We start from the raw sequence: 71,852 nt of genomic DNA, 5'->3' as shown, positions 1-71,852 counted from the left end.
GCCCGGCACGTCAGCCAAACCCGATTCCCGACCAAGCCCGACACGCCCCGATCCTCAGAGCCAATCCTTATTCCGAAGTTACGGATCCAATTTGCCGACTTCCCTTACCTACATTAGTCTATCGACTAGAGGCTCTACACCTTGGAGACCTGCTGCGGATATGGGTACGAACCGGCGCGAGATCTCCACCTGGCCCTCTCCTGGATTTTCAAGGTCCGAGGGGAAGATCCGGACACCGTTGCAACTGCAGTGCTCTTCGCGTTCCAAACCCTATCTCCCTGCTAGAGGATTCCAGGGAACTCGAACGCTTAAACAGAAAAGAAAACTCTTTCCGGATCTCCCGACGGCGTCTCCAAGTCTTTTTGGGTTCACCCCGACGAACTCTCTTGCGAGGGCCCTACTTGTAAACGGTTCCGCTGCCAGGTTCCGGAATAGGAACCGGATTCCCTTTCGCCCGACGGGTGTGTGACATTACAAACCGCGCGCGCCACCCCGGGGGGAACGCCGAGCGAGGCCCGACGTTCGCACAATCACCGGCGTCACGACGCGCGTGTCAGGCATAGAAATACGCCAACATCGTCATCGGATTTCTCCTAGGGCTTAGGATCGACTGACTCGTGTGCAACAGCTGTTAACACGAAACCCTTCTCCACGTCAGTCCTCCAGGGCCTCGCTGGAGTATTTGCTACTACCACCAAGATCTGCACCAACGGCGGCTCCAGGCAGGCTCACGCCCAGATCCTTCTGCGCACACCACCGCGACCCTCCTACTCGTCAGGGCTTCACGACGGCCTAGGCCGCCTCGTATGCCGCTGACGGCCGAGTATAGGCTCGACACTTCAGCGCCGTCCATTTTCAGGGCTAGTTGCTTTGGCAGGTGAGATGTCACACACTCCTTAGCGGATTTTGACTTCCATGGCCACCGACCTGCTGTCTGAAGGGGTAACGCTACTGTAACGGTCCAAAAAAAAGGGTTTTTTCAGGAATTTTTTGCTTCCAAAATTAAAGGTAATTGACAAAACACTTTTAAGGGTGTTATCGGGAATACATTAAACTTTATTATCAAATTTTTTTACAGCAAAAAAAAACAAAATGGCGGTTCCACAGCCATCTTCCCGGGGCATGTTTTGCTTGCAGGGCTCCGCGGCACGCAGCACCACTGGTGCACTTTTGACTCTAGAACGAAAAAAAAAAACCATCAATCTAGAGGGTTATAGCTAGAGAATGTCGATCGGATTTTAAAAATGATCAATTTTTGTGGATTTGGGCGCGTTTGAAAAAAAAAATTGATTTTTGACGAAAAAACGGCTAGTTTTTTGTTAATAAAAAATCAATAAATAAAGTTATTGAAAATCCCGATCGACATCTTCAAGATAATGTTAATGTTCACATCTGGTCAAAATTTCAAGTGAAAAAAATTAAAATTGTTCGAGTGATGCTGCGTGCCATTTTGAAAAACTGTGTTTCGAGAAAAGCGCGTTTAAAGTTTTGCGAATAGTTTTTTATTGGAAAAGATAAAAAAAAGGAGGTGAAAAAAAATTTTACCGTTGATCTGCAATCCCAGCACCATACATTTGTCCTTCGATGGCCAAATTTTCGTCTTCTTCGTCTTTCCTGGTGGATTTTTGGAGCGCGCGCGCACTTTTTGCCGCGTCGCCCAGAGATGTCTCCGCGTGCGTAATGCGTTTGGCGTCGGCTTCGATGCAAAAATTATATAACTGTACACAAATTTCCACCTCCAACATCTTGAATATTTGCGAGACGTTGGTAAGGCCGCCATTGAATGTGCAAACAGCGAAATCCAACGCGATATCTAGGACAGTTTTTCCGCTTGAAGATGATTTGGGGGCCTAAAAAAAATTTTTCTGGCACGTTACCTGTTTTTCCTTATTCTAGAGGGTTAAAACTATTTTTAAGCCAATGAAAAAAAATCGATTTTTCTAAAAATTTACAGTGGCCATACCCCTTAAGCAACCAATGCCTTTCACGATATCCCACAAGAGTTGACTTTGGCGCTTCAACTCGGCGTTTGGTGCATCCCACAGCGCCAGTTCTGCTTACCAAAAGTGGCCCACTTGGCACTCTGATCCGAGATCTTGTGGCTTTATAGTTCAAGCAAGCCAGAGATCTCACCCATCTAAGGTTTGAGAATAGGTTGAGGTCGTTTCGGCCCCAAGGCTTCCAATCATTCGCTTCACCGGATAAGACTCGTGTACGTTTTGTACGCGACTGCCAGCTATCCTGAGGAAAACTTCGGAGCGAACCAGCTACTAGATGCTTCGATTAGTCCTTCGCCCCTATACCCAGTTCCGACGATCGATTTGCACGTCAGAATCGCTACGAACCTCCATCAGGGTTTTCCCTGACTTCGTCCTGACCAGGCATAGTTCACCATCTTTCGGGTCCCAACGTGTACGCTCTAGGTACGCCTCTTCTCGCAGTGAGAACGGGACGCCCCGGGAGTGCGGGGCCGCATCGTGACACGGCCCATCCTCCCTTGGTCAGCGCTGGGCTGACCTTCACTTTCATTTCGCCTTCAGAATTGCTCGTTCCAATGACTCGCGCACATGTTGGACTCCTTGGTCCGTGTTTCAAGACGGGTCCTGAAAGTACCCAAAGCAATATCGTCGCCGACCGGTATTTGATGATTCGCACGAGTTGACCGGAGGACACCGCCAGCCAACAGCTGGCCAGGCCCGGGGACATCGCAAGGTCCGACCACCGGGAATCGCTGACCGCGCTTGCGGCGGGCCCGACGCAGTTCAATGCGACTCTTTACCGTGCGGGTATCGCCGGGCAGCTGAACGGGCAACCGCGGGTCTGCCCCGACGCGAACGCCGAGACAGGCAGCCGACCGGGCCTCAGATCGACACCCAACGAGTCACGACGTCCTACTGGGGGAGAAGTGCACGCCGGCGCCGCCGGACATTGCACCGCGACCGTGGACGCGAGGTCCCGACATCACGAGCCGCGGCGATGCCTGCGTCGCTGACAATGAATCCCCCCGTTCGATCTTTCGGGTTTCTCAGGTTTACCCCTGAACGGTTCCACGCACTCCTGAACTCTCTCTTGAAAGTTCTCTTGAACTTCCTCTCACGGTACTTGTTCGCTATCGGTCTCGTGGTCATATTCAGCCTTAGATGGAGTTTACCACCCACTTAGAGCTGCACTCTCAAGCGACTCGACTCTGAGGAGAGATCCTCCCGTGGCGCGTCCCAGTCACTACGGGCCTGGCACCCTCTGCAGGTAAGTTGCCCCATTCCAGATGGACTTGGACGCGGGCCGACGCCCCGGGATAAGTGAATCCTCCCAAACACTACATTCTCCGGCGGCAGAACCGCGGGATTCAGTGCTGGGATGTTTTTCCTGTTCGCTCGCCGCAACAAAGGAAATCCTAGTTAGTTTATTTTCCTTCGCTGAGGAATATGCCCGAATTGAGCGGGTAGTCTCGCCTGCTCTGAGGTCGTCGTAAGGTTGCGAGTCCGTCGTCGGCGACGGTCGTTCGTCCGCGGCGAAACATGGACGGAACTTCTTCACATGAGCGGCAAACCGACCGCGCGGTCTGTGTGTTGCCGTGCCGAATTCGTTCGTTCTCTCTACTATCACTAGCATCGGAACGTGACGAACGGCAGCGACAGCTCGACCCCGCGATCTGCGGCGACGCGCGACCGGCGCGCGACACGGGCTGTTAACGCCCAGTCATTCGCTCGCAAAGGCACGGTGCGCTGTTCCCCCAGGGGGGTTTTCGCAGCACCGTTGCCGACGGAGCAGTCTGTCGTTGTTGAACAACTCTCAGCCAGGCGTGGTTCGGGAATTGTGTCCCTGAACCGCAATGTGCGTTCGAAATGTCGATGTTCATGTGTCCTGCAGTTCACAAGTTGACGCGCAATTAGCTGCGTTCTTTATCGACCCACGAGCCAAGTGATCCACCGTTCAGGGTAATTATTTATGTGAATTTTGCATTGAAAATGCTAAAATTACGGTTGTTACCGACTTTCTGTGGTCGTAAGCGCGGCGCCGCGTGCGTCAGCCGTTGCGCGGGTGCGCGCGGGAAGGAACGCGCGGCGCGCGTCAAATTTCGTTTCTGCGATAGTTTAAGAGCCGGCGTCACCTCAAGTTCACGGGTCATCTGCTGGAATGAACCGGCCCGGACACGATCGGCTCGCAATGCAAAAAATTGACGGCGGGCGGCAGTGGGCCGCGTCAGCGGGTCCCGGGCATTGCTGCCCTCAACGCTTCCGCGAGCTTCCTCGTACAGGCGAAAATGCTCTCCGAAGCCTACCGCGTTCGCTGCCTGCGTCCGGGGTGTAACGGCGTTGTACCGAGGACACCCGGGCACGGATAGGCTGCCTGCGATGGAGCGCTGAGACCGGCTCCGGATGTCTCTCGTACGACCTGACCGGGTCGAACGAGTCAAGGCGGACCGCGGAGCGGTCCCCTCTCGGCACCGAGTCGGCCGGAGGCGCGGACGACCCGCCGCTGCTCCGCGCTGGACGAGGAGCGAAGAGTCGACGCCTTGGCGCGAGTCTGTCGTCCAGCGGTTATAGCCGGCGTCGGCGCTCGTCGCGACCGTGGCGAACGCCGGACCCATCAGATCTGGCTTCAGCACCGCGTTCGTTGTCACGACGAATGTGTTGCGCGCCGCGGCAACTGGCCCGATCGTTACGTCATTCAAAGTTTTGCGAAATTTGGTTCGTGACACGTTAGCGTACACGCCGCTCTCGCGGCAAAACTGCCCCGCGCGCTTACGAGTCGCTGCTTCGGCTGGACGAAACGTTATGATCCTTTTGCAGGTTCACCTACGGAAACCTTGTTACGACTCTCACTTTCCTTAAATGATCAAGTTTGGTCATCTTCCTGGCAACATCGGCAGTGCCGAGACGTTGCCGCGTACCAGTCCGAAGACCTCACTAAATCATTCAATCGGTGGTAGCGACGAGCGGTGTGTACAAAGGGCAGGAACGTAATCAACGCGAGCTCTTGACTCGCGCTTATTGGAAATTCCTCGTTCAGGAACAATAATTGCAGGCCCCAATCCCTAGCACGAAGAAGGTTCAGCGGGTAACCCGGGCCTTTCGGCCAGGGAAGACACGCTGATTCCTTCAGTGTAGCGCGCGTGCGGCCCAGAACATCTGAGGGCATGACAGACCTGTTATTGCCCAATCTCGTGCGGCTAGAAGCCGGCGGTTCCTCTGAGAAGATTCATTTGTACGCCGGTGATAAAAAACCGCCCGACCGAGGCCGGGGGCCTTAAAAATACCGGAAGATACGCCTATTCATCAGGCTAGAGTCTCGTTCGTCATCGGAATTAACCAGACAAATCGCTTCACCAACTAAGAACGGTCATGCACCACCACCCACCGAATCAAGAAAGAGCTCCTAATCTGTCAATCCTTCTGGTGTCCGGGCCTAGTGAGGTTTCCTGTAATGAGTCTAATCGAGCCGCAGGCCCCACTCCTGGTGGTGACCTTCCATTAATTCCTTTAAGTTTCAGCTTTGCAACCATACTTTTCTCGGAACCCGAAAGCTTCGGTTTCCCGATAGCTGCCCGCCGAGTCATTCGAGTAACTCCGGCGGATCGCCAGTTGGCATCGTTCATCGCCAGAACTAAGGCGGTATCTGATCGACTCCGGACCTCCAAGTTTCGTTTCTGATTGGAGAAATCATTTTTGTCAAATGCTTTCGCTCCTGTCCGTCGTGCGACGACCCAAGAATCTCACCTCCAACGTCGCAATACGAATGCCCTGATCCGTCTACATTAATCATTACCTCGGGGTTCCGAGAACCAACAAAACAGAACCGAGGTCCAATTCCATTATTCCGTGCACACAGTATTTAGGCGCAAATAGCCTGCCATGTGCACCATAATTTGTTCAAAGTAAACGTACCGGCCCAATTCGACACTCCGTAAAGAGCACCGCGATGGGTTATCAGTTGGGCCGACCCAGAGAGCTAAGCCCACCGGTAGGACGTCCCACGACCATGCCAGTTAGACGCCGCGAGCGGTGAACCGACAGCGTGGGACACAGATTCAACTACGAGCTTTTTAACCGCAACAACTTTCATATACGCTCTTAGAGCTGGAATTAGCGCGGCTGCTGGCACCAGACTTGCCCTCCAATGGATCCACGTTGAAGGATTTGAAGTGTACTTATTCCGATTACGGGGCCTCGGATGAGTCCCGTATCGTTATTTTTCGTCACTACCTCCCCGTGCCGGGAGTGGGTAATTTGCGCGCCTGCTGCCTTCCTTGGATGTGGTAGCCGTTTCTCAGGCTCCCTCTCTGAAATTGAACCCTTATTCCCCGTTACCCGTTACAACTATGGTAGGCGCGGAGCCTACCATGGACAGTTGATATGGCAGACATTTGAAGTAAGCGTCGCTGGCACGAGACCGTGCGATCGACCTAAAGTCATTCAGAATCACCAAGGTAAACGGCGGACGGGACGTACCCGCCGCCGATTGGTTTTTATCCAATAGAAGCATTTCTTCCATCTCCGGTCGGAACTCTGTTCACATGTATCAGCTCTAGAATTACCACAGTTATCCAGGTAAATGTGTGTACGATCTGAGAAACCGTAACGGATTCAATGAGCCATCCGCGATTTCACCTTAATTTGGCTTGCAGTGGGACATGCATGGCTTATTCTTTGAGGCAAGCATATGACTACTGGCAGGATCTACCTGGGAGCTCCGATACAAGATCTCGGCTCGGATGTGCGCAACCCATCGCCGACCGGGTCTCCTAGCCCGGTCGGCCGCGTGTCTACTGTGTGTTTCGGGACTGCCCGCAGGCAGCCCCAGTTCCGTGTGCCGCCACCTCGACACTCGCCTTATAAGCTTTCGAACGATCTTCCGTACCCGTCGGTTAGATTGAAAGCGTCTGGGATACGTTGTTATACATCTCTGGTCTTTGAGTGTACGCTCGGAAAGACGCGAGTTGGCGCGTGCGTTGGAGCGTTTTGCCTTCCATGTTTCACGGAGAGTCGAACTTCTTGCTACCGCGTCAAGGGCCATTCGGTCTGAGACACCGACCCGCGGTAATGCAGTGACGATAATGAAACAACGCAAGTCGCGTAGTTTCTTTGGTATGAGGCACGGAACGGTCCGCGAACGCCCGCTCCTGGTCTACGCCGACGTACGTATCGTGCTCGAGCACGTACCGGTACGGCGTAGCAGGCGGACGACGGGAGACCGGCCCGACCGACTCGCTCCTCTTACTAGTAGGAGCCTGGCTGCTAGGACGTCGACGCCGATACGGTGGTAGCACGGTCAGCTTAAGGGGCGAAACTTCCGCGGGCTATCGAAAAAATTTCGAATTTCGGGAACTTTGTCAAAATTAACGGATGCTCATTTGACGATGTTTCGACATGCTTCCGGCCCGGATCGACTCCGGGACGCCGCGCGTCGCCTTTTGCTGGACTCGGACCGCAGCTTTAACGAGACACGTCGGACCGTATCGACTCCGGGACGCCGTGCATCGTCTCTTGGTCGACTCGGACGGAAATTTTCACAAGTTCCGTTGCGCCGCATCGGGGGTCCGTCCGTCCGCCGTCGTCCCATCGGCCCCGGGAAGCGGCGCATTGCCTTTCGGTCGGCCCGGACGAAAATTTTCACAAGTCCCGCCGTGCCATAGTCGGTTCGTGGGTCCAGCGTCGACTATCACGAGACGCGGCGCATTGCCTTTGCGTCGCCTGGGACGAAAAAAATTCCCAAGTCCCTTGGGGATCGAGGACGACGGCCGACGGTCGACGTATCATCGAAAAAATAATTACGGCCTATAATACCGTCGCCGAATCCCGCGACGACCGAGGGGGTCTACCGGTCCCACTGGTCGCGCTTGTCGGCCTCACGTTCGCTGACCGGCGATCCGAGCTGCCTCGGATATATCTCGAGTGGCAACGGGTACGGGAAAAAATTCTCTTTTCCAAGTCCCCGCATTCGCATTGCCATCGCACTCGCTCGGTGAGCGGAGGACGGCCGCGCCGGTCCGCCCGCGACTCGTCCGACATGGGAGAACTCTTTAAGCCAAAATGATCGAAAGGCCTTGCTTTCGCAGTCTCTATGCGTACTGAACATCGAGATCAAGCCAGCTTTTGCCCTTTTGCTCTACGCGAGGTTTCTGTCCTCGCTGAGCTGGCCTTAGGACACCTGCGTTATTCTTTGACAGATGTACCGCCCCAGTCAAACTCCCCGCCCGGCAGTGTCCTTAAATTGGATCACGTGGGAGTATGATCGACGATCGGCCGAAGCCACACGCCACTCTTACACGCTTGGCTCTAGAACACCGTGACAGCCGGGACGAAAGTCCTCGACGCACGCGCTCCGCCTAACCGAGTAAGTAAAGAAACCATGAAAGTAGTGGTATTTCACCGGCGATGTTGCCACCTCCCACTTATGCTACACCTCTCATGTCTCCTCACAGTGTCAAACTAGAGTCAAGTTCAACAGGGTCTCCTTTTCCCGCTAATTTTTCCAAGCCCGTTCCCTTGGCAATGTTTTCGCTAGATACTAGATAGGGACATTTTTTTTTTTTCGTTTTTATCCTCCTACCTTTGTAGTTCCAAGCGTGTGCTTATTACCACTTGTTTCTTGTTGAAGTTACGTTTCCTCGTATTCTTGTTATCTATATTGTTGTTATGTTGTTTCGTTGTGTCATTACCTTTTTTTTTGCCTCTGCTTTTGTCTAGATTGCTTTTCCTTTTTTTGTTTAGGGTTACTTGGCCTCATTGGAGATTTCCAGTGTGTTTCCGTCCCCGCCGCGAGGAGGCGAACCCATTATCTACTTTCATCTGGTTGTGAATTGTCTCCGGATTTCGAATACTTTTTCCGCGAAGACGTTGAACGCATGCAGTCTTTCTTCGGTGTTGACCATCTCGTCTAGGCTTTCTTGGTCCGTGTTCTTAAGGTCTCTCCGCGCCTGGTCGTATAGAGGACAGTCGAAGATCTTGTGTAAGGCGGTCTCGGCTATGTTGATGCATCTCGGGCACCCTGGGAGGCAAGCTTCGCCGCCGGTTCTCTGACTGAGGCTGTCATTCATTGGGCCGTAGCCTGTCAATAGGTAGATGCTGGCGCGACTTGGCTTGAACCACCCGTTTTTTGCAGCAAAATCCACGGAGGGGATAAACTCGTGCGTCAGTCTCCACTGCTTAGAGACATCTCATGTATCCTGCCACTTGCGCACGTTGAGAGCTCTCGCTCTGTTCATTTCCGCTATGGTGTTCTCCGCATTGGGGTTTTCGGTCGATACGAAGCGGAAGTCCCCCCAAGTAACACTCTTATTCTTCCGTATGCTCCTCGTATTTCAGCAAGCACAACCTCGAGATCGAGGGGGATAGTTCCTGTTATAGCTTGGAGGGCGACCGTGGAGGTCGCTCTGTACGCTTTCGTCAAGATTAAAAGGAGGGCTCTCTGCGTCGCCAGCAGGCTACGAGTGGGGAAGGGGTTTGTGGCCTTCTCGAATCACGCGATGCTGCAATAGGTCGCGATTTGTAGGCAAACGCTTCGATACAGGATCTCTATGGTCTGTCGTTTAATACCCCAGTTGTAATGGGCGACTTTTGCTATGGCCATTGTGTAGCTCGTGAGTTTTTTGCGGAGATTTTTAGTGTGGTGGCTGAAGGTGAGAGATCTCTCAATCCATACGCCCAGGTATTTGTATCTACTCTCATATCTAACACGTCCGCCTTGAATGAGTATTCTGGGCATTCTTTCTGCATCAAAACTGCCTTTCATGAGCACGGCTCTCGTCTTGGAGATGGAGATCCCAAGTTTCGTTGATTTGCACCATGTTTCCATTATATCGGTAACCGTAGCAGCACGCCTTTCCAGCTCGCGTTGCGAAGAGCCCTTTATTGCAATGACGAAGTCGTCGGCATACGTAACCACCTCGGCGTCGTTTGGATTTATTTGCGCCTCAAAATCTTGCAGGAAGGAGTCCATTCCCCAGTTCCAGAAAGCAAGTCCCATCACGGAGCCCTGTGCGCAGCCTCTTTCTAGCGTGCGCTCCTGTTTTTCGGAGAGGTTTGACACGGTTAGCTTGCGATTTGTGAAGTAGTCCTTCACAATTGTCACTAAGGTAGAGCTGCACTGTGCCTCGCACAGACGTGACATCACAAACGGCCACCAGGTGCAGTCGAAGGCACCCTGAATGTCGACAAAAAGGGCAACGATATATTTGCCGCGAGCCGTTGAAACTATTTCCTTGAACTTCATAACTGCGTCTTCAGTGCCCCGCCCTGGCCGGAATCCGTACTGTTTATCGCTGGCTAGCGAGCATTCCTCATATTGTCTTTGGACGCGGGTGACAATTATCCTTTTGAATACTTTACTTACGGATGGAAGGAGCGAGATTGGTCGGAAGGCGGATGTTTGTTCTAAATCAGTGTGTCCAGGCTTTGGGATCACAACCAGCTTTGCACATTTCCAGATCGTTGGGAATACTCCGTCTCTAAGGCATTTATTGAACAGTTCGAGCAGGATTGGCTGGCTATATTACCAGGTCATCTTGATGACCTCCAGTGGGATCTCGTCCGCTCCCGCTGCCCTGCCGAGTTTCATTGCTTCCACCGCTGACTCGATTTCCGCTGTTACTATGTCCGGCTCCACGTTGCAGTTGACGTAGTTCGCCACTATGTCCCTAGCCTTTGCATGTCCATCGTTTTGAGTGTCTGGAGGGTCACTGGGAGCGAACTTCTCGAGTAGGACTCCTGCAGATTCTTCCCAGGACTCGGTCACAGTGTCAGGAGTTGGCCTCACGGCCCCAATGCACCCTGTGACTCCGTATTTTTTCTTAGCGATCTTATGCAAAATGTCCCATGGGTTTTTATTTGCAGCCTCCTCGATAAAATTTCTCCACGACTGTCGTTTTCGCATTTTTAGTTCTTTTCTGTATGTTCCCGAAACTCGGCGATACCATTTCTCACAGTTTTGAACATTGGTCATTCGCAGATGGCGAGCGGTTCAGAGCTGTTTCCTAGCACTCGCGGCTCATGCTCTTAGTCGCGTTAGCTCGGGACACCACCATGGCACGCTTTTCTTCGACGTATTTTTATAAGGGATCGATTGCTGAGAGGCAGCGGCAATGGCATACATAATCCGTAGGGCAGTTGTATTAGCATCGAGGTCACGCCAGTTTTCCATTGTGCCGGGACATTGGAAAACATCCATTTCTCGGTTCAGGACCACCGTCGCGACCCATGCGTTTTCTGTGTTCGGGTAGAAGACTCGAGCATCCGGAGAATTGTATCCGATGGCTTTGCCCGCCACGCAGTAAGGCTCCTGTAGGCACATAATATCGAATCCCATGTCATTGTATATTTGCTTCAGTTCAGCAGCTGCTGCCCTGGAACGTAGCGCGTTTATCTGCCCTATTTTTAGCTGCATTGTATCTTCGGTTTGTAAATCTCGACGGCTCTAATGTACTCTGGACAGTTCATGTCTCTTGACGAGTGGTTGCTATCTCTCCGCCGTGCACGGGTGCAGTTGACACAGTTCGGCTCGTTTCTCTTTTCGCAGTTCTCTCTTACATGTTCCGTTGAGCCACACGATTCGCAGACCTGTTTCTCGTGAGAACAGTGCTTAGCGACATGTCCGTACCCTAGACATTTGAAGCAACGCGTGACGCTGATGAACTCGTTTACCCTATGGGATTTCCACCCCATGTAGAGGCGACCACTGTTCATCACGTATGCAAATAGTCTCGCTGGGAGCTGGACAATCCAGTTGACGCTTAGCGGGTTAGCCTTTACTGGGAAGCTGGATCTGAGCGCTACGGACTTGCGGAGATCGCTCACCTCTTCTTCAGAGAAGGCATCACAGTTCTTTGCGAAGAACTCTACTCTTAGCTCTTCCGGTGTCGCCGACTTGTCGACGTCGAAGATGAGGATACTCGGGTCTATTCGTCTTGGATCGACCGATTTGAGTCCCGCCCCACTAAGATCACAGCCCTTTATTGTGTCGACGTCTGCTTTGCTTCTGACCTCAATCAAGACTTCGTTGTTGCGGAGCTTTCTCATGTTCCGGACGCATAGATTGTTTTTCTTGCCTTCGAGTACGTTTTTCAGAGTGTTGTGGATTTCGTCACTGGTCCTTTTGTCTTCCTCCGTATCAGGGCGTATGATAACCGTCTCGTAGTTCTCCTTCCGTCTGGAAGGCATATAGGGAGCTCGCGCTGGTCCTGACTCCGGGGGGTGGTCATCTCGATCTCCAGCTACTGCGGTCGCATACGACATGGGTCGGGGCGGGACCTCCAGGTCTTTTCTAGTCAGGGCCTCCTTCAGCTTTTCATTCTCCGCTTTCAGTTGGTTCATTGTCTCTTTTTGTTGACGAAGATGCCGCTCCAGGGTGCGCCATTTGCTGAGGATGAATCGCATACCTTTAATAGGGATCCTGTTGGCCACGTCTGTCAGGAAGTTCTCCATGCTCTCTCGTACTTCGTAGAGGACATCGTCGGTAGAAGGGAGGGACGTGTCGCGGTCGTTTTGCGGGTTTTCATCGTCGGTTGACATGCATTCCTCGGGTGAGTCGCGTCGTGTCTTTTTATTTTTCGATCGCGAGGCCTCCTGACATTCTGACGAAGTGTCCGTGCACAGTTTTGGGACGGGTGGCGGTGGCTGCTTGCGCTTCTGTCGGGCTGTGCGGCTATTTGTCGGGCTAGGTGGCGGGGGTGTGTTGCGGGCCTCATCCGCAGTCTCCGTCTCCATTTGTGCTGCTTCATCCTGTAGTTTTTTTACTTTTTGGTTTTGGTTTTTGGTTTTTATTTTCTTGTTTATTTTATTTTCATGCTCCATTGTGGATCCCACGAGTACGGTCGGAAATAAATGTCCATCCTGCCAACGCCGCCTCAGCAGGGTGGGGGATGAATGCGACGGGGTTCTCCCAGGTGCCCCGAAGCTTGGTCGCTTAAGACTGATTTTACTCGTCAGCCATACATCCCATCGCCGCGAACCAGAACTTGAGATTGAGGATTTTTCATAAAGGTTATTTCCTCGCGGCCCGGGCGGTTAGGCCAAGGCCTCTGTTCTCCGAGGGCCGCAACGTTCCCACGCCATGCCTTGCGAGGGTCGTTAAAGCGACGGCGGAGTCTGCGGAATTAGGGGACGGACGGCGCTCATCCGCCCCCAGCTCGGGCCCCAGGGACGCCAGGCCCTGATCACCGACAAATCGGCGACCCCGTAGGGGAAGTAGATAGATACAGTGGGAATCTCGTTAATCCATTCATGCGCGTCACTAATTAGATAACTAGGCATTTGGCTATTTCCTGCGCACAGTTGCCTGAGCAACTGGCGGACTTTCCCAGGGAGGGAAGTTCCCCGGGTGAACACAACAAAGTGTTCAGAAAATAAAATATAAAAAAAAGGGGATAACGGAATGGCCTTCGTTAGAAGGATAGGAAAGATGTATTTGGTGGGTTGTCTACCTTGCGGTAGAGCCCACCTCGTCAGTTGGTTACAGTTAGTCAAATAAAATAAAATATGTATCGAGTCAATTGTTGAAATAATATTTCGTCCCACTGCGTTTGCTCGCCTTACCCAATAAAGGCATGGTCGAGCACTCTAAAAACAAATAAATAGGAGTCAAAAAAATAAAAGCTAAAGTCAAGTCAGATTAAATATTTTGGAATGGTAAATTGACGTTTGCCCAGAACTCAATTTGAAGATGAAATAAATGAATAAATGAATAAATAGGTGGTCAGGGTCAGAGGGATGAAATGTAATAGGTTGCGACTCTGAAAAGGGAAGTGCTAACCGTTTGCCAAGTTTCCTGCCGGACTCAGAGAAAATTAGCCGAACGGAGTCCCGGGTGTTCCAATCGGAAAAGCGGAACTTAGCCATCGCCTCTGCGGTGATGTTTCCGGGGAAAAACACGTGAAGGTGTCTGCCCCAGTGCGTTCACAGTTAGGCACTGGCTCCGCCGCCGTAGCACAGCAGAACCCTAAGAGGTTTACAACTGGCCAAACGACTCGCACTGATCTGTTTCGTTGGACGTACGGCCGATGCCGGTGGTGGGATTCGCTTCCACGTTTCCCTCGTTGCGGCAGGCCTCTGTCCTGTCTCCGGTACGTCCCGAGTGACAGATCAGGCTGAGAGTCCTTGCTCAGATTATTTGCAGGCAGCTTGGATCCGTTGTGCGTTCGAACACATATCAAATGAATGAATAAATAAACGAATAAATAGATAAAATGTGTGTATAAAATAAGTCATCGTTCGAGTAGAGGCGCGCACAGCCGACAGCCGGGGGTCTCGCCCGCGCCGAACGGCTGGAGAGGTAGCCAATGAGCAAGTGCTCCATATTCCAGGGGGCCCGGAGGCCACACAAGGGCTGGCACTTGCATCGACCGACAATTCTCAGGTGTCCATGAAGGCACCTATGATCCCGATGGAGCTCCGAAGAGCTGTCATCGAGATCGTCAACAAGTCTGCCTTACTAAAGCCGAGCCTTTTCAGGGAACAGACTGTGTCGACCGGTAACGCACCTCTGGAGCTGACCACGATGGGGATCACTTTCGCTTGGTGGGCGTTCAATTGTTCTTTGAGTACACCCAGTATTCCGGTGTACTTCAGCACCTTCTCTGTAGCGGCCTGGGCGGGAGAGGTTCCGCTCTCGTACCGGACAGTGACATCCAGCACGAGAGCCCCTTCCTCATTCGAATTTACGACGAGGTCGGGTTTAAACCTCTCGCCTTTGACCGCTACTTGGGGCTTGTCCAGCACATCGTGCTGTTTAGCAAGACGAGCCCTCAGAAGGTGCTTGATCTCATCGTGTCGTTTGATTCTCATGGCCTTGGTGTGACTACACCGGCCGAGAATGTGCCCCAGAGTTTCGTCAGGCCCCTGGCACAGCCTGCATGGGGCGTTCACTCTGTCGTCCATTAGCTTCATGAAGGCTCTCTTTGGGACAGTGTTCGTCCGCAACTTAATACCATCAATCACCCTGGACGATTTCATTAGATCGCCTCGTCTCAGCCACTCATTTGCGATGGGCTAAGATGCCACGTCATCAACTCCCTGGCCTTGCCAGACCTTTTTGACCCAGTCAGTTCGATAGCTCTTCTTGAGTTGAGCTTTGTACTCGTCTAGCTCTTGCAGAGACAGAGGCCAAGAGAGTCTCAGTGTTTTGGCGTGTGCTTCAAGCCGCCGTTGAGCTTTCTCCGATTCGAGGGCTCCGCTTACGACCGGGTCTCTTGACGCTCGCGCTTTGATGGCATTGCGCAAGGCTGCGATAAGCGTCATTGGTTTGAGTTCGGTGAGACCCAACCCCCCTTCGCGTTTCGGTGTGTAAAAGAATTTGACACTAGTCGAAGGCGTCAGATGAAGGATCTCCCCAACACTTGATCGAACGAGCCGGTCGATTCGTTCGAGAGCGGCCCCCGATGGAGGGCTGCAGATCAGACCGTAGGTGAACCTTGGTAAGATGTGGATGTTCAGTAGGTTCACCTTCTGCGTGGGCTTAAGAGAAAGCGCTCAAATTCTCTCGAGTGCTTCCTCCAGAGGTCTGATGTCGAATACGCTGAGTACGCTGAACCGGGGCGAGACCCTTGCACCAAGGTAACGTAGGGCATCTTTGGGCGGAGCGCACGGGATCGCTTGGTCGCCGATCCTTACGCTCGGATCCCTCAGATACCAAGTCTTGCCAGCTGGGACGTACTCGAAGCTCGCGCATTTCTCGACAGAGAGCTTCATGCCGAGTTCAGCCAGGTACTCACTCACCGTAACAAGCTGCCTTTGTGCCATTTTAGCATCCCTCGACAACAGGACCAAATCGTTCGCGAATGCCATCACTGATAAATTCTGGTCGTCCACGGCCATGCCCTGTGTCTCGGTTTGCAGGCGTTCTAACAGGGGTTCGATGACGAGGTTGAATATGAGGGGGGAAAGCGGGTCGCCCTGCTTCACCCCTCGTTGCAGTTCGATTTTTATCTCACCACCCTGCGACTTGATGGTAGTGCCGCAGCCCCTGTACATGTTGGCAACATAAGAGGCAACCGATGGTGGGATACCCTTTCTCTCCAGGCCTTGCGCAATGGAGGAGTGAGGGACGGTGTCAGAGGCTTTCGATATATCCAAAACGGATATCACACCGCCCCTCCTTTTGGCGTTCGGAATGGCTGCTTGCAAAAGTCGTATGTTCGCATAGTAGCCATTCTCCTCCGTAATTCCCTTCTGCCAACAATTCGGAGTGAGGACACCTCTCAGCCTTTGATTTAGTAGATCAGAGAATAACCTACTGATCCTGAAGCTGACAGTTATGGGCTGCCAGTTCCTGACGTCTGAGGTGTCCTTGTCGGCTTTGGGGATAAGCGTTGTTCCATTTGTTCTTCACGCCTTAGGGTAGTGTCGGGCGTGGAGTAGAACATTAAACAGTCCGGAGAGGGCAACGTACGTTTGCTTGCTTTGAAGGTCCGCACGTGTCACTCCGTCCGGTCCGGCAGCCGACCCGCTGCTGATCGTGGCCACATTCCTCTCCACTTCCAAGGCGGTCACTGGGACAAGTATTTGTTCAATAGGCACGGGCTCTTCTACCCCAGGGGGTAGAGTCGTGTCTGGTCCTGGTTCGCCCCAAAGTTGCTCGTACAGCTTTCGCGTTGGCTCATATCATTATTATATAGATCTTGGCACCTGGCGTAAGCGAACTTTCGTCGCCATGTTCTATTTGGTGGTCGACTCCTCGCCGGACGCTGTACAGTACAGATAATATTCTGACCTCGCTGCAAGCACTTTGGACAGCGTTGTACCCTGTTTAACGCCACGACCAGAACGAAGCGTTCTGTGGCACGGAAAGCATTAACGTCGTCAGCCTCCGTGCTCCGGCCGGCAACAGAGGGACGACGTGGTCGGGTGGATGGACCAGGTCGATCACTTAGGGCAGCAGCACTCCCCGCTACTACACTCGCACCTTCGGCAATTAACTCTGCCGCGACCGGTACATCCCAAGTGGCGTTAGGTGTACCGGCTGCCTCCGAGGCATCATTGGGTGGACGATCCATGGTGCTTCGGATATCTACTGCACGCCCGAGTCCCCCGAGCATAAGGAGCTATTATGGCAGCATCTGTGCCGGCACACTTACGGTAGTTCCTCACCGGGCGCACGGGTTGTCTCTCCAACCGCCGTTCCTTAACTCGAACGATACCCACTCTGTTAGTGGTAAAGCCCCTTGGTCACTCCACAAGGAAATGCGCCTGGGTGTTGCGCATTGGCTGGCGTAAAAGTGCGTGCCGAACACTACGTGCAGGGAGGGACCTGCACCTCATGCCGTACAGGCGTGTCGGCGTTGAGTGTACAGGTTTGGCCCAACCTGTCACTCGCGCTTGCTCTCCACCCAGGGATGGGCTTATCCCGACCAACGTGGCCGAAAGTCCCTAACGTGAACTACCCGGCTCCGAGCGGACTCGGCACCGGGTGCTCACAATTAGGTTCGAAAGACGCCGAACGAGAAAAGCCCAGATGCTGAGCGGAGCTCGACACCGGGCTTTAGGTAATTCTTTAGCACGGATTTCATTCTTCAGACTCAATAAGCAGATCAAGCCGTCGGACACCACCCCGCCTTTCGACGTCGTTAGACTTGGTTCAATCGCTGGTTGGTTCACCAACGCACCACCTGGCTGGGGCGATGAAACTAAGCGTAGGCGTGCACGTCACGCACGTTATGTATCGCGGCGAGCTATGTACAAAAGAGTCATAGTTACTCCCGCCGTTTACGCGCGCTTGCTTGAATTTCTTCACGTTGACATTCAGAGCACTGGGCAGAAATCACATTGCGTCAACACTCGCTAGGGCTATCGCAATGCTTTGTTTTAATTAGACAGTCGGATTCCCCCAGTCCGTGCCAGTTCTGAGCTGACCGTTGAATGGCGGCCGAAGAGGACGACGGCAACGGCGAACCGCCGCCGAAGCCTCGCAGCAAGGAAGATCCGCGGGAGGCCAAGGCACGGGACCGAGCTCGGATCCGGTTATTACCATCATCTCGCCCAGGCCCGGCACGTCAGCCAAACCCGCTTCCCGACCAAGCCCGACACGCCCCGATCCTCAGAGCCAATCCTTATTCCGAAGTTACGGATCCAATTTGCCGACTTCCCTTACCTACATTAGTCTATCGACTAGAGGCTCTTCACCTTGGAGACCTGCTGCGGATATGGGTACGAACCGGCGCGAGACCTCCACGTGGCCCTCTCCTGGATTTTCAAGGTCCGAGGGGAAGATCCGGACACCGCCGCAACTGCGGTGTTCTTTGCGTTCCACACCCTATCTCCCTGCTAGGGGATTCCAGGGAACTCAAACGCTTATGAAGAAGAGAAAACTCTTTCCGGATTTCCCGACGGCGTCTCCAAGTCTTTTTGGGTTACCCCGACAAACTCTCTTGCGAGGGCCCGACTCGTCGACGGTTCCGCTGCCGGGTTCCGGAATAGGAACTGGATTCCCTTTCGCCCGACGGGTGTGTCACATTTTAAACCGCGCGCGCCCACACCGGGGGGAACGCCGAGCAAGGCCCGACGTTCGCACAATCACCGGCGTCACGACGCGCGTGTCAGGCATAGAAATAGACTAACATCGTCATCGGATTTCTCCTAGGGCTTAGGATCGACTGACTCGTGTGCAACGGCTGTTCACACGAAACCCTTCTCCACGTCAATCCTCCAGGGCCTCGCTGGAGTATTTGCTACTACCACCAAGATCTGCACCGACGGCGGCTCCAGGCAGGCTCACGCCCAGACCCTTCTGCGCACACCGCCGCGACCCTCCTACTCGTCAGGGCTTCATGACGGCCTGGGCCGCCTCGTATGCCGCTAACGGCCGAGTATAGGCGCGACGCTTCAGCGCCATCCATTTCCAGGGCTAGTTGCTCCGGCAGGTGAGTTGTTACACACTCCTCAGCGGATTTCGATTTCCATGGCCACCGTCCTGCTGTCTTAAGCAACCAACGACTTTCATGGTATCCCATAAGCGTCGACTTTGGCGCCTCAACTCGGCGTTTAGTTCATCCCACAGCGCCAGTTCTGCTTACCAGAAGTGGCCCACATGGCACTCTGATCCGAGATCTCGTTGGTTCACAGTTCAAGCAAGCCAGAGATCTCACCATTTTAAAGTTTGAGAATAGGTTAAGGTCGTTTCGGCCCCAAGGCCTCTAAACATTCGCTTTACAGGATGAGACTCGCGTACGTTCTGTACGCGAGTGCCAGCTATCCTGAGGGAAATTTCGGAAGGAACCAGCTACTAGATGGTTCGATTAGTCTTTCGCCCCTATACCAAGATTCGACGATCGATTTGCACGTCAGAATCGCTACGGACCTCCATCAGGGTTTTCCCTGACTTCGTCCTGACCAGGCATAGTTTACCATCTTTCGGGTCCCAACGGTTACGCTCTGGGTGCGCCTCTTCTTGCAGTGAGAACGAAACGCCCCGGGAGTGCGGGGCCGCATCGTGACGCGGCCCATCCTCCCTCGCTCGGCGCTGGGCTGACCTTTACTTTCATTTCGCCTTTAGGTTTGCTCGTCCCAATGACTCGCGCACATGTTAGACTCCTTGGTCCGTGTTTCAAGACGGGTCCTGAAAGTACCCAAAGCAATAGCGTCGCCGACCGGTATTTGATGATTCGAACGAGCTAGCCAGAGGACACGGCCAGCCGACAGCCGGCCAGGCCCGGGGACGGCGCTAGGTCCGAACACCGGGAATCGCTGACCGCGCTTGCGGCGGGCCCGACGCAGTTCAATGCGGCTCTATACCGTGCGGGTACCGCCGGGCAGCCGGATGGTCAACCGGGGGTCTGCCCCGACGAGAACGCCGAGACAGGCAGCCGACCGGGCTTTAGACCGACACCCAACGGGTCGCGACGTCCTAATAGGGGAGAAGTGCACGCCGGCGCCGCCGGACATTGCACTGCGACCGAGTGCCGTGGACGCGAGGTCCCGACATCACGAGCCGCGGCGAAGCCTGCGTCGCTGGCGATGAATCTCCCCGTTCGATCTTTCGGGTTTCCCAGATTTGAACTCTCTCTTTAAAGTTGTTTCGGAAAAGTATCGAATAGTTCAATGTGTGTCTCGCGACACTCAAAATCGTCCACGCACATGTACGCACACTCGCGTGCAATGTTTACTTGCCGCCTCTGCGTCAAATCTCGCCTCTTGCCCGTGTCGCGACTCAAAACCTATCAGCTGTATCTCATGTATTGTCTACTATCTCGAAATCATGTATGTATATAATCTATATGTTCTCTCGCTTTGTAAAATCATCACTCTCTCTAACGTTCTCTTGCGATACGGTTTGTATCGCCTCATCGAAACCAATAAAAATCTCGTTTATCGGTATTCATTATCTCTCTCTATCTCGACATCACTTTCGTTTCTTTTACACTCGTTCTCATCACTAATTCGCGGATCCCACGTCGATGATCCACATCTTTTTGCCATCTCTCTAAACATTTTTTGGTCCTTCGAGCCGGATCAGTCGCGAATCGAATCGGATCTTTCGCGAATCGAGTCGAATCTTTCGAATCATTGCGACTTGCGGGAAAACGAATAAGCCAGTGAGTGAAACGGAACTATCGCGTGTGCATCAAGTTGCGAAAGTTTACGTAATAAAAGTGAACAATGTCGTTATCGGTGGAAACCATCAACAAAAATCAGTCGCGTCCGTTAAATTCAAACGTGCGGTGTCCTCTGTATTGACCGTGACTAAGATCTGAGCGTCAACAACACCGATCTCTCGAAGTGTGTATCGCGACGCCCTGTTATCACTGTGTGCGTATCTCGTTCGTGAAAACTCAGTTCGTCGCGTGAGTTTAAATCCTCTCGTACATCAACATGTCGATCGAAGAACATATCGAACGTCAAAACGACTACATTTGGCGCATATCTCGTGCCGTCGACATTCTGCGCAAGCTCGGCGAGGCAAATATCACTTACGGGCAGGTGAAGTCGCGGCTTGATGCTTCAAATTCAAGTTGGAATAAGTTCCAAGACAATCACGAAAAGATGAGCGAGATCAAGTTCGCAGCGAAAGGTGATCAACTTGACCCGATTGAAAAGCTTTCGTACTTCGCGAAAGATCATTACGGACTGTGTGAAGAGCACTTCTTAAGTGGCGAAGGAGTGATGCTTGATCTTCGTGAATCGTTAAAGCCTGCGCCTGCAGCAACCGCGCAAGCCGCTGCAGCTCCTCAAGACGCACCAGCAGGAGGATCATCAAAACGGTTACCGCGTATCGAACTGCCCACTTTTGCGGGCAACTGCTCAGAATGGAAGCCGTTTCACGACCTCTTCTCGTCGATGGTTCGCGAAAATTCGCAACTTTCGGAAGTGGAAAAGCTGCACCACCTCAAAACCAGTGTGACCGATGAACCGTTACAACTTATCAAAAACATTTCTCTCACCGCAGAAAACTTCCCTCGAGCTTGGGAAACTCTCGTCTCACAATACGAAAACAAGCGGCTTCTGACTGATCCTCATCTCGCGACACGTTTCGCGATTCCTCGTGTTACAAAAAAATCATCATCGGAACTGAAGAGCTTGCACAGCAACACTTGCGAAGCTATTGAAGCGCTCGAACTTCTCGATAGTCCCGAGAAATTAGGGGATCACATCATCGTGCACATGACGATTCGCAAGCTCGACCCAGCATCTCTCGAAGAGTGGGAGAAAAGTGTTAGCGAGAAACTCGAGCCCCCCACTTTTGCGGAGCTCAAGGCGTTTCTCATCGGTCGCATCCACACCCTGGAAGCCGTGGAGCAAGCTCATGCTCATAATCAAATCGCGACGTCGAAACCGCACTCATCGCGAGGAAGGTCAAATCTTCAGACGACAGGGTCACATACAACGCAATCAAAGGAACAGTCGTGTGCTTGTTGCAAAGGCAACCACTACATCGCGTTCTGTTCGACCTTTCGCGACAAATCTCTGGATCAAAGAAGGGAAGTGGTTTCTGCGAAAAAGCTTTGCTTTAATTGTCTCGGTCCACATCAGCAGAAGGACTGTCGATCCAACAAAACGTGTCGCGTGTGCAACGGTCGACATCATTCCTTGCTGCATCGAAACTCTTCCTCAATCTCGACAGCTGCCAACCGCGGCACATCTCAAGGACAGGCCGCAGTAGCGCAACCCGCAGTGCAGAATGCACCGATCTCGAAAAGCGCCTCTCAGGGAAGCAACCACTCAGCTCAGCCTACAATGATCAAGCGCTCTCCGGTTCTTTTCGCCACAGTGCAATTGATCGCCTCGAATCCAGAGACCGGAGAAAGAATCATCGCTCGCACTCTACTCGATTAAGGATCCGAAAGTTCATTCGTCACGGAGCCGCTAGCGCAACAATTGCGACTACGTCGGCATCAAGCAACGATACCGATCATTGGCGTCGGAGCTCATCAATCGGCAGTGACTCGCGGCATCGCGACATTGCAACTCTAATCTCGTGCTCACACCTCGTTCTCGTGTCAGGTGGAGGCACTCGTGCATCCACGACTCACATCGTATCTACCCTCATTTCGACTTCTCGTCGAAGACTGGCCTCATCTACGTGGACTCAACCTCGCGGATCCAAGCTTTGCACATCCCAGTCAAATCGACGTAATTCTCGGAGCTGATACCTACAGCAATATCATTGGTCAAGGAGTTCGAAGAGGAGCACCAGGAACACCAATCGCGCAAGAAACTCAGTTCGGTTGGGTCCTCTTCGGCTGCGTTTCAGCGGAAGCAGCAAGACCCTCGTATGGTGCAGTCCAAGGCTTCCAATGCTCCCTCGATCACGAACTGCTCAATCTCGTGCAGAAGTTTTGGAAGCCAGAAGAAGTGTCGAAACCTTTAGTACTAACTTCCGAAGAAGAGCGTTGTGAGCAACACTTTCGCGAAACGGTTTCTCGAACTGCGTCGGGTCGTTACGTAGTTCGGCTGCCGCTCAAGGACAATTCGGTAGAGCTCGGCAACTCGCGGAATCCCGCGCATCAAATGCTCCTTCGTTTGGAGAAACGGTTCGACAGCGACGCGAAACTCAAGGAGGCTTACTCGAGCTTCCTTCGTGAATATCGTGAACTCGGGCACATGCGTCGCGCTATCAATTCACCTGAAGACAATCCCTGCGTGTTTTATCTTCCCCATCACGGTGTAGTTCGCGACAGCAGTTCCACAACAAAGTTGAGTGTCGTGTTCGACGGGTCTCAAAGAACCAACCTCGGACTCTCTCTCAATAACAATCAAAGCAAAAGTGCAAACCGACCTCGCGGACGATCTCTTACGCTGGCGACAATATCCAGTCGCGTTCTCATCAGACATCGTCAAGATGTACCGACAAATTTTGGTCCACAATGATGACCAAGATTTTCAGCGAATCCTCTGGAGGGAAGAACCAGAGCTACCGATTGAAGAATATCAACTGGCCACGGTAACGTATGGTTTTGCAAGCGCTCCGTATCTCGCGATCCGTGTTCTTCATCAACTTGTTCAGGACAAAGATAAGCAGTATCCCTTTGCGAGCCACGTCATTCTTGAGAACACGTACGTCGACGACATCCTCTCAGGAGCAGAGGACGTTGATCAAGGTCGCGAGAAAATCAACGAACTCAATCAATTGCCCAAGGCGGGCGGCTTTGAATTTCAACAATGGACTTCAAGGCACCCAGAAACTCTCGTTGACATTTCTCGAAAATCAAGAGATCGCGATGCATCTGAATCTCGATCAAAGTCCATTCTTTCGGGCTCTCGGTCTTGCGTGGAGACCAGACATCGACGCGTTAGCGTTCTCCCCGCAAATTCATCAAACTCGGGACAATTTAACGAAACGAAAAGTTCTCTCACAAACCGCGCAGCTCTTTGATCCTCTCGGATGGCTCTCGCCGATCACGATCAGAGCCGAAATCTTCATGCAGCAATTGTGGGCACTCGGTTTCGACTGGGACGAGCCGCTCTCAGCTTCCTTGTCCTCGCGATGGATCGAGTTTCTACAAGATCTTGAAGGCATCTCAGCTATCACCATCCCACGATAGATCGGGTTAAGTTCAGCATCTCTCGGGATAGAGATCCACGGTTTCGCGGACGCCTCACGAAGTGCATTAGGCGTAGTGATCTACGCGCCAACGTATATCAACACTCACGAAGTGCGCGTTTCACTAGTGTCCGCGAAAACTGAAGTAGCGCCGCTAAAAAAGGTGACAATTCCTCGTCTCGAACTCTGTGCTGCGAATCTTCTCGTCCGGTTGTTGTGTCATGTGGAAAAGACTCTTAATTTCGAAAACACCCCGGTTTATCTGTGGACGGATTCCACAGTCGCGCTCGCGTGGATCAAAAGCCACCCATCGCGGTGAAAGGAATTCGTTCGTGATCGCGTAACGGAAATCCAAGAGTTCGCGCGCGCTCGTTAGTATCACATCTCGGGTTCTGAAAACCCCGCTGATCTTGCGTCTCGTGGTGCATCTCCGGAGCAACTTCAAAAATCAGAACTTTTGACCTTCGGACCATCCTGGCTCTCGAAGCATTCTGTCAATTGTCCATTCTTATCTCCGCGACCGGAAAAAAACATTCATCTCGAGTAAAGAAAAGGGCTGTCGACGCACATCGCAACAGCTAAGCCGCTACAAATCTGGGATTTCGTCAATCGCTACTCAAAACTATCGACCCTCCTCAAAGTCACATCATTGTATAAACGCGCAGCAAATCGGTTCCTCGAGAAGACGACATCGAATCACGTAAACACGTCTATCACTGTCGGATCGATCCCTCCTCTCGAATTGAGCGACACCCAACTGTTTTGGACCAAGGTGACCCAGCAGGCGTACTTTGCAGAAGAAATTCGCCAAATCGAGACAAGCTCAAGTCTCACTCGAAGTCATCCACCATCGCGACTCACGCTGTTTATCGATTCGAACGGATTCCTCACAGTCGGTGGTCGACTGAATCACTCATTGCTTTCGTATGACGAAAAACACCCGTTCATCTTGCCTCGCGAATCATCGTTCTCCACACTAATCATCGATCATCATCATCGGGTGACGCTCCACGGAGGTCCGCAACTCACTCTCGCCACAATCCGACAGCGGTACTGGATCCTGGGAGGAAGAGTACCGATCCGCATGTTCATACATCGTTGCGTTCCTTGTGCGCCTCATCGCGACACTCTCAGCAGCCAACAGATGGGCCAACTTCCTCAGTCTCGAGTCACGCAATCAAGGCCGTTTCTTTACTCTGGCGTTGAATACGGTGGTCCATTCTCGATTCGAGCCTCCCACGGAAGAGGAGCGAAATCATGCAAGGGATATATCGTCATCTTCATCTGCTTCACGGCCTCGGCTGTGCATCTCGAGCTAGTTTCGGACTACACGACGGAGGCATTCATCGCGGCGTATAAACGCTTCACATCTCGACGAGGAATTCGTGCCTCAATCGTAAGCGATTGTGGAACGAATCTCGTCGACGCAGACTCAGAACTTCGCCGTCTTCTCGCTGCATCGTCAAAGGAGTTCTCAGGAATCGCAAACATCCTTGCATCACACGGAACTCAGTGGCGGTTCAACCTTCCTCCGCGCCTCATTTCGGTAGAAAATGGGAAGCCAGAGTGAAATCGGTCAAATTTCACCGGAAACGAGTCATCGGAAAAGCTACTTAAACGGTCGAGCAATTCGCGACGTTCCTCACGCAAGAAGAAGCCACGCTCAACTCTCGACCTCTTTGCGCTATCTCGGACGATCCACGGGATCCAAGTGCCTTGACTTCAGGACACTTTCTCGTCGGCTCAGCATTAAACACAATTCCTGAGCCGTCACTCATCGAGGTGCCAGTTCAACGGCTATCGCATTGGCAACACTCGCGTCAAATGCTGGAGCATTTTTGGAAACGATAGAGTACGGAGTATCTTCAGTCCTTTCAAAACCCTATGAAATGGCAAACTCATCACGGAAACATCAAAATCGGATCCATCGTTCTCGTAAGAAACGAAAATCTACCTCAATCTGTGTGGCCCCTCGCGAGAGTGATCGAAGTGCATCTGGGAACCGACGGTCTCGTTCGCGTTGTGACCGTTAAAACGAAATCCTCTGTGTTAAAAAGTCCAATCGTAAAATTGTGTGTGTTTCCAGTGTCCACTTAAGACAATTATTGACTCTAAGATTGAATAACGCACGGCGGGCGGCATAATCTAATTTCGCGATCGTTACCGATAGCGAAGCGGGCGGTATGTTTCGGCAAAGTATCGGATAGTTAAATGTATGTTTCGCGACACTCAAAATCGACCTCGCACATGTACGCACACTCGCGTGCAATGTTTACTTGCCGTCTCTGCGTCAAATCTCGCCTCTTGCCCGTGTCGCGACTCAAAACCTATCAGCTTTATCTCATGTATTGTCTACTATCTCGAAATCATGTATGTGTATAATCTATGTGTTCTCTCGCTCTGTAAAATCATCACTCTCTGTAACGTTCTCTTGCGATACGGTTTGTATCGCCTCATCGAAACCAATAAAAATCTCGTTTATCGGTATTCATTATCTCTCTCCATCTCGACATCACTTTCGTTTCATTCACACTCGTTCTCATCACTAATTCGCGGATCCAACGTCGATGATCCTTATCTTTTTGCCATCTCTTTAAACAAAATTTCTATTCAACTTTCCCTCACGGTACTTGTTCGCTATCGGTGTCGTGGTCATATTTAGCCTTAGATGGAGTTGACCGCCCACTCCGAGCTGCACTCTGGAGCAATCCGACTCTGAGGAGAGATCCTTCTATAGGGCGTCCCGGTCACTACGGGCCTGGAACCCTCTGCGGGTGAGTGGCCCGATTCAAGATGGACTTGGACGCGGGCCGACGCCCCGGGATGAGTCGATCCTCCCGAACACTACATTTCCTGGCGGCCGAAACGCGTGATTCAGTGTTGGGCAGTTTCCTGTTCGCTCACCGCTACTAGGGAAATGCTAGTTAGTTTTATTTCCTCCGCTAAGTAATTTGCCTAAATTCAGCGGGTAGTCTCGCCTGCTCTGCGGTCGTCGTAAGATTGCGAGTCCATCGTCGGCGACGGTCGTTCGTTCAAGAACAGCACTGTCGACACGGACGAGGAAGACGTATTTTTCATACGTTTGAGCCACGGAAACGACCGTGAACGCCCGCCGTACGGGAGACTCGAGAGCCCCCAGCAACGAAACGTGGACGGAACTTCTTAGCATGAGCGGCGGACCGACCGCGCGGACCATTGGTCTGTGTGTCGCCGTGCCGAATTCGTTCGTTTTCTCGACTATCGCTAGCACCGGAACGTGACGAACGGCAGCGACAGCTCGACCCCGCGATCTGCGGCGACGCGTCGTGACCGTGACATACGTGTTCGTTTGAGGCGACAAGACCCGTTGCCGCGCGACCGGCGCGCGACACGGGCTGCGAAAGCCCAGTCTTTCGCTTGCGAAGGCACGGTGTGCTGTTTCCCCAAGGGGGTTTTCGCAGCACCGTTGCCGACGGAGCAGTCTGTCGTTGTTGAACGACCCTCAGCCAGGCGTGGTCCGGGAATTGTATCCGTGGACCGCAATGTGCGTTCGAAATGTCGATGTTCATGTGTCCTGCAGTTCACAAGTTGACGAGCAATCAGCTGCGTTCTTCATCGACCCACGAGCCAAGTGATCCACCGTTTAGGGTAATCACATATGTGAATTTCGCATTAAAAATGCTGAAATTACGGTTGTTACCGGCTTTCTGTGGTAGTGAGCGCGGCGCCGCGTGCGTCAGCCCTTGCGCAGTTGCGCGGGAAGGAACGCGCGCCGCGCGTCAAATTTCGTTGGTGCAATAGTTCAATAGCCTACGTCGCCTCGAGTTCACGGGTCGTCTGCCGGAATGAACCAGCCCGGACTCGATCGGCTCGCAATGCAAATGATTGACGGCGGACGGCAGTGGGCCGCGTCAGCGAGTCCCGGGCATCGCTGCCCTTGACGCTGCCGCGAGCTTCCTCGTACGGGCAAAAATTCTCATTGAAGCCTATCGCGTTTGCGGCCTGCGTCTGGGGTGAAACGGCGTTGCACCGAGACACCCGGGCGCAGATGGGCTGCCCGCGAAGAAGCGCCAAGACCAGCTTCGCACGTCTCTCTCGTACGACCTCACCGGGTCAAACGAGTCGAGGCGGACCGCGGAGCGGTCCCCTTTCGGCACCGAGTCGGCCGGAGGCGCAAACGACCCGCTGCTGCTCCGCGCTGGACGCGGCGCGACGGGTCGACGCCTCGGCGCGAGTCGGTCGTCGGGCGGTTTTACCCGGCGACGGCGCTCGTAGCCACCGCAGCGAATGCCGGACCCATCGGATCCGGCGTCAGCACCGCGTTCGTCGTCACGACGATTGTGTTGCGCGCCGCGGTCACCGGCCCGACCGTTACGTCGTTCAAAGTTTTGTGAAATTTTGTCCGCGACACGTGGGCGTACACGCCGCTCTCGCGGCAAGACAGCCCCGCGCGCTTACGAATCGCTGCTTCGGCAGTACGAAACGTTAATAAGCCTTCCGCAGTTTCACCTACGGAAACCTTGTTACGATTCTTACTTTCTTTAAATAATCAAGTTTGGTCATCTTCCTGGCAACATCGGCAATGCCGAGACATTGCCGCGTACCAGTCTGAACACCTCACTAAATCATTCAATCGGTAGTAGCGACGGGCGGTGTGTACAAAGGGCAGGGACGTAATCAACGCGAGCTTATGACTCGCGCTTACTGGGAATTCCTCGTTCATGGGGAATAATTGCAAGCCCCAATCCCTAGCACGAAGGAGGTTCAGCGGGTTACCCGGGCCTTTCGGCCAGGGAAGACACGCTGATTCCTTCAGTGTAGCGCGCGTGCGGCCCAGAACATCTAAGGGCATCACAGACCTGTTATTGCTCAATCTCGTGCGGCTAGAAGCCGCCTGTCCCTCTAAGAAGATTTATTTGTACGCCGGTGGTAAAAACCGCCCGACCGAGACCGGGGGCCTTCGAGATACCGGAAGGTACGCCTCTTCAGCAGGCTAGAGTCTCGTTCGTTATCGGAATCAACCAGACAAATCGCTTCACCAACTAAGAACGGCCAGGCACCACCACCCACCGAATTAAGAAAGAGCTCTCAATCTGCCAATCCTTCCGGTGTCCGGGCCTGGTGAGGTATTCCGTGTTGACTCAAATTAAGCCTCAGGCTCCACTCCTGGTGGTGCCCTTCCGTCAATTCCTTTAAGTATCAGCTTTGCAACTATACTTTCCCCTGAACCCAAAAGCTTTGGTTTCACGGAAGCTGCCCGCCGAGTCATTGGAGGAACTTCGGCGGATCGCTAGCTGGCATCGTTTATGGTTAGAACTAGGGCGGTATCTGATCGCCTTCAAACCTCTAACTTTCGTTCTTGATTGAAGAAAACATTTTTGGCAAATGCTTTCGCTTCTGTCCGTCTTGCGACGATCCAAGAATTTCACCTCTCACGTCGCAATACGAATGCCCCCATCCTTCCCTATTAAACATCACCTCGGGGTTTCGAACACAAACAAAATAGAACCGAGGTCCTATTCCATTATTCCATGCACACAGTATTCAGGCGAAAATAGCCTGCTTTAAGCACTCTTATTTGTTCAAAGTAAACGTACCGGCCCACCTCCACACTCAGTGAAGAGCACCGCGATGGGATATTAGTTGGGCCGCCCTGGAGGGCTAAGCCCACCGGTAGGACGTCCCACAATCATGCCAGCTAGACACCGCAAGCTGTGAACCGACAGCGTGGGACACAGATTCAACTACGAGCTTTTTAACCGCAACAAATTCAATATACGCCATTGGAGCTGGAATTACCGCGGCTGCTGGCACCAGACTTGCCCTCCAATGGATCCTCGTTCAAGGATTCAAAGTGTACTGTTGGGATTATGGATGTTGGTGTGATTGATTTTATCATTTAATTGAAGATTTCTTATAGGAAGATTGTTACTTTATTAAAAATAGAGTATCGGAGGTATGTCTTGACAAACTGAAGGATCAGAGTGAACTGACTCCTTGGAGCCATACCACTGCAGCTGTATTGTTAAAAATGTATATTATAAGGGTCTATACCATGCTCAAAATTATACCTGGTTCTATGGCTCTGTTCGAGTGCTCCCATCCTCACTTCCAGAAAACCATAAAAGCAATCGCTACAGGGCTGACAATGTATTCACCAGATGTTGCTAGAAAGTGAAAACTTTCACTTTTAAAACAAGTAAAACAAAACTTAAACATGAGAAATATAATATCTCAAAAGAGAGAAACTTTCGTAGACGAACTCAATATTTCAACACGCCCCCTCAAAAGTTAATCTTTTTTACGATTTACAATATTAATGAAAATTATAATATATATATGATAACTTAAAATAAAAGTCGAATACAATACTTTTGATTTATGATCGACATACCTTCCGTTCACTCTTTGTCTGGGACGGTTGTTACTAACCGTGTACATAATGATCCGACATCTGTCTTTACGATAAGGGAAACCCAGAAAAACCTCATCAGATCATAAAACCAAAAAAATTACAATAATCACATTACATCTAGATATTACTTAATATTTACTAATCAATCTTCCAATGCCATCTTCGCCGTTAACTCCAGGACTCTAAACTTTGGTAGTAGCTTGGTCAGCATGTCTGAAATCTGCCGATCTGTTGAAATATGTTTAATAATTATAACCTTTTTTTCACATTGATCCCGAGAGAAATGATATTTGATGTCAATATGTTTGAATCTTTTGTGGCTTGTTGGATTATTAGCGATGCTAATACATCCAGTGTTATCTTCATATATTAAGATAGGTTCTTTAGTTTCCAGGTTTATACCTGCTGCTAAAGTTTTCAACCATATTGCCTCCTTGACAGCTTCATACAGAGCCATATATTCAGCCTCTGTAGATGAACCTGCCACAGATGCCTGCCTTTTTGTGTTCCAACATATTGTACATCTATCATACAACCTAAATAAGTAACCCGTTGTACTTTTTCTTTTATATTCTAACTCAGGATTATCATTTCCTCCCCAATTACAGTCAACGTGCCCTGTAAATATGTTATTATATGTTCCTTGTACATATTTTAATTTTAGATTTATAGTACCTTGTAAATATCTGAGCACTCGTTTTAAACATTGCCAAACTTCTCGATCATTTTTGTTCATATATCTGCTCAGTAAGCTTAAAGTTAAAGTTAGATCGGGTCTTGTACATACCATTAAATACATTAGACATCCAATGAGACTTCGACACGGAGCATCGTACTTCTCATCGGATTCCAATGCCTCATAATCCAAATTACATTCTAACGGTGTACTTACAGGGTTACAACCTGCCATATTAAATTTTTGTAATACTGTTTTAATATATGTGCTTCGATTTAGTGTTGTGATATTATTTTGTCTAGTAACTCTAATGCCTAAAAAGAATTTTACCTCCTTTAAATAAACCATCAAAAATTTATTCATTAAATGAATTTTAAAATTCTGCATTGTATCTTCATCAGCAGTACACATCACTAGATCATCCACATATAACACAACATAAATATTTTTAGAAACATCTCCTCTATTCAGTATGTACATGCACCGATCTCCATAAGAATTTGTAAAACCTTTTTCTAAAAGAGTCTTTTCAAATAATTCAAACCAACATCTGGCAGCTTCTTTCAAGCCATATAATGCTTTGTTTAGTTTACAAACTTGGTTGTCCTCACTTTTTACACCCTCAGGTACCCGCATATATATTTCCTCCTTTAACTCACCATTCAAAAACGCAGTTTTGACATCCATCTGGTGGGCTAACAAACCATGTTGATTTGAAAAGGCTATCAAAAATCTAAAGGTCGGAATTCTTGCAACCGGAGCAAAAGTTTCATTATAATCTACAAGATATTTTTGACTAAAACTTCTGGCAACTAAACGAGCTTTATACTTTAATAGATTCCCGAACTCATCATTCTTTATTGCAAATATCCATTTGCAATCTACAATATTTGTATCACTTGGTTTTGGTACTAAAGTCCAAGTTTTGTTTATCAACAAAGAATTTAATTCATCATTAATTGCTTTCTGCTATTGTTTAGCATCATTCCTATTCTTAATTTCCTCATATGAATTAGGAACAGGACATACAATGGATTGTGCACACAGCAAATAATCAAAAAACGTATCATCTTCATCATATGAAGTTTGGCTACGACCCTTGAGTCTATTACTCCGCCTAAGTTCTACACTGTCTTGAGATAAAGAATTATCGGTTTGTTTCTCAATACTGTCTGTCTGTGTGTCATTAAGTTGAGGTACTGTATTGTGTGAATTTTCAATACTACCATTACTATCCGTCTTATTGTTGTCAAGTCTGGTACTTGGGTCGTCTACTGAGTTTAACGCATCGTTAGGGACTACAGTTTTTTTACCTGAATCGACCTCACCAAGTACTTTTATTTTGGGTCTTGACTCAATAACATTTGTCTCATCTACAATTACATCTCTTACTACCACATATTTATCATTCTCCACTTCATACACTCTATATCCATTTGGTTCGTAACCTACCAGTATTCCCTTTGATGACTTTTCATCAAATTTATTTTTACTGGTTTTAACATGCGCATATACGGTTGAACCGAAAACCTTCAGGTATTTTAACTGTGGTTTCTTATAATACCACATTTCATATGGTGTTTTATTCGCATTCAATGATTTTGTTGGTGTCATATTAATGAGATAAGTTGCAGTTAAAACTGCATCACCCCAAAATACTTTATCTAATTTTGCACGAGATATCATTTTTCGCGCTTTCTCTGTGATGGTCCTGACCATCCTCTCAGATACACCATTTAATTGTGGAGTTCGTGGTACTGTGAGATGATAACTGATACCTTTTTGTATACAATAATCCTTCATCTCATTAGATAAATACTCTCTATCATTATCAGTATATGGATTTACTATTTTTAAATTAAACCTAGATTCACTCTTCGCTACATAATCTTTAAACATCGTAAATACATCAGATTTATTTTTCATTAAATAAGTTACACAATAATGAGTGAATTCATCAACAAACAATACAAAATAATTTTTATTATTTATCGCAGATGGCGTAATAGGACCACAAACATCTGAATGTATATTAAATAATGGTCTTTCTATGTAATCTTTGTTCTTAAATTTATCAAATGATAGTCGCGCTTGTTTACCGTTAATACAAGCTTCACACAAATAATTGTCAGATATTATTTTACTTACCCTTTCTACGTCATCCACTAATTGCTTATTTCTTATTTTATTAAACTCATCTTTTCCTATATGGCCTAATCGCTAATGCCATAATTTGTATTCGGAATTAGACGCATTATTTGAATAATTGATGAAGCTTTTACTTACCGAAAATTCCAGAGTAAATAGATTGTTCTTCGGCTTACCAGTCATTACCGTCTTACCATTTCGGCTTACTATCACTCCAGGTTTACTGAAATTGACTGAGTATCCTACTTGCTGCATCTTGTATACTGATAACAAATTATACGGTACATCAGGACTGTACAGTATATTCTCGATTTTCCCTTGAACTCCCATATCGCTTGTCACTACGATGGTTCCCATCTTAGTTGCGGTGATGAAGGCTCCATTCTTCGCAATAGAAATTTTGATGGGTGTCTGTAGGTCAGCGAAGGTGTCGGCTAGGTCCTCTCGATTTATCAGATGGTCAAAGGCACCTGAATCCAGTAGGAAAAAAATTTTATTTCTTTCATCTAGTAACTCAAAGTTTCCAGCCATTAATGCAAATCCGTCTCCATTCAGTGGGTCAGCTTGGACGGACTGAACTGTCCTTGGTCTTTCTGCATTGGGTTTAGGCTTTAAACTCTGCAGGTAGTAACGACATTCATTTTTATAATGTCCTCTCCTTCCGCAATGGTGACACTTGACATACTTCTTATTATTTGCACCATTGTGCTTAGGCTTGACGATTCCACGATGATTTTTCCACGGCTTTCTGAACTCCTTATTATATCGTATGACGTCATTGGTTTTCTTCTCCACATGAAGAACCTTTTTACTCGTATAAAGATTTTCATTTACGAGTTTAACTGCATGATCTAATAATCTGATTTTCATGAAACTTAACGTGATATTATCTTCCGATAAAGTCTCGATGGCTGTTATAACACCATTGTACGAAGGTGGTAAAGTAAGTAATAATTGGATCACTTTATCAACCTCCGAGATGGTTGCCCCGGCTGATGCTAACTCCGATATCAAAGAATCGAACTGCATAAAGTGTTTCCATAAATCTGTATCACCTTCTAGTTTCAAACTAAATAATTTCTTTCGAGCTCCTAGTTGTTTTGCCACACTTTTCCGTTCGTAGATATTGTCTAGTGCAGCAAAAATTTGTTTTGTCGACGATTCCGGTTTCACGTAACTCAAATACGAATCGGACAAATACTCGATTAGCGCATTTTTCGCGGTTGATTTCGATTTCTTCCACTTGCTGTCAGGATTCGCCGGTACCGGTTTATCGATGACATGAATCACTTCAAGCTCATTGAAAAGACTACGGATTCTAAACTTCCATATATTATAATTTTCACCATTTAAAGGTTGAATGTTTCTTTTAGATTTTATGTTTTCCATATTGTTCATTAAATGATAAACTATTTTGATATTTGGAAATAATTGTTTTATCTACACTACGAAACACTAAACCGCTTAGTTTTAGTTTACACTCACTAACTTCCGCACTTTAAATGTTATTTTCTTCCTTTTAATAAAATTTGAATTTTCATAATTTTAATTAATCAACAACGTAGCCTGGGCCCATAACCTGTTAGGATTATGGATGTTGGCGAGATTAGTTTTATTAATTAATTGATGATTTATTATAGGAAGATTGTTACTTTATTCAAAATAGAGTATCGGAGGTATGTCTTGACAAACTGAGGGATCAGAGTAAACTGACTCCTTGGAGCTATATTATTGTAGATGTATTTTTAAAAATATATTTGAGGGTCTATACTATGGTTGAAATTATACCTAGTTTTTATGAATCTGTTCAAGTACTCTTATCCTCACTTCCAGAAAACTATAAAAGCAATCGCTACACGGTTGACAATGTGTTTACCAGATGTTGCAAGAAAGTGAAAACTTTCACTTTTGAAACAAGTAAAACAAAACTTAAATATGAGAAATATGATATCTCAAAAGAGAGAAACTTTTGTGGACGAACTCAATATTTCAACAAGAACTCATTCCGATTACGGGGCCTCGGATGAGTCCCGTATCGTTATTTTTCGTCACTACCTCCCCGTGCCGGAAGTGGGTAATTTGCGCGCCTGCTGCCTTCCTTGGATGTGATAGCCGTTTTTCAGGCTCCCTCTCCGGAATCGGAACCTGATTCCCCGTTACCCGTTACAACCATGGTAGGCGCAGAGCCTACCATCGACAGTTGATAAGGCAGACATTTGAAAGAAGCGTCGCCGGTACGAGACCGTGCGATCAGCCCAAAGTTATTCAGAGTCACTAAGGTAAACGGCGGACGGGACGTACCCGCCGCAGATTGGTTTTGATCTAATAAAAGCATTCCTTCCATCTCTGGTCAAAACTCTGTTTGCATGTGTTAGCTGCAGAAGAAGAAGAACCACAGTTATCCAAGTAGATGTGTGTACGATCTAAGAAACCATAACTGATTTAATGAGCCATTCGCGGTTTCACCTTAATCTGGCTTGCACTGAACATGTATGGCTTAATCTTTGAGACAAGTATATGACTACTGGCAGGATCAACCAGGGAGCTTCAATACAAAATCTCGGCTCGGACGTGCGCCACCCATCGCCGACCGGGTCTCCCAGCCCGGTCGGCCGCGCGTCTACTGTGTGTTTCGGGACTGCCCGCAGGCAGCCCTGGTTCCGTGTGCCGCCACCTCGACACTCGGCTTATAAGCGTTCGAACGATCTCCTGTACCCGTCGGCTAGATTGGAAGCGTCTGGGATACGTTGGTATAACATCTCTGGTCTCTGAGTCTACGCTCGGAAGGAAGCGAGTTGACGCGTGCGTTGGAGCGTTTTGCCTTCCGTGTTTCACGAAGAGCCGAACTTCTTGCCACCGCGTCAAGGGCCATTCGGTCTAACACACCGACCCGCGGTAATGCAGTGACGGTAATGAAACATCGCGAGTCGCGTGGTTTCTTTGGCACGAGGCACGGAACGGTCCGTGATCGCCCGCTTCTGGTCTACGCCGACGTACGTATCGTGCTCCCGCACGTACCAGTACGGCGTAGCAGGCGGACGCCGGGAGCCCGGCCCGACTGACTTGCTCCACTTACTAGTAGGAGCCTGGCCGCTAGGACGTCGGCGCCGATACGGTGGTAGCACGGTCGGCTTACGGGGCGAAACCTCCGCGGGCTATCGAAAAAATTTTGAACCCCGGGAACTTTGTCGAAATTAACCAATGCTCATTTGACGATGTTCCGACAGGCTCCCAGCCCGGATCGACTCCGGGACGCCGCGCATCGCCGTTCGGTCGACTCGGACCGAAAGTTTTACAAGTCCCGTCCGTCCGGATCGACTCCCGGACGCCGCGCGTCGCCTCTCGCTCGATTTGGACCGCAACTTCATCGAGTCCCGTCGGCCCGTATCGATTTCGGGACGCCGCGCATCGCCTTTCGGTTGACACGTACCGAAATTTTTACAAGTCCGGTCGGCCAGTATCGAATTTGGGACGCTGCGCTTCGCCACTCGGTCGACTCGGACCGAAATTTTCACAAGTGTCCCGTGGCGCCGCATCGGCGGTCCGTCCGTCCGCCGTCGTCCCATCGGCCCCGGGTCGCGGCACATTGCCTTTCGGTCGACCCGGACACAAATGTTCACAAGTCCCGCCGTGCCACGGTCGGTCCGCGGGTCCGGCGCCGACTATCACGGGGCGCGGCACATTGCCTTTCCGTCGCCTGGGACGAAAAACATCTCCAAGTCCCTTGGGGATCGAGGACTACGGCCGACGGTCGACGCATCATCGCAAGAATAATTACGGCCTATAATACCATCGCCGAATCCCGCGACGTACCGAGGGGGTCCACCAGTCCCTCCCGTCGCGCTTGTCGACCTTGCGTTCGCCGACCGGCGATCCGAGCTGCTGCCTCGGATATATCTCGAGTGGCAACGGGTACGGAAAAAAATTTTCTTTTCTAAGTCCCCGCACTCGCATTGCCATCGCACCCGCTCGGCGAGCAGAGCACGGCCGCGCCGGTCCGCCCGCGACTCGTCCGACATGGGACGAGCGACGCGTCGCGTGACCGGCGTCGAGCCAGCTCTGCAAACACCAACACATTGGGGCCTCGTCTAACCGACGAGACGAATCCCCAAGCCAAGGGCTGAGTCTCAACAGATCGCAGTGTGGTAACTGCTCCACCGAGTACAACACCCCGCCAGGTACCTAAGTCGTCTACAGACGATTCCGTGTCTCGACATTGGACTGGATGACCCATGATCGACCATTCGAGGCCAGACCGACGAGCGGGAAGATCCCGACGAAGGCCGAAGACCCCGCCCGGCAAACAGGGCTCGTGCGACGACCGGTCCGTGGACCGGCCACCTAGTCAAGTCACATTGTTTTGAGCCTTTCGACCCACGAGACTCCTAGAAATATCGTTGCCCCCTTTGACACCGCGCACCACCGGCCGCTCGACCGAGTTCGTGAACCAAATGTCCGAACCTGCGGTTCTTCTCGTACCGAGCAGGATTACTATCGCAACGACGAGTCATCAGTAGGGTAAAACTAACCTGTCTTACGACGGTCTAAACCCAGCTCACGATCCCTATTGGTGGGTGAGCAATCCAACGCTTGGCGAATTCTGCTTCGCAATGATAGGAAGAGCCGACATCGAAGGATCAAAAAGCGACGTCGCTATGAACGCTTTGGCCGCCACAAGTCAGTTATCCCTGTGGTAACTCTTCTGACACCTCTAGCTGAAAACTCTTCAAGCCAAAAGAATCGATAGGCCATGCTTTCGCAGTCTCTATGCGTACTGAACATCGAGATCAAGCCAGCTTTTGCCCTTTTGCTCTACGCGAGGTTTCTGTCCTCGCTGAGCAGGCCTTAGGACACCTGCGTTATTCTTTGACAGATGTACCGCCCCAGTCAAACTCCCCGCCCGGCAGTGTCCTCAAATTGGATCACGTGGGAGTATGATCGACGATCGGCCGAAGCCACACGCCACTCTTACACGCTTGGCTCTAGAACACCGTGACAGCCGGGACGAAAGTCCTCAACGCACGCGCTCCGCCTAACCGAGTAAGTAAAGAAACGATGAAAGTAGTGGTATTTCACCGGCGATGTTGCCACCTCCCACTTATGCTACACCTCTCATGTCTCCTTACAGTGCCAGACTAGAGTCAAGTTCAACAGGGTCTTCTTTTCCCGCTAATTTATCCAAGCCCGTTACCTTGGCAGTGGTTTCGCTAGATAGTGGATAGGGACAGTGGGAATCTCGTTAATCCATTCATGCGCGTCACTAATTAGACGACGAGGCATTTGGCTATTTTTTTTTTTTTTCGAATTATTCGTTTACAGCAACCTAACAATAACATTATGCCTGCGAGGCAGCACTATACTCTTCACCCTCTTCCGCACTTTTCCTGATTTCGGTCCGCCGGTGCGTTCGCGCCATACTTGTGGTTCTATCGAATTGGTTCCACGCTGCTACCCCACCGATAACCACTTTGCTGGATATGAAAGTCAAGTCTCCGGTACGCGAGACCCCTCTTTTTATGAGCTCGGTAGCAGAGGTCCGACTCCATAAACCTCGCCAGTTCAGTGTTACAGCGAGCACCAAGACTGTCTCGGCCTTACAAGTCGTCCTAATCGTCTCTATCAGCGATTTGTCATCAGCGTAATAGTTCACCTCGTTACAATTCGCTCTCTCGAAGTCTGTCTGCTCGCTCATCACCTGCGCGTCGACGATGAGCGCGGTCTTTCCTAGCGCAGCTACAATGTCTGGCTTCCGTTGTCCTTCTGCAGACGCATAGATTGGCTCTTTCTGCACCCACCATTTCTGATTGGCGAGGCCTCTAGCAACGTAGTTAACCACCGCATCGTGCCTCTTCATTCGTACAATATGAGTTCTGTGGCAATGCTGTAAAACATGGTTGAGCCTCTCGGACGGGCCGCAACCCCTTTTACAGGCTCGATCACGGTGTCTTCCCCTGGTGGTCCTGGATCTTGTGGACAGAGCGTTGATTCGTACTTCACAAGTTGTGACAAAGTCTTTCCCTGAAATAAACCGTGTCGCCCTTCTCACCCAGTCGTGCTGATGGTCGACGAGTTCTGAATTCTTAAGGGCACTCCCATCCACGGACTTGTAGAGGAGGTCGGCCCATCTTCGGTCTTTTTGCTTCTCCAAAGCTATGACGTTGTTCGCCTCTGTCAATCTTCTCTCCACCGCTTGGTACTCCTTTTCGATAAACGCTCCTGGGACTTGTCCGCTGACGTGCATCGAATACTTCAGGGCTGTCAACCTCGCTCTTCTCAGAATTGGTGCTGTCCATCGAACTGATTGGACACCGAGACCCCCATTCTTGATATTCGCATGGATGTACGCATTCGGGCAGTCGTTCTGTAGGTTAAAACATTTCCTCACTGCAGGTCTTATGTACCTATCGGTTTTTCGTAGGTAGCCTATCTGAGCTGAGCCCATTGTTAGCTCATACAGGATTTTCGGGATAAGGACAGTTCTCAGTGCCCACAGTCGCTGTTGCAGCTTCAACGGGGCCTTGGACATTCGTTCAAGGTTAGGTTTAAGCCGCTCCAAGCCACTGTTATGCACTCTACCTTCAGGTGTGAATGGCACGCCCAGGTACCTCCATTCATCTGTCCTCTTCAGCGCTGGCAGGTCCCTTCCGTTTATCTTGAATTTGCACCTCGCGTCAATTGCCGTCTTCTTCTGCGTAGGTACCGTTTTTAGTGATACAGTCAGACATTTACTAGCTGATGAATAAGAATTCTCGACCTCGTATGTAATATATTATAGATTCTTGGTGATCGGTCAATTAAGAAAACGTAATTTTAGTTGACGTTTCGACCCGGATATGGGCCCTTCTCAGAACGATTTATTTTAAAAATATATAGCATTTTTGACAGTTTTTTAAAATAAATCGTTCTGAGGAGGGCCCATATCCGGGTCGAAACGTCAACTAAAATTACGTTTTCTTAATTGACCGATCACCAAGAATCTATAATATAAGACATTTACTAGCGTTAACTTCTAGGCCACAGCTGTAGAGATGGTTCGATACTAAGTCGAGCAGCTCTTGTAGCCCGACCTCTGATGATGCTATTAGGTACATGTCATCCGCAAATGCTACCACATTCGCCTTAAAGCCATCCAGATTGACTCCAATCTCCTCCGGTATAATTTTGAGGAGACCATCGATGACGAAATTAAATAGTACTGGGGAGAGTGGATCACCCTGCTTCACTCCACAAGTAGAATTAATCGGCCGGGAGGTCCACCCTCCATGTACTAGTAAGGTGCTGCTATTTTCGTAAGCCTCCTCGATGTAGTTTATCATAGCCTCTGGTAGGCCTTTGGTTTTCATGATAGCGACAAGAGCTTCAAAGGAGAGGGAATCAAATGCCTTAGCTATATCTAACGATGCAAGAAAGAGCTTTCAATGTTTCGCTCTGTGAAAACGTAGTACCATGTCCATTAGAAATATATTATCACTGCATCCGTCCGTGTCCCGAAAAGCCCTCTGCCTTTCATCGAGTTGTATTATTTTCAGTCTGTTTGCCAGGATTTTGTGGGAAGTTCTTACAATAACCGACGAGATAGTAATTGGCCTAAATTCTCCGGGTTCTTGAGCGTCCTTTTTCTTGGAAATAAGTACCGTCTTTGACAGGTATAGGTGTTCGGGTAATTTACCACACCACATAAAGATGTTGAAGAGACGCACTAATATCTCCACCGGAATTGCTTTCAGAGCTCTTGTGCTGATACCATCCAGTCCTACCGCTGTTCTTGTAGGTGGATATGCGGCTTTAATTTCTTTCGGCGATATTGGTTTCCATAGGTTATCTTCAGTTCGTGTAGGGGCCGTAACTGTTGGGGCGAGGCCACTATTTTTGTTCAAGACTGCACGCCAGTAGGGTTCCATAATATCCCTGTCGATGAAAGGCTCGTCGCCAACTTGGTCGCTCAGGATGGTCTTAACACATCTAGATAGATTCTTCCGCCACAGATCTTGTACCTTCGCATATTCGGCTCTCCTGGCTTGCCTCCTATTTACAAAACGGTCACCCTCTCTCCAAGCGTTTGGTTGATGATGATTTTTCGGCGGGGGTAAGATTTCACGAATATGAAGAGCAGTATTTATAAGAGTACTCTCGTTTGTTACATTAGGTATGGCACAGCAGATCTCATGAAGCCATTGTGTTTGATAGTTCTCATAGTTGAGTGGTCTCATGTCCGTTAAACAGCGCGCTGATTCGTCCAGTAAGGTGTTTGCCGGCTTTCCTGAAAAAGGATCAGGTACAGACACATCGTCTGACTCGCTGTTCTCTTCAGCTTCCGCCCAGGCCTTCTCTGTCAGCTCGGTCAGGAATTTCTGCACTTTGCGTTTGTGACTGAATCGCCTCCTGTGCCTCTTTATGCTTTCAATCGTCCTTCCCGCGCCGAATATTTCCTGTATCCGTTGATTGATGTTCGTGACTTTAGTGTCACTTTCGAACAGTATCTTCGCTTCGCGCCGTGCCATCAGCAGCTTCTCTTCATCCGTCCATCTTATCTTGAAATTCTCCATTTCCAGTTTCTTGGTATCATACTAGTCCGGGTGTGCTCTGCATTCGTGGACGCCTCTTCCTCTGGTCGTTTTGAAGGTTTTGTTGCGTCCCGGAAATCTGCATGCTCCGTCGATGTCGCTGACGTTTCGATGACCTTTATCTTTTGGAGTGCACAAAAGGTTCAGGTTTGTTGGGTCGGCTGAGTCTGTGGACTCGCCGGATTCTGATTCGATCCGAGGCTTGTTTTAAGGTTTCACGCCGACTGTTAAGGGTCAAGGGGGTTGGCAGCCCCCATGACCCTGAGATAGCCACCGTACTCGGCCGCCTGCACTTCTAATGACGTTGCCCGACCCTCACCACAAGGAGGTTTACGGTTGGCACTTGGGCTCCGAGGCTGAAGGCGTTCACCAAGGAGTCCTTGAGAGAGTCGGAGTTACTCCCGCCGTTCGCCCGCGCCTGCTTCGATTTCTTCACGTCGACATTCACAGCACTAGGCAGAAATCACATTGCGTCAACACCCGCTAGGGCCACCGCAATGCTTTGTTTCAATTAGACAGTCGGATTCCCCCAGTCCGTGCCAGTTCTTAGCTGACCGTTGAATGGCGGCCGAAGAGGACGACGGCAACGGCGAACCGCCGCCGAAGCCTCGCAGCAAGGAAGATCTGCAGAAAGCCAAGGCGGGGAGCCGAGCTCGGATCCGGTTTTTATCATCACCTCGCCCAGGCCCGGCACGTCAGCCAAACCCGCTTCCCGACCAAGCCCAACACACCCCAATCCGCAGAGCCAATCCGTATTCCGAAGTTACGTATCCAATTTGCCGACTTCCCTTACCTACATTAGTCTATCGACTAGGGACTCATCACCTTGGAGACCTGCTGCGGATATGGGTACGATCGGCGCGAGACCTCCACGTGGCCCTCTCCTGGATTTTCAAGGTCCAAGGGGAAGATCCGGACACCGCCGCAACTGCGGTGCTCTTCGCGTTCCAAACCCTATCTCCCTGCTAGAGGATTCCAGGGAACTCGAACGCTTATGAAGAAGAGAAAACTCTTTCCGGATCTCCCGACGGCGTCTCCAGGTCTTTTTGGGTTACCCCGACGAACTCTCTTGCGAGGGCCCGACTTGTAAACGGTTCCGCTGCCGGGTTCCGAAATAGAAACCGGATTCCCTTTCGCCCGACAGGTGTGTCACATTTCAAACCGCGCGCGCCCTCGCCGGGGGGAACGCCGAGCGAGGCCCGACGTTCGCACAATCACCGGCGTCACAACGTGCGTGTCAGGCATAGAGATACACCAACATCGTCATGAGATTTCTCTCAGGGCTTAGGATCGACTGACTAGTGTGCAACGGCTGTTCACACGAAACCCTTCTCCACGTCAGTCCTCCAGGGCCTCGCTGGAGTATTTGCTACGACCACCAAGATGTGCACCAACCGCAGCTCCAGGCAGGCTCACGCCCAGACCCTTCTGCGCACACCGCCGCGACCCTCCTACTCGTCAGGGCTTCATGACGGCCTAGTCCGCCTCGTATGCCGCTGACGGCTGAGTATATGCGCGACGCTTCAGCGCCATCCATTTTCAGCGCTAGTTGCTTCGGCAGGTGAGTTGTTACACACTCCTTAGCGGATTCCGACTTCCATGGCCGCCGTCCTGCTGTCTTGAGCAACGAACGCCTTTCATGGTATCCCATAAGCGTCGACTTTGGCGTCTTAACTCGGCGTTTGGTTCATCCCACAGCGCCAGTTCCACTTACCGAAAGTGGCCGACTTGGCACTCTGATCCGAGATCTCGTGGCTTCATAGTTCAAGCAAGCCAGAGATCTCACCCATTTAAAGTTTGAGAATAGGTTGAGGTCGTTTCGGCCCTAAGGCCTCTGATTATTCGCTTTACCGGATGAAACTCGTGTACGTTTTGTACGCGAGTGCGAACTATCCTGGGGGAAACTTCGGAGGGAACCAGCTACTAGATGGTTCGATTAGTCTTTCGCCCCAATACCAAGTTCCGACGATCGATTTGCACGTTAGAATCGCTACGGACCTCCATCAGGGTTTCCCCTGACTTCGTCCTGACCAGGCATAGTTCACCATCTTTCGGGTCCCAACTTGTACGCTCTGGGTGCGCCTGTTCTCGCAGTGAGAACAAGACGCCCCGGGAGTGCGGGGCCGCATCGTGACGCGGCCCATCCTCCCTCGGTCAGCGCTGGGCTGACCTTTACTGTCATTTCGCCTTTAGGTTTGCTCGTCCCGATGACTCGCGCACATGTTAGACTCCTTGGTCCGTGTTTCAAGACGGGTCCTGGAAGTACCTCAAGCAATAGCGTCGCCGACCGGTATTTGATAATTCGAACGAGCCAGCTAGAGGACACCGCCAGCCAACAGCTGGCCAGGCCCGGGGACGGCGCTAGGTCCGATCACCGGAAATCGCTGACCGCGCTTGCGGCGGGCCTAACGCAGTTCAATGCAGCTCTATACCTTGCGGGTACCGCCGGGCAGCCGGACAGGCAACCGGGAGTCTGCCCCGACGAGAACGCCGAGACAGGAAGCCGACCGGGCCTAAGACCGACACCCAACGGGTCGCGACGTCCTACAGGGGGAGAAGTGCACGCCGGCGCCTCTGGACATTGCGCCGCGACCGAGTGCCGTGGACGCGAGGTCCCGACATCACGAGCCACGACGAAGCCTGCGACGCTGACGATGAATCTCCCCGTTCGATCTTTCGGGTTTCTCAGGTTTACCCCTGAACAGTTTTACGTACTCTTGAACTCGCTCTCCAAAGTACTTTTCAACTTTCCCCCGCGGTACGTGTTCGCTATCGGTCTTGTGGTCATATTTAGCCTTAGATGTAGTTTACCACGCACTCAGAGCTGCAATCTCATGCAACCCGACTGTGAGGAGAGATCCTACCGTGGCGCGTCCCGGTCTCTACGGGCCTGGCACCCTCTGCGGCTGAGTGGCCCCATTCAAGATGGATCTGGACGCGGGCCGACGCCCCATGATAAGTGGATCCTCCCGAACACTACGTTTCCCGGCGGCAGAACCGCGGGATTCAGTGCTGGGCTGTTTCCTGTTCGCTCGCCGCTACTAAGGAAATCCTAGTTAGTTTCTTTTCCTCCGCTTAGTAATATGCTTAAATTCAGAGGGTAGTCTCGCCTGCTCAGAGGTCGTCGTAAGATTGCGAATCCGTCGTCGGCGACGGTCGTTCGTTCAAGGACAGCACCGTTGACACGGACAAGGACACAACGTATTCTTCATACGTTCCAGCGACGGAAACGACCGTGAACGCCCGATGTACGGGAGACTCGGGAGCCCCCCGCGGCGGAACGTGGACGGAACTTCTTTACATGAGCGGAAAACCGAACGCGCGGTCTCTGCGTCGCCGTGCCGGATTCGTTCGTTCTCTCGACTTTCGCTTACACCGGAACGTGACGAACGGCAGCGACAGCTCGACCCCGCGATCTGCGGCGACGCGTCGTGACCGTGACAAACGTGTTCGTTTGAGGCGACGCTACCGGCTGCCGCGCGACCGGCGCGCGATAAGGGCTGCGAACGCCCAGTCATTCGCTCGCAGAGACACGGTGCGCTGTTCCCCCAGGGGGTTTTCGCAGCTCCGTTGCCGACAGAGCAGTCTGTAATTGTTAAACGACCCTCAGCCAGGCGTGGTCCAGGAATTGTATCTGTGGACCGCCATGTGCGTTCGAAATGTCGATGTTCATGTGTCCTGCAGTTCACAAGTTGACGTGCGATTAGCTGCGTTCTTCATCGACCCACGAGCCAAGTGATCCACCGTTCAGGGTAATCATATATGCGAATTTAGCATTAAGAATGCTAAAATTACGGTTGTTAGGGGCTTTCTGTGGTCGTGAGCGCGGCGCCGAATGCATCAGCCCTTGCGCGGATGCGAGGGGGAAGGAACGCGCGCCGCGCGTCAAATATCGTTCGTGCGATAGTTCAAGAGCCGACGTCGCCTCGAGTTCACGGGTCGTCTACCGAAATGAACCGGCCCGAACCCGATCGGCTCGCTATGCAAACAATCGACGGCGGACGGCAGTGGGCCGCGTCAGCGAGTCTCGGGCATCGCTGCCCTTGACGCTGCCGCGAGCTTCCTTGTACGGGCGACAATTCTCTTCGAAGCCTACCGCGTTCGCGGCCTGCGTCTGGGGTGTAACAGAGTTACACCGAGGACACTCAGGCGCAGATAGGATGCCCGCGGAGAAGCGCTGAGACCAGCGGCAAACGCCGGACCCATCGGATCCGGCGTCAGCACCGCGTTCGTTGTCATGACGATTGTGTTACGCGCCGCGGCAACCGGCCCGACCGTTACGTCGTTCAAAGTTTTGTGGAATTTTGTTCGCGACACGTGGGCGTACATGCCGCTCTCGCGGCGAGACAGCCCCGCGCGCTTACGAGTCGCTGCTTCGGCAGTACGAAACGTTAATGATCCTTCCGCGGGTTCACCTACGGAAACCTTGTGAAGACTTTTACTTCCTCTGAATGATCAAAATTGGTCATCTTCCCGGCAATATCGGCAATGCCGAGACATTTCCGCGTACCAGTCCGAAGACCTCACTAAATCATTTATTCGGTAGTAGCGACGGGCGGTGTGTACAAAGCGCAGGGATGTCATCAACGCGAGCTTATGACTCGCGCTTACTAGGAATTCCTCGTTCATGGGGGATCAGTGCAAGCCCCAATCCCTAGCACGATGGAGGTTCAGCGGGTTACCCGGGCCTTTCGGCCAGGGAAAACACGCTAATTCCTCCAGTGTAGCGCGCGTGCGGCCCAGAAAAACTAAGGGCATCACAGACCTGTTATCGCTCAATCTCGAGCTGCTAGAAGCCGGCTGTTCCTCTGAGAAGATTTATTAGTACGCCGGTAGTAAAAACCGCCCGACCGAGGCCGGGGGCCTTCGAGATACCGGAAGGTACGCCTATTTAGCAGGCTAGAGTCTCGTTCGTTATCGGAATTCATCAGACAAATCGCTCCACCATCTAAGAACGGCCATACACCACCACCCACCGAATCAAAAAAGAGCTCTCAATCTGTCAATCCTTCCAGTGTCCGGGCCTGGTGAGGTTTCCCGTGTTGAGTCAGATTGAGCCGCAGGCTCCACTCCTAGTGGTGCCCTTCCGTTAATTCCTTCAAGTTTCAGCTTTGCAACCATACTTCCCCTGGAACCCAAAAGCTTTGGTTTCCCGAAAGCTGCACGTCGAGTCATCGAAGGAACATCGGCGGATCGCTGGCTGGCATCGTTAACGGTTGAACGAGGGCGTTGTCTGATCGCCTCCGGAACTCTCACTTTCGTTCTTGATTGAAGAAAACATTATTGGCAAATGCTTTTGCTTCTGTCCGTCTTGCGACAATCCAAGAATTTCACCTCTAACGTCGCAACACGAATGCCCCCACCTGTCTCTATTAATCATCACCTCGGTGTTCCGAAAACCAACAAAATAGAACCGATGTCCTATTTCATTATTCCATGCACACAGTATTCAGGCGAAAATAGCCTGCTTTAAGCACTCAAATTTGTTCAAAGTAAACGTAGCGGCCCACATCGACACTCAGTAAAGAGCACCGCGATGGGATATTAGTTGCGCCGCCCCGAAGGGCTAAGCCCACCGGTAGGACGTCCCACAATCACGCCAGTTAGACACTGCGAGCGGTGAACCGACAGCGTGGAACACAGATTCGACTACGAGCTTTTTAACCGCAACAACTTCAATATACGCTAATGGAGCTGGAATTACCGCGACTGCTGGCACCAGACTTGCCCTCCTATGGATCCTTGTTGGAGGATTCAAAGTTAACTAATTCCGATTACGGGGCCTCGGATGAGTCCCGTATCGTTGTTTTTCGTCACTACCTCCCCGTGCCGGGAGTGGGTCATTTGCGCGCCTGCTGCCTTCCTTGGATGTAGTAGCCGCTTCTCAGGCTCCCTCTCCGGAACCGAACCCTAAATTCCCGTCACCTGTTACAACCATGGTAGGCGCAGAGCCTACCATCGACAGTTGATGAGGCAGACATTTGAAAGAAGCGTCGCCGGTACGAGACCGTGAGATCAGCCCAAAGTTATTCAGAGTCACCAAGGTAAACGGCGGACGGGACCTACCCGCCGCCGATTGGTTCCGATCTAATCAAAGCATTCCTTCCATCTCTGGTCGGAACTCTGTTTGCATGTATGAGCTGTAGAATTACCACAGTTATGCAAGTAAATGTGTGTATGATCTAAGAAACCATAACTGATATGATGAGCCATTCGCGGTTTCACCTCAGTTTGGCTTGCACTAAGACATACATGGCTTAATCTTTGAGACAAGCATATGACTACTGGCAGGATCAACCAGGGAGCTCCGATACAAAATCTCGGCTCGGACGTGCGCCACCCATCGCCGACCGGGTCTTCGAGTCCGGTCGGCCGCGCGTCTGCTGTGTGTTTCGGGACTGCCCGCAGGCAGCCCCGGATCTGTGTGCCGCCACCTCGACACTCGGCTCATAAGCGTTCGAACGATCTCCCATACCCGTCGGCTAGATTGAAAGCGTCTGGGATACGTTGTTATAACATCTCTGGTCTCTGAGTGCACGCTCGGAAAGAAGCGAGTTGACGCGAGCGTTGAAGCGTTTCGCCTTTCGTGGTTCACGAAGAGCCGAACTTCTTGGTACCGCGTCGAGGGCCATTCGGTCTGAGACACCGACCCGCGGTAATGCAGTGACGATAATGAAACAACGCGAGTTGCGTAGTTTCTTTGGTACGAGGCACGAAACGGTCCGCGAACGCCCGCTCCTGGTCCACGCTAACGTACGTATCGTGCTCGAGCACGTACCGGCACTGCGTAGCAGGCGGACGACGGGAGACCGGCCCGACCGACTCGCTCCTCTTACCAGTAGGAGCCTGGCCGCTAGGACGTCGGCGCCGATACGGTGGTAGCACGGTCGGCTTACGGGGCGACACCTCCACGGGCTATCAAAAAAATTTGGAACTCCGGAAACTTTGTTGAAATTAACCAAGGCTCATTTAACGATGTTCCGACAGGATCCCGGCCCGGATCGACTTTGGGACGCCGCGCATCGCCTATCGCTCGACTCGGACCGCAGCTTCAACAGGTCCCGTCGGCCCGTATCAACTCCGGGACGCAGCGCATCGCCTTTCGCTCGTCTCAGACCGAATTTTCACAAGTCCCGTCGGTTCGTAACGACTCCGGGACGCCGCGCAGCGCCTTTCGCTTTTCTCGGACCGAATTTTCACGAGTCCCGTCGGCCCGGATCGACTTCGGGACGCCGCGCGTCGCCCTTCTCTCGACTCGGACCGAAACTTGAACGAGTTCCGTCGGCCCGTATCGACTCCGGGACGCCGCGCATCGCCTTTCGCTTGTCTCAGACCGAAATTTTCACAAGTCCCGTCGGCCCGGATCGACTTCGGGACGCCGCGCGTCGCCCTTCTCTCGACTCGGACCGAAACTTGAACGAGCTCCGTCGGCCCGTATCGACCCCGGGACGCCGCGCTTCGCCCTTCGCTTGACTCGGACTGCAGCTTCAACAGGTCCCGTCGGTCCGGATCGACTCCGGGGCGCCGCGCGTCGCCTTTCGCTCGACTCGGACCGTTCTTCAACGAGTCCCGTCGGCCCCGATCGACTCCGGGACGCCGCGCATCGCCTTTCGGTCGACTTGGACAGAAAAATTTACAAGTCCCGTCGGCCCGGATCGACTTCCGGACGCCGCGCATCGCCTTTTGATCGACTCGGCCCGAAATTTTTGTGAGTACGGTCGCGCCGCATCGGGGGTTCGTCCGTCCGCCGTCGTCCCATCAGCCCCAGGACGCAGCGCATCGCCTTCCGCTCGACTCGGACCGAATTTTTTACAAGTCACGTCGTCCCGGATCGACTCCGTGACGCAGCGCATCGCCTTTCGCTCGTCTCGGACCGAATTTTCACAAGTCCTGTCGGCCCGGATCGACTCGGGGACGCTGCGCATCGCCCTCCGCTCGACTCGGACCGAAACTTTAACGCGTCCCGTCGGCCCGCATCGACTCCGGGACGCCGCGCATCGCCTTTCGCTCGACTCGGACCGCAGCTTCAACAGGTCCCGACGGCCCGTATCAACTCCGGGACGCAGCGCATCGCCTTTCGCTCGTCTCGGACCGAATTTTCACGAGTCCCGTCGGCCCGGATCGACTTCGGGACGCCGCGCGTCGCCCTTCCCTCGACTCGGACCGAAACTTGAACGAGTTCTGTCGGCCCGTATCGACTCCGGGACGCCGCGCATCGCCTATCGCTCGACTCGGACCGCAGCTTCAACAGGTCCCGTCGGCCCGTAACAACTCCGGGACGCAGCGCATCGCCTTTCGCTCGTCTCAGACCGCAGCTTCAACAGGTCCCGACGGCCCGTATCAACTCCGGGACGCAGCGCATCGCCTTTCGCTCGTCTCGGACCGAATTTTCACGAGTCCCGTCGGCCCGGATCGACTTCGGGACGCCGCGCGTCGCCCTTCCCTCGACTCGGACCGAAACTTGAACGAGTTCTGTCGGCCCGTATCGACTCCGGGACGCCGCGCTTCGCCCTTCGCTTGACTCGGACTGCAGCTTCAACAGGTCCCGTCGGTCCGTATCGACTCCGGGACGCCGCGCATCGCCTTTCGCTTGTCTCAGACCGAAATTTTCACAAGTCCCGTCGGCTCCGATGGACTCTGGGACACCACGCGTCGCCTTTCGCTCGACTCGGACCGAAACTTCAACGAGTCCCGTCGGCCCGTATCTACTCCCGGACGCCGCGCATCGCCTCTCGGTCGACTAGAACCGAAATTTTCACAAGTCCGGTCGCGCCGCATAGGGGCTTCGTCCGTCCTCCGTCGTCCCATCGGCCCCGGGACGCGGCGCATCGCCTTCCGCTCGACTCGGACCGAATTTTTTACAAGTCCAGTCGGCCTGGATCGACTCCGCCACGCCACGCGTCGCCTATCGCTCGACTCGGACCGAGATTTTTACAAGTCCAGTCGGCCCGCATTGACTTCGGGACGCCGCGCATCGCCCCTTGGTCGACTCGGGCGGAAATTTTCACAAGTGTCCCGTCGCGCTGCATCGGGGGTCCGTCAGTCCGCCGTCGTTCCATCGGCTCCGGGACGTGGCGCATTGCCTTTCGGTCGACCTGGACGAAAATTTCCAGAAGTTCCGCCGTACCACGGTCGGTTTGCGGGTCCAGCGCCGACTATCACCGGACGCGGCGCATTGCCTTTTCATCGCCAGGGACGAAAAAAATTCCCAAGTCCCTTGGGGATCGAGTACGACGGCCGACGGTCGACGTATCATCGGAAGAATAATCACGGCCTATAATACCGTCGCCGAATCCCGCGACGTACCGAGGGGGTCCACCGGTCCCTCCGGTCGCGCTTGTCGGCCTTGCGTTCGCTGACCGGCGATCCGAGCTGCCTCGGATATATCTCGAGTGACAACGGGTACGGGAAAAATTTTTCTCCTCCAAGTCCCCGTACTCGCATTGCCATCGCACTCGCTCGGCAAGCAGAGCACGGCCGCGCCGGTCCGCCCGCGACTTGTCCGACATAGGACCAGCGACGCGTCGCGCGACCGGCGTCGTGCCAGCTCTGCAAACACAAACATTGGGGCCTCGTCTAACCGACAAGACGAATCCCCAAGCCAAGGGCTGAGTCTCAACAGATCGCAGCGTGGTAACTGCTCTACCGAGTACAACACCCCGCCAGGTACCTAAGTCGTCTACAGACGATTCCGAGTCTCGACATCGAACTTGATGACCCATGATCGACCGTTTGAGGCCAGACCGACGAGCGGGAAGATCCCGACGAAGGCCGAAGACCCCGCCCGGCAAACAGGGCTCGTGTGACGACCGGTCCGTGGACCGGCCACCTAGTAAAGTCACATTGTTTTGAGCCTTTCGACCCACGAGACTTCTAGAAATATCGTTGCCTCCTTTGACTAGAGAGGATACGGCCTTAGAGGCGTTTAGGCATAATCACACGGATGGTAGCTTCGCACCACCGGCCGCTCGACCGAGTGCGTGAACCAAATGTCCGAACCTGCGGTTCCTCTCGTACTGAGCAGGATTACTATCGCAACAACGAGTCATCAGTAGCGTAAAACTTACCTGTCTCACGACGGTCTAAACCCAGCTCACGTTCCCTATTGGTGGGTGAACAATCCAACGCTTGGCGAATTCTGCTTCGCAATGATAGGAAGAGCCGACATCGAAGGATCAAAAAGCGACGTCGCTATGAACGCTTGGCTGCTACAAGCCAGTTATCCCTGTGGTAACTTTTCCGACACCTCTTGCTGAAAACTCTTCAAGCCAAAAGAATCGATAGGCCGTGCTTTCGCATTCTCTATGCGTCCTGAACATCTAGATCAAGCCAGCCTTTGCCCTTCTGCTCTACGTGAGGTTTCTGTCCTCGCTGAGCTGGCCCTAGGACATCTGCGTTGTTCATTGACAGATGTACCGCCCCAGTCAAACTCCCCGCCTGGCAGTGTCCTCAAATCGGATTACGCGAGAGTATGATCGACGATCGGCCGAAGCCACACACCACTCTTACACGCTTGGCTCTAGAACACCGTGACAGCCGGGACGAAAGTCCTCGACGACGCGCTTTGCCTAACCGAGTAAGTAAAGAAACGATGAAAGTAGTGGTATTTCACCGGCGATGTTGCCACCTCCCACTTATGCTACACCTCTTATGTCTCCTTACAGTGCCAGACTAGAGTCAAGTTCAACAGGGTCTTCTTTCCCCGCTAATTTTTCCAAGCCCGTTCCCTTGGCAGTGGTTTCGCTAGATAGTAGATAGGGACAGTGGGAATCTCGTTAATCCATCTGTGCGCGTCACTCATTAGATGACAAGGCATTTGGCTATTGTTTTTTTTTTTTAATTACATAATAATCATATCTCAAGTATAGGCTATATTAATGTAACATTATATTGCCTGAACTTATGTCCAAGCGATAGATCTATTTCTTCGTTGTGAAACTGGCCCCTCTCATCCTTCTTTCCTATCTTTCCGGTGTTGCTGTTTTCCCATCACATATTTCTGTATTCTCTTCCTTCCTTTTTAGGTCCCACTGTCGTTGCTCTGCTGAACTGGTTAAATCCGGTGATGCTCCCGACGATGGTCAGTGATGATAGCACTTTGATGTCTTACTGTCTGATGAAACCTCTGGTAAGTAGATAACTGCACGAGGCTTTGCTCCAAACTCCTCCCCAGTTTAGCGTAATTGCATTCACCAGAACAGCGTCGCTACCATATTTTTCTTTAATTTCTTTCATCAGAGATTCATTGTCAGCATAGTATTCAGTTTTACATTTGTTAGCCTTATCTAAGTCAAATCGGTCGATTATCATCTGAGCGTCTAAAATTACCGACGTTTTCCCGAGGGTGGCTACTATGTCTGGTTTCCTTAGACCTTCATATGTTTTGAACTTTGGTTCTTCTTCTGTCACGTATTCTAGCTTTTTCAAATTTCTCACCCAGTATTTACATATCGCTGCGTGTCTCATTATTCTTGATTTGTGCGTGCGATGGCAGTGTTGTAGTATGTGATTCAGGTTTTCGATCCGTCCGCATCCTGCTCTACAATTTCGGTCTTTCATTCTTCCCCTGGCAGTTCTCGAGAGAGTTGGGAGAGCGTTGATTCGGGCTTTACACGAGTTCAGGAAGTCACGGCTTGTGAGAAACCGGTTCCTTCTCCAATCCACTTGTGCTAATGTTTGGTTTTCCTTGACTCCTTTAGTGGTGCGTCATCATAAGTATCATAGAGCTAGCTTGCCCAGAATGCATCGATACTTCTATTGGACCTTAAGATCACATTGGTACTGTCTTTGATCTTGTTTTCCAATCTTGATATTTCTTTTTCCAGGTAGGCGCCAGCTACTGGTCCGGTTATATAGTAGGATTTCAGCGGCCCTTGTAGCCTCCTCAGCCTGAGTGCTGGAGCAGTCCATCTAATGGAGGTGATACCCAGCCCTCCGTCTTTAATAGCTGCGTGGAAATATCCGTTCGGCGCATCATTTGGTAAGTTCAACCATTTCCGTATTGTAGCACGAATAACTTTATCCATCTTTTTCAGGTATCCAAAGGTTGCATCGCCTAGTATTAGTTTGTATTGGACCCTTGGTACTACTATTGTACACAGTATCCAGAGCCTTTGCTGTGGCTTGAGCGGGGCTTTGGTTAGTCGTTCCAGCTGTGTCTCCAAGTTTTCCTTGGTATCAAGCTTCGCTCTCTCTTCCGGTGTAAATGTTATACCTAGATACCTGAATTCGTCTATCCTTCTGAGGGCTGGTATTGTGACGCCATTTATCTTAAAACGGCACTTCTCGTCGGACGCAGTTCGCTTCTGTCTTGGTATAGACTCAAGTGCGATTGTTGCACATTTGTTCGCGTTGGCTCCAAGGCCAACCTTCTTTAAATACGAAGCTACTTGGTTGATCAACGTCTGAAGACCCGTTTCTGTAGATGCAACCAATACTAAGTCATCTGCAAATGCCAGGACGTTTATGTGCAGCCCATTGAGATCTATACCTATCTCCGGTGTTAAAGATTTTAGCATTCCATCTATCAAGAAGTTAAATAGCGTAGGTGACAAGGGATCTCCTTGTTTGACGCCACATGATGGACTAATTTTCTCTGATTCCCAGTTTCCATGCTGTAGGGTAGTTACGCTATTATGATGAAGTGCCATAACGTAGCTTATCAACGGGTGTGGTATACCTTTGGCGCTCATCGTGGTCTTCAATGCTTCAAAAGATACGGAGTCAAACGCCTTTGCCATATCGAGAATAGCTACGAACATCTTCTTATGTCTTTTCCTGTGATATTTTAGGGCGAGGTCTAATAAAATGGTGTTGTCAGCACATCCATCTGTGTTCCTAAAGGCTCTTTGACGTTCATCTAAGGAAACCGCTTTTAATCTATTCGCGATCGTTTTGTGCAAGGTTCTCATTAGTACCAAGGAGACCGTAATCGGTCTTAAATCTCCTGGTTCATCCGCACCCTTCTTTTTCGGTATCAATACCGTTCTGGACACACATAATGCCTCTGGTGGCTGACCGCACCAAAGGATCAGATTAAAAATCCTCGCGAGGATTGGCAATGGAACTTATCTAAGTAGCCTTGAGTTCACTCCATCCGGACCAACAGCTGTATTTTTAGGTGGAAATGCTAGTTTGATTTCTTTAATTGTCACAGGTTGCCATAGGTGGTCAAGAGTATCCACTGTATCGCCTAATATCGGAGAGGCCTTCTTTACCTGAGTAAATACAGCCCTCCAATATGGTTCCATGGTGGCTTTTGGTATCGAATCCTGTTGTTCGACTAGATCGTCCAGAATCCTTTTTCCACATTCACTGGGGTTCTTCTTCCAGAGATCCTGTATTCTAGCGTAATTAGCTCTTCTTCTTTTCTTCCCACTTTGCGCTAGCTGCCGGGCCGTTTGTGTACGCGGATGTTCGTCATATGATTTTACGTTGGCGGGGAAAATTTCTTTGAGATAAATGCCCAGGTATGCTCGTACGTTATCTCTTATTGTGTCTGGTGTAATTCCACATAAGGCGTTGAGCTTCGGCGCGTAGAACTCTTTGGTGGTTAGAGGTTGTAGTGAGTCGAAGTAAGCCAGGAAAGGATCCTCGTCAGTAGTGACTGAGTCATCAGAACTCTGATTTCCGTCACTATCGTCGTTGTCGTTGCGAGGCTGTCTACGTAGTTCATCCAAAAACTTGGTCACATCTTCCTTATGCTCGTCCTTCCTTCGTTGTCCTTCAATTGATTCCAGAGTTCTCTCTTCACTAGAGGTCTTGAGCAATTCCTGGTTGAGGAAAATCCTTTTACCTTGAGCCGCATACGTTAGTTCAGCTTCTTTTCTAGCTAGCATGAGCCTCTCTTCTCTAGGCCATCTATCTTTCACTGTGGCAGCCGTGTTCTGAAGTTTGAAGGAATCATACCAATTCTTATGTGCACTGTTTTCGTGAACACCTCTTCCTAAAGCACTCGAAAACTCTCGAGGGCACCCGGGAAATCGACATCAGTGAGCCTCTTGTCGTTCAGTCCTTGAGGGTCCAGCTTCGGGTTGTGTTGATTCAGCGCGGTCAGCGGACCGGCTGTTGTTTGTTTCCATCCGAGGCTTGTTTCTAAAATTTAGACCAACACGGTTAGGGTCGAGGGGGCTGGCAACCCACCAAGACCCGAAGATAGCCACCATACTCGGCCGCCTGTGTTTCCACTGACGTTGCCCGACTCTCACCACGAGGAGGTGTACGGTTGGCATTTAGGCTTGTAAGATCAATGTATATTATTTTTATTAAGAATATGTAAATTTGAACAACTGGTGAATTTGAAAAATTAACGACGGAGCCAGGAATCGAACCTGGAATCTAGCGATGCTTTACCGGAGACTTACTCCACTAGAACACCTAGCCGCCCTGACTCTGTTGTCATTAATTTCTCTCATAACCAGTGAGTTCAAATTTGTTTTCATGTGCCCGATTTGTATGAGTAAGAATTTCTTCTCTGCATGCACGATGTAAGGAGACTGTAGTGTGTAGATGTTTATGTTTACCCTTTTCAATCCTTTGCTTCCGATGAGAAGTCCGTAAGACGGCAATGCCGTCTAATAAATGAGATGCGGGTGTGCAAATCATTAATCTACGAGAAAATTTTGTTGAGAATATGTAAATTTGAATAACTGGTGAATTTGAAAAATTAACGACGGAGCCAGGAATCGAACCTGGAATCTAGCGATGCTTTACCGGAGACTTACTCCACTAGACCACCTAGCCGCCCTGACTCTGTCGTCATTAATTTCTCTCATAACCAGTGAGTTCAAATTTGTTTTCATGTGCCCGATTTGTATGAGCAAGAATTTCTTCTCTGCATGCACGATGTCAGGAGACTGTAGTGTGTAGATGTTTATGTTTACCCTTTTCAATCCTTTGCTTCCAATGAGAAGCCCGTAATAATCCGAAGCAAAGGATTGAAAAGGGTGAACATAAACATCTACACACTACAGTCTCCTTACATCGTGCATGCAGAGAAGAAATTCCTACTTATATTATTTTTACTTTTATTTAACATATGAGGCACATCTTTTCACACATAGTCACATACAAATACACATACACACTTATTCCATTTTATACATCGTTTTCTGATTTGTCTCGAAGTTTGGTGAGATTTTTGAATAGACAATAATTCAATTTTCGACTTATCTATGATGCTCATTTTTTATCACGTTGGCTCCTGCCCTGGGACTGGAATCCGGGATCAAAGTCGATAATTTCAATATTTCCTCCACGTTAGATCTTGTTTTAATTACTGGCCAGTTTCCGTTGAGTCGACTACAAAGAGATGAGCGGATGACCAGTCCCTTCGACGTCCCAGAGCAGAGAGACCTAGCTCACGAAAGCAAACTCGGTAGTGTAATCCAACAAGGGGGGGGGGGTTAAAAATTGAGGATCGATTGATTCTTCGATTATAGAATTCGAATTTAACCGCAGATGAATTCAAAATTTGGATTTATCACCTTACAGGCTCCAAGGCTAAAGGCGTTCACCAGAGAGTCCTTGAGGAAGTCATGGTTACTTCCGCCGTTTACCCACGCTTGCTTAAATTTCTTCACGTCGACATTCAGAGCACTAGGCAGAAATCACATTGCGTCAACACCCGCTAGGGCCATCGCAATGCTTTGTTTTAATTAGACAGTCGGATTCCCCCAGTCCATGCCAGTTCTGAGCTGACCGTTGAATGGCGGCCGAAAAGGACGACGGCAACTGCGACCGCCGCCGAAGCCTCGCAGCAAGGAAGATCCGCGGGAGGCCAAGGCACGGGGCCGAGCTCGGATCCGGTTATTACCATCACACGCCCAGGCCCGGCACGTCAGTCAAACCCGCTTGCCGACCAAGCCCGACACGCCCCGATCCTAAGAGCCACTCCTTATTCCAAAGTTACGGATTCAATTTGCCGACTTCCCTAACCTACATTAGTCTATCGACTAGAGGCTCTTCACCTTAGAGACCTGCTGCGGATATGGGTACAAACCGGCGCGAGACCTCCACGTGGCCCTCTCCTAGATTTTCAAGGTCCGAGGGGGAGATCAGGACACCGCCGCAACTGCGGTGCTCTTCGCGTTCCAAACCTCATCTCCCTGCTAGAGGATTCCAGGGAATTCGAACGCTTATACAGAGAAGAAAACTTTTTCCATATCTCCCGACAGCGTCGACTTCGGCGCCTTAACTCGGCGTTCGGTTCATCCCACAGCGCCAGTTCTGCTTACCAAAAGTGGCCCACTTGGCACTCTGATCCGAGCTCTCGTGGCTTCATGGTTCAAGCCAGCCAGAGATCTCACCCATTTAAAGTTTGAGAATAGGATGAGGTCGTTTCGGCTCCAAGGCCTCTAATCATTCGCTTTACCGGATGAGACTCGTGTACGTTTTGTACACAAGTGCCAGCTATCCTGAGGGAAACTTCAGTGGGAACCAGCTACTGGATGGTTCGATTAGTCTTACACCCCTTTACCCAGTTCCAAAGATCGATTTGCACGTCAGAATCGCTACGGACCTCCATCAGGGTTTCCCCTGACTTCGTCCTGACCAGGCATAGTTCACCATCTTTCGGGTTCCAACGTGTACGCTCTGGGTGCGCCTCTTCTCGCAGTGAGAACGAGACGCCCCGGGAGTGCGGGGCCGCATCGTGACGCGGCCCATCCTCCCTCGGTCAGCGCTAGGCTGACCTTTACTTTCATTTCGCCTTTAGGTTTGCTCGTCCGAATGACTCGCGCACATGTTAGACTCCTTGGTCCGTGTTTCAAGACGGGTCCTGAAAGTGCCAGCCAACAGCTGGCCAGGCCCGAGGACGGCGCTAGGTCCGAACACCGGGAATCGCTGACCGCGCTTGCGGCGGGCCCGACGCAGTTCAATGCGGCTCTATACCGTGCGGGTACCGCCGGGCAGACGGACGGGCAACCGGGGGTCTGCCCCGACGAGACCGCCGAGACAGCCAGCCGACATGGCCTTAGACCGACACCCAACGGGTCGCGACGTCCTACTAGGGGAGAAGTGCACGCCGGCGCCGACGGACATTGCACCGCGACCGAGTGCCATGGACGCGAGGTCACGAGCTGCGGCGAAGCCTGCGTCGCTGACGATGAATCTCCCCGTTCGATCTTTCGGGTTTCTCAGGTTTACTCCTAAACAGTTTCACGTACTCTTGAACTCTCTTTCCAAAGTTCTTTTCAACTTTCCCTCACGGTACGTGTTCGCTATCGGTCTCGTGGTCATATTTAGCCTTAGATGGAGTTCACCACCCACTTAGAGCTGCAATCTCAAGTAACCCGACTCTGAGGAGAGATCCTCCCGTGGTGCGTCCCGGTCATTACGGGCCGGGCACCCTCTGCGGGTAAGTGGCCCTATTCAAGATGGACCTGGATGCGGGCCGACGCCCCGGGATAAGTGAATCCTCCCAAACACTACGTTTCCCGGCGGCAGAACCATGTGATTCAGTGCTGGGCTGTTTCCTGTTCGCTCGCCACTACTGAGGAAATACTAGTTAATTTCTTTTCCTTTGCTTAGTAATATGCTTAAATTCAGCGGGTAGTCTCGCCTGCTCTGAGGTCGTCGTAAGATTGTGAGTCCGTCGTCGGCGACGGTCGTTCGTTCAAGAACAACACCGTCAACACGGACGAGGACACAACGTATTTTTTATACGTTCCAGCGACGGAAACGACCGTAAACGCCCGCCGTACGGGAGACTCGGGAGCCCCCGCGGCGGAACGTGGACGGAACTTCTTGACATGAGCGGCAAACCGAACGCGCGGTCTGTGCGTGGCCGTGCCGGATTCGTTCGTTCTCTCGACTTTCGCTAACACCGGAACGTGACGAACGGCAGCGACAGCTCGACCCCGCGATCTGCGGCGACGCGTCGTGACCGTGACATACGTGTTCGTTTGAGGCGACGCGACCCGCTGCCGCGCGACTGGCGCGCGATAAGGGCTGCGAACGCCCAGTCATTTGCTCGCAGAGACACAGTGCGCTGTTCCCCCGGGGGGTTTTCGCAGCACCGTTGCCGACAGAGCAGTCTGTCGTTGTTGAACGACCCTCAGCCAGGCGTGGTCCGGAAATTGTATCTGTGGACCGCAATGTGCGTTCGAAATGTCGATGTTCATGTGTCTTGCAGTTTACAAGTTGACGCGCAATTAGCTTTGTTCTTCATCGACCCACGAGCCAAGTGATCCACCGTTCAGGGTAATCATATACCGGGACAATCTCTTGAAACTATACATATAACGCGCATGCGCCAAATAATTTAATCTCATTGGTCGGTGAAATCGCGCCGCGGCGATGTTTTCTTCTGCTGAGCAAGGCGCCAACGTACACAAGATGAAACAAAAGCTGTAATTCTCTCGCGCGTAAAGCCGTGGATTGAGGTTATGCTGCTGTTTATTTTTACGTAGCGTGAATTGTCAAAGAAGAATAGTATCGTTTAGCAATACCTTGGTTGATTTCGGAAGATATTCAACCGACGCAATAAAGAATTTAACGGAAAAGCAAATATCAAATCATACAGAAATTGGGTGTTATTTATTAAAAGAAGAAATCTGAAATTTAACGTGAAATGTCATTAACGAGTGGGAGTCTGGACAAACAGAGGTAGGTAAGTAAAAACAATGTTTATTGTGAACAGATTCTTCATTTACATAAATTAAAAAATAAATGAATAGTTGAGACCCAGTAGAAGGTATTTCCAGAGTGAATTCGTTACGGTGCAGTGCTCCAGAAGTCAGTAATTAGTGCCGATGAACAAGAAATAAATGAAAGAAATGAGTAACAAGGAATGAAGAAATTATTCATCTTAATCACGAAGCTTAGGAGGACAAAGAGTAGTAATTAACAGAAAACGTACCCGACGCAATACTCACAAAAACCCTCGCCGATATCATTGATTAGTTGACAAAGTTTTTGCAGCTCCATTGTACAACAATCAATGTTCCGTTAACAAAGAGGGCTTACCAGATATCCAAGAATAAAAAGAGAAAAAGAACAACAATTGATATTACAGTGTAAATCATGCTACTAATGAAAAATTAGGAAACAAAACAATAACTTACAAGACAATCGTCCGATAACACTGGGAGACCAATATCCACTCTTCTGATCACCCTTCGTCTGACCATTGGTTACCTTTCAAAAAGTGCTGCCTTTCTGTTTGCCTTCAAAAATACCGAAAAATCCTGTTTGATAATAATAGTTTCTAATATTTTCAGGTACGAAATAATTCATTGTCAAAGCGGGACTAAATTTGTCAGGCATGGAAGCATGTGAGTGAATTTCCAATTACGTGATCTTTGACAATGACAATATTGCAACATGGATTCAATCATAAAATTCGTTTTTTTTTTCGCAGGCTCAGAGTTTAAACTTTGATTAACACGAGGAAAATTATGCCTTACCCGATGGTCAAAACGTTTAGGTGGCAAGGATCCTGGTTTCTCGAGCGGTGCAATCATTAGAACCATCGAACCTGGTTGTTTCGTCTGACATCAGGTGCCAGAGTGAATTTTATCAGGCCATCGCCACCTTCTTAACATCAGTTGAGGCAAAATTGAAGAGCGGGATAAACTACAGATCATAATGGCTGTATATCACATCATTTTACTTTGATCGAGCCAATAGCGATAAGTTTGTTACTTAACCGTTGCTGCCAATTCATTCTACCGAGGAATCATTTTGTGCACCATTGCAATTCAAGCATTATTATTGACCAGCATTGTTTTTCAAACTTCATACTATTTGATTCGGTATCTTATTTTGAAGCTTACTTTTACTCTTTTGGGCATTGAATTCAGATGAATAGTTTTTCAAGTCCTCAATTAGATTGTAGGGTTGAATTTTGCTAGGCAAACTGAATCAATCTAAATCTAGAACAGTTAAATAAGTCAAGTTAAAAATGTCTTTAAATTCAATCTTAGTTGACGGTGTCATCTGGCTAGCTAGTTGCACGATGACTTGAAACCAAATTTAATTTTACACTCTTTGTAGGGTCCTACGCTAAGACTGAAAGCTTGTGAATCTCCATGTACCGCAATTATTTCTGCATTTCAAGTTAGCATTGTCTGGACCAAAAAAATCTCATTTTGAGATTGGAAATGGAACCTGAAACGCAGAAGTTATTCAGTAGCACGAATTGAAAACCAAGAATTTTATAATGGTTCCTGCAACAAAGGGACTCCTTCCAGATATCCTTGTTAGAAGGTGATGTTCGGAGGACTATGAACAAGATATTGTATCGGATTACATTATTTGGAAAAAAATCTTCAGAAAACTTCGTTAAAAATTAGATATTCATTTATTTTGATGGAACAAGGGACACAATCTTTACATTACTTGTAAATTGACTTTACTCTTAAACATGATTGTCCTTGAAGCTAATTGTGACATTGAGGCGCATTTTGAGAAACTTGATTTTCAACTTGTGTCACAGGATGTGATTTACGTTCCTGAGTTCTACGCTTTCGATTAGATTTTCTTTGTTTCGAACCGCACTAACATGAAATACAGAAATCATTTTAATAAATCTAATATAACTTGAATTTTCAATTTGAGTATTAGGTTCCCTTCAGTTATTTAATCAAACGTCATTAAAAATTTGCGAAATAAATTCTGATGATCATTCAGAAATTTTAAATAGTAGTAGCAATAAATTGTTAATCGGAAAAAATACATTGACTATCGACTATTCGTAAATTTTGTTGAACTATTTTGAGAAAAAAAAGATTCACAGTTCCGTTACAGATAGTGAGATGTTTAAATTTCTTGAATGCTCGGTTTAATATCTCATTTTCGAAAGTGATAAGATTCAATATTACCGCCTGAAATCACAAAAGAGTAAGAAAGTTGCGTAGATGCTCGAAAGTGGCGATGATCTTTGTACGTCTGACAAATTGAATGGGCAGATAACAGTGAATATCAGAGATGTATTTTTTTTAGCCGTATCACCTGTTGATGAATAAAAATTCCATTGTTATTTCTAATGTACGAGATAATACAAATGATTAAATAAAGTGTTCGCACCTACCTGCTGCGTTTCTTCCAAGCACCCAACATTTGAACAGATTTCTCGTTTTAGTCGAATAAAGCCAATTTTCAAAGAGCATCAGCATCAACTTTCCGAGTCACTACCTCGACTGTTTGAGATTCTAACCTCAAAAATTCGTATGAACTACAACGCCGCCAGATACAGAGTTTGACGGCTGAGAAACTCGGATTGGCTAGCCTGCCCGAGCAGCCGATAAAACTCGCGCATGCGCATTATATGTATAGTTTCAAGAGATTGTCCCAGTATGTGAATTTTGCATTATGAATGCTGAAATTACGGTTGTTACCGGCTGTCTGTGGTCGTGAGCGCGGCGCCGCGTGCGTCAGCCTATGCACGGTTGCGCGCGGGAAGAAACGCGCGCCGCGCGTCAAATTTTGTTCCTGCGATAGTTCAAGAGCCGAAATTGCCTCGAGTTCACGGGTCGTCTGCCGGAATGAACCGGCGCCGGACAAGATCGGCTCGCAATGCAAACGATTGACCTGACCGGGTCGAACGAGTCGAGGCGGACCACGGAGCGGTCCCCTCTCGGCACCGAGTCGGCCAGAGGCGCAAACGACCCGCCGCTGCTCCGCGCTGGACGCGGAGCGACGGGTCGACGCCTCGGCGCGAGTCGGTCGTCGGGCGGTTTTAGCCGGCAACTGCACTCGTCGCGACCGCGGTGAACGCCGGACCCATCGGATCCGGCGTCACCACCGCGTTCGTTGTCACGACAAATGTGTTGCGCGCCGCAGCAACCGGGCCTGACCGTTACGTCGTTCAAAGTTTTTTGAAATTTTGTTCGCGACACGTGGGCGTGACACGCCGCTCTCGCGGCGAGTCAGCCCCGCGCGCTTATGAGTCGCTGCTTCGGCAGTACGAAACGTCAATGATCCTTCCGCAGGTTCACCTACGGAAACCTTGTTAGGACTTTTACTTCCTCTGAATGATCAAGTTTAGTCATCTTCCCCGCAACATCGGCAATGCCGAGACATTGCCGCGTACCAGTCCGAAGACCTCACTGAATCATTCAATCGGTAGTAGCGACGAGCGGTGTGTACAAAGGGCAGAGACGTAATTAACGCGAGCTTATGACTCGCGCTTACTGGGAATTCCTCGTTTATGGGGAATAATTGCGAGCCCCAATCCCTAGCACATAGGAGGTTCAGCGGGTTACCCGGGCCTTTCGGCCAGGGAAGACACGCTGATTCCTTCAGTGTAGCGCGCGTGCGGCCCAGAACATCTAAGGGCATCACAGACCTGTTATTGCTCAATCTCGTGCGGCTAGAAGCCGCCTGTCCCTCTAAGAAGATTTATTTGTACGCCGGTAGTAAAATCCGCCAGACCGAGGCCGGGGGTCTTCGAGATACCGGAAGGTACGCGTATTTAGCAGGCTAGAGGCTCGTTCGTTATCGGAATTAACCAGACAAATCGCTCCACCAACTAAGAACGGCCATGCACCACCACCCACCGAATCAAGAAAAAGCTCTGAATCTGTCAATCCTTCCGGTGTCCGGGCCTGGTGAGGTTTCCCGTGTTGAGTCAAATTAAGCCGCAGGCTTCACTCCTGGTGGTGCCCTTACGTCAATTCCTTTAAGTTTCAGCTTTGCAACCATACTTCCCCCGGAACCCAAAAGCTTTGGTTTCCCGGAAGCTGCCCGCCGAGTCATCGGAGGAACTTCGGCGGATCGCTAGCTGGCATCGTTAATGTTTGGAACTAGGGCGGTATCTGATGGCCTTCGGAACTCTAACTTTCGTTCTTGATTGAAGAAAACATTTTTGGCGAATGCTTCCGCCCCTGTCCGTCTTGCGACGATCCAAGAATTTCACCTCTAATGTTGCAATACGAATGCCCCCATCTGTCCTTATTAATTTTTACCTCAGGCTTCCGAAAACCAACAAAATAGAACCGAGGTCCTATTCCATTATCCCATGCACACAGTATTCAGGCAAAAATAGCCTGCTCTAAGCACTCTAATTTGTTCAAAGTGAACGTACCGGCCCACCTCGACACTCAGTGAAGAGCACCACGATGGGATATTAGTTGAGCCGCCCCGGAGGGCTAAGCCCACCTGTAGGACGTCCCGCAATCATGCCAGATAGACACCGCGAGCGGTGAACCGACAGCGTGGGACACCGATTCAACTCCGAGCTTTTTGTCCGCAACAACTTTAATAAACGCTATTAGAGCTGGAATTACCGCGGCTGCTGGCACCAGACTTGCCCTCCAATGGATCCTTGTTAAAGGGTTTGAAGTGTACTCATTCCGATTACGGGGCCTCGGACGAGTCCCATATCGTTATTTTTCGTCACAACCTCCCCCTGCCGGGAGTGGGTAATGTGCGCGCCTGCTGCCTTCCTTGGATGTGGTGGCTGTTTCTCTGGCTTCCTCTCCGGAATCGAACCCTGATTCCCCGTTACCCGTTACAACTATGGTAGGCGCAGAGCCTACCATCGACAGTTGATGAGGCAGACATTTAAAAGAAGCGTCGCCGGTACGAGACCGTGAGATCAGCCCAAAGTTATTCAGAGTCATCAAGGTAAACGGCGGACGGGACGTACCCGCTGCCGATTGGTTTGGATCTAATAAAAGCATTCCTTCCATCTCTGGTCGGAAATCTGTTTGCATGTATCAGCTCCAGAATTACCACAGTTATCCAAGTAAATGTGTGTACGATCTAAGAAACCATGACTGATTTGATGAGCCATTCGCGGTTTCACCTTAATTTGGCTCGCACTGAGACGTGCATGGCTCAATCTTTGAGACAAGCATATGACTACTGGCAGGATCAACCAGGGAGCTCCGATACAAAATCTCGGCTCGGACGTGCGCCACCCATCGCCGACGGGGTTTTTTAACCTGGTTGGCCGCGCGTCTACTGTGTGTTTCGGGACTGCCCGCAGGCAGCCCCGGTTCCGTGTGCCGCCACCTCGACACTCGGCTTATAAGCGTTTGAACGATCTCCCGTACCCGTGGGCTGGATTGAAAGCGTCCGGGATACGTTGTTATAACATCTCTGGTCTTTGAGTGTACGCTCGGAAAGAAGCGAGTTGAGGCGTGCGTTGGAGCGTTCCGCCTTCCGTGTTCCACGGAGAGCCGAACTTCTTGGTACCGCGTCAAGGGCCATTCGGTCTGAGACACCGACCCGCGTTAATGCAGTGACGATAGATGAAACAACGCGAGTCGCGTAGTTTCTTTGGTATGAGGCACGGAACGGTCCGCGAACGCCCGCTCCTGGTCTACGCTGACGTACGTATCGTGCTCGAGCACGTGCCAGTACGGCGTAGCAGGCGGCCGACGGAAGACCGGCCCGACCGACTCGCTCCTCTTACTAGTAGGAGCCTGGCCGTTAGGACGTCGGCGCCGATACGGTGGTAGCACGGTCGGCTCACGGGGCGAAACCTCCGCGGGCTATCGAAAAATTTCGGCTATCGAACTCTGGGAACTTTGTCGAAATTAACCGAAGCTCATTTGACGATGTTCCGACAGGCTCCCGGCCCGGATCGACTCCGGGTTGCCGCGCATCGCTTTTCGGTGGACTTGGACCGAAATTTTCACAAGTCCCGTCGGTCCGGATCGACTCTGGGACGCCACGCGTCGCCTTTCGCTCGACTCGGACTGAAATTTTTACAAGTCTCGTCGGCCCGGATCGACTCCGGGACGCCGCGCATCGCCTCTCGGTCGACTTGGACCGAAATTTTTACAAGTACCGTCAGTCCGGATCGACTCCGGGACACCGCGCGTCGCCTTTCGATCGACTCGGACCACAGCTCTGACGAGTCCCTTCAAACTTCAACAAAAAAAAAAAATTCCAAATTTCTGCTCATTCGACGATGAAAATATCGAAATGGGTGCTTATCCGACTGAGCAACAATCAGAATTGATGCTCATCTGTTTGAGCAATAATCAGAATGGCTGCTCATCCAACCAAGCAAAAATCAAAATGGATGCTCATCTAACCGAGCAAATAATCCATTCTCAAACTGTGTGTCGGTAATATCGGGCAAAAATACTGGTGGCGCCGTCTATGTTGACAGCCGGTAACAATATTGTGGTTGAGGCTTACCATCGCGGTGGTAACATACCGACTGTCGTAAGGTGAGCTTCGTGGCTGATTTGCCGGTACGCCGCCATGTTGTGTCCCAGAAATCCCGTATCTACACAACCCGGGGACTTGGAAAGAATTTTTTTCTTCCCGTACCCGTTGCCACTTGAGATATACGCAGTTCAAATCGCCGGACAGCGAACGCAAGGCCAACAAGCGACCGGATGAACCGGTGGACCCTTGGTACGCTGCCGGATTCGGGGATGGTAGGCCGACATTCAGCCGGGACAAAACGTGGCCCTGATTTTATCGATAATACGTCGACCGTCGGTCGTCGTCCTCGATCCCCGAGGAACTTGGGAATTTTTTTCGTCCCACGAACCGACAGCGGCACGGCGCGACTGAAAGGACTTTGTCCGGGTCGACCGGAAGGCAATTCGTGGTGTCTTGGAGTCGAGCCGATGTGAACATGCCGACGATGGACCGACGTACGCCCGAGCTTCGGCCCGATGCGGTGCCACGGGACCCGTGCAAGTTTCGGTCCGAGTCGAGCGAAAGGCGATGCACGCTGTCCGGAAGTCGATCTGGACCGGGCGCCTGACGGGGCTTTGTCAAATGAGCCTTTGCAAAATTCGACTCACAGCGAACGAGTTCCTGGAGTTCAAAATTTTTTGAATACCCCGCAGAGGTTTCGCCCCGTAAGCCGACCGTGCTACCACCGTATCGGCGCCGACGTCCTTGCGGCCAGGCTCCGACTAGTGAGCGAAGCGAGTCGGTCGGTCCGGCCTGCCGACGCCCGCCTGCCACGCCGTACCGGTACGTCCGCGAGCACAATCCGTACGTCAGTGTAGACCAAGAGAGAGCGTTCGCCCGCCATTCCGTGCCTCGTACCAACGAAACCAATCAACACATGCTCATTTATTATCGTCACTGCATGACCGCGGGTCGGCGTCTCAGAACGCATGGCCCTTGACGTGGTAGCAAGAAGTTTGGTTCTCCGTGAAACCCGGAAGCGAAACGTTTCAACGCACGCATCAACTCGCTTCTTTGCAAGCGTATACTCAAAGACCAGAGATATATTCACGTATCCCATACGCTTTTAATCTCGCCAACGCGACGGGTCCGGGAAATTTGTTCGAACTCTTATAAGCCGAGTACCGAGGTAGCGGCAAACGAAAACGAGGCTTTCTGCGGGCAGTCCCGAAACACATAGTAGACGCGCGGCCGACCGGGCTAGGAGACCCGGCCGGCAATGGGTGCACACGTCCGAGCCGAGATTTCACATCGAAGCTCCCTGAACAATTCTGCCAGTAGTTATATGCTTGTCTCAGAGATTAAGCCATGCATGTCTCAGTACAAGCCTAATTGAGATAAAACCGCGAATGGCTCATTGAATCAGTTATGGTTTCTCAGATCGTACACACATTCACTTGGATAACCGTGGTAATTCTAGAGCTTATACAAGCAAACAGAGTTCCGACCAGAGATGAGAGAAATGCTTTATTAGATTATAACCAAACGGCGGCGGGTACGTCCCGTCCGCCGTTTACCTTGGAGACTCCAAATACCTTTGGGCTGATCGTACGGTCTTGTACCGGCGAGGCTTCTTTCAAATGTGTGCCTCATCAACTGTCGATAGTAGGCTTGGCGCCTACCATGGTTGTAACGGGTAACGTGGAATCAGCGTTCAATTCCGGAAAGAGAGCCTTAGAAATGGCTACTACATCCAAGGACGGCAGCAAGCGCGCAAATTATCCACTCCCGGCACGGGGAGACGGTAACGAAAAATAACGATTCGGGACTCGTCCGAAGCCCCGTAAGCGGAATGAGTACGCTTTGAATCCTCTAACGAGGATCCATTGGAGGGCAAATCTAGTACCAGCAGCCGCGGTAATTCCAGCTCCAATAGCATATATTGGAGTTGTTGCGATTAAAAAGCTCGTAGTTGAATCCGTGTCCCAAGCTGTCGGTTTACCGCTCGCGATGTCTAACTGGCATCATTGTGGGACGTCCTACCGGTGGGCTCTGCCCTCTGGGGCTGCCGAACTCATATCCCATCGCGATGCTCTTTACTGAGTGTCGAGGTGAGTCGGTACGTTTACTTTGAACAAATTAGAGTGCTCAAAGCAGGCTATTTTCGCCCGAATACTGTGTGCATGGAATAATGGAATAGGACCTCGGTTCTATTTTGTTGGTTATCGGAACCCCGAGGTAATAGTAGGGGAGCCCAAGAGGCTAAATGGTAAGTCACTTTAGCGCTGCGAGAACCTATTGGATAATCAAGATCAGATACTAAAAAGAAAAAAAGTTTATATGATATATGCTCTTTTACTGCCGGGGGAAGTAGGTACTAATTTTCAAAAATGTAAAAAAAATTTATTATAAAGAAATACTCGAGTGCGTCAGACATTAATATCGTATACGCCCTATGTGCTTCCGGTAATAGAGAAGTATTAATCTGCCGGCTTACAAGTCGGGGGTGGCAGCACGAAGGGGTAGAAAATGGAAAAAAAAAACTTGTTCAAGCTTATCAGATAATCAGGGGGAATGTTAAGTGACCTCTAAAAGGTATCCTACTCAAAAGACTGACGATTTGGATGCAGTCAGAATTTTGAAAATTTAAAAAAAAAATAGTGACCTTGAAATACTCAAGCTCATAAGATTTATATGCAGACAGTTCAGCTCGATGTCCTTGTTGTGCTAACCTATAATCTGATAATTATGTGGAGGAATTTCATTGTTCTGACAGCTTAAGGTAGTACCGTGACATGTAAAGGACACCAATAGTCAATGGCTATTGTTTTCTTTCTCACTCGCTAGTGCTGTCTTTCTTTACCGACTATCGCTCACTTACTTCCACTCACGTGAATCATCGCAAGTCACCAACTCTAAAAATTATTTACAAAAAAATAAATACTGCTTGTTTATGTTTTTTTTTGAAAAAAATTACTTGTTATATCCTCAATTAATAATTCTCAGTTTTTGAAAACAATTCCAAGAAAAATATGGCTGTTAATAAATAAAATAACTTTTAACTTTTTTAAAACACAACAAACAAACCAAAGCGTCACAAATCTACGAACACGACCGCGTTGTATTGTGATCAGCTGAGATGGCATCATGGCCGCAGAAAGTAGTGGGGGGACGGTGCGAGAGAGTGAGAAATAGAGAAAGAGTGAGAAGGGGAGAGAGGCGCGGAGTGGGAAATACATAGTTCTCAGCACTTGCACGTACCTCACTTTATCAATAATTTTAGCTTTTTTACGTTGTAGAAACCGTCAGATTATATTATATCCGTAATTCTTACATGATTTCCTTCAAATTGAAAAAAAAAATAACCGCGCTCGAATACTTCCAGGTGACGTTTTTTTTTTGCAAACTAATTACTCGCTTATTCTCTTATATCATGATCAAATCGTCAGAATATTGAAATTGACGCTTTTTTTCATGTAATTAACTTACCTTCTATTAATCTGACGAGCTCGAATTGATTTGAGGATCGATTTTTTTTTACTAATCTGATTGGCTACCCTAGACGCACCCTTGTATATTAAGGGTTCATATATGGTGGTCGTTCATGACAGGGTGCAACGTTTCCTCCCTTATATTGTTCTGTCGCGCTTGAATACAACCCAAAATCCCCTCTTGGGCTCCCCTACTATAATGATTAGTAGGGTCAGATAGGGGCATTCGTATCGCAACGTTATAGGTGTAATTCTTGGATTGTCGCAAGACGGACAGAAGCGAAAGCATTTGCCAAAAATGTTTTCTTCAATCAAGAACGGAAGTTGGAGGTTCGACGGCCATCAGATACCGCCCTATTTCTAACCATAAACAATGCCAGCTAGCGATCCGCCGAAGTTCCTACGATGACTTGGCGGGCAGCTTTCGGGAAACCAAAGCTTTTGGGTTGCGGGGAAAGTATGGTTGCAAAGCTAAAACTTGTAGAAATTGACGGAAGGGTACATGCAGGAGTGGAGCCTGTGGCCTCATTTGACTCAACACGGAAAATCTCACCAGGCCCAGACACCGGAAGGAATGACAGATTGAGAGCTCTTACTTAATTTGGTGAGTGGTGCTGCATGGCCGTTCTTAGTTGATGGAGCGATTCGTCTGGTTAATTCCGATAACAAACGAGACTCTAGCCTGCTGAATAGGCGTACCTTCCGGCATCTCGAAGGCCCTCGGCTTCAGTCGGGCGGTTTTTACTACCGGCGTACAAATAAATCTTCTCAAAGGGACGGACGGCTCCTAGCCGCACGAGATTGAGCAATAACATGTCTGTGGTGCCCTTAGATATTCTGGGCCGCACGCGCGCTACACTAAAGGAATCAGCATGTCTTTCCTGGCCGACCGGCCCGGGTAACCCACTGAACCTCCTCCGTGCTAATGCCTGGGGCTTGTAATTATTCCCCGTAAACAAGGAATTCCCAGTAAGCGCAAGTCATGAGCTCGCGTTGATTACGTCCCTGTCTGTTGTACACACTGCCCGCCACTTTTACCGATTGAATGATTAAGTGAGGTCCTCAGACTGGTACGCGGCAATGTCTCGGCATTGCCGATGTTGCCGAAGAAGATGACCAAACTGATCATTCAGAAAAAGTCAGAGTCGTAACAAGGTGTCCATAGACGAACCTGCGGAAGAATCGTCAACATTTCGTACTGCCGAAGCAGCGACTTGTACGCGCGGTGCTGTCACCGCGAGAGCGGCGCGTACGTCCTGTGTTATGAACAAAATTCCATGAAACTTTGAACGACGTAACGCTCGGACTGGTTGCCGCGGCGCGCGACCCATACGTCGTGACAACGAACGCGGTGCTGATGCCAGATCAGTTGGGACCGGCGTCAGCCGCGATCACGATGAGCGCTGTCGCCGACTAGACCCGCCCAACGACCGACTTGTGCCGAGGCATCAAACCGTAACTCCGCCTCTACCGCGGAGCAGCGGCGGGTCGTTTGCTTCTCCGGCCACCTCGATGCAGAGTGGGGACCGCTTTGCGGTCAGCTTTGACTCGTTTAACCCAGTCAG

At 50.5% G+C, this 71,852-nt stretch overlaps 1 protein-coding gene, 2 non-coding genes and 4 pseudogenes across 3 annotated transcripts; 1 reads left to right on the top strand and 6 right to left on the bottom strand.

Annotated features, from left to right (window-relative positions):
- Positions 1 to 3,786: 3,786 nt before the first annotated feature.
- Positions 3,787 to 3,941, bottom strand: LOC124294341. The gene has a single exon (XR_006904278.1). It is a non-coding gene; the product is annotated as a 5.8S ribosomal RNA (ribosomal RNA).
- A 16,857-nt stretch (positions 3,942 to 20,798) lies between these two features.
- On the top strand, positions 20,799 to 23,294 carry LOC124293924. The gene is made up of 2 exons (XM_046736937.1): positions 20,799 to 22,178; positions 22,428 to 23,294. The coding sequence occupies exons 1-2, from the start codon at positions 20,799 to 20,801 to the stop codon at positions 23,292 to 23,294; spliced, it is 2,247 nt and encodes a 748-aa protein (XP_046592893.1).
- Positions 23,295 to 27,442: 4,148 nt separating this feature from the next.
- Positions 27,443 to 27,597, bottom strand: LOC124294345. Its single transcript, XR_006904282.1, has one exon. It is a non-coding gene; the product is annotated as a 5.8S ribosomal RNA (ribosomal RNA).
- Positions 27,598 to 37,285: 9,688 nt separating this feature from the next.
- LOC124294310 lies at positions 37,286 to 44,873 on the bottom strand (annotated as a pseudogene).
- Positions 44,874 to 45,349: 476 nt separating this feature from the next.
- LOC124294349 lies at positions 45,350 to 45,504 on the bottom strand (annotated as a pseudogene).
- A 5,833-nt stretch (positions 45,505 to 51,337) lies between these two features.
- LOC124294313 lies at positions 51,338 to 59,323 on the bottom strand (annotated as a pseudogene).
- Positions 59,324 to 59,798: 475 nt separating this feature from the next.
- Positions 59,799 to 59,953, bottom strand: LOC124294351 (annotated as a pseudogene).
- Between the last annotated feature and the right edge of the window lie 11,899 nt (positions 59,954 to 71,852).

The sequence above is a fragment of the Neodiprion lecontei genome, chromosome 4 (assembly GCF_021901455.1).
Source record: "Neodiprion lecontei isolate iyNeoLeco1 chromosome 4, iyNeoLeco1.1, whole genome shotgun sequence".
NCBI lineage: Eukaryota > Metazoa > Arthropoda > Insecta > Hymenoptera > Diprionidae > Neodiprion > Neodiprion lecontei.
The sequence above is the reverse complement of the archived record's forward strand: the minus strand, read 5'-3'. Positions and strand labels throughout refer to the sequence as shown.

What these genes read in the sequence shown, in the direction of transcription:
- LOC124293924 (XM_046736937.1), top strand. Translation starts at nt 20,799, where the DNA reads ATGTCGATCGAAGAACATATCGAACGTCAAAACGACTACATTTGGCGC. An exon ending in CAATGATCAAGCGCTCTCCG is followed by an intron (nt 22,179 to 22,427) that starts GTTCTTTTCGCC and finishes TTCTCGTGTCAG; the next exon opens with GTGGAGGCACTCGTGCATCC.